Source organism: Triturus cristatus, chromosome 3_2 (genome assembly GCF_964204655.1).
Source record: "Triturus cristatus chromosome 3_2, aTriCri1.1, whole genome shotgun sequence".
NCBI classification, from domain to species: domain Eukaryota; kingdom Metazoa; phylum Chordata; class Amphibia; order Caudata; family Salamandridae; genus Triturus; species Triturus cristatus.
In genome coordinates, this window is record NC_140584.1 from 587,133,746 (window position 1) to 587,189,574 (window position 55,829).

Here is a 55,829-nt window from a genome sequence, read left to right on the forward strand (position 1 = left end):
CCACAAAACATTTGGTCCATTTTCTTCAGGCAGTTGGGCTTGCTTTCTCTTTGAGCAATCTCGGATCGTTCCTTCTTCCTCATCTAAGATGGCCGCCACAAAACATTTGGTCCATTTTCTTCAGGCAGTTGGGCTTGCTTTCTCTTTGAGCAATCTCGGATCGTTTTCCTCACTCAAAATGGCCGCAACCAAACATCCGGTCTATTTTCTTTAGTTAGTCTGGCTTGTTCTTCTCCTTTCACCACACACAAGATGGCCGCCAACCTTTCCCACAGCCTTCAGTCCTTTTTCAATTGCTCACTGACCTTCAGACGTCGTGAAGCATACAGAGACCACTTTGATCCTCAGTACCTGCTCAAACAGCTTTCCACAAGGCTCTTACAACCGCAATTTCCCACTTTTCACTGCTTGAACATGCTTCAAAACGCTGGATCCTCATCCAGCACGTCTCTGTAAGTTATCACCTTTTTTCACTCTGAAATAATCCAAGCTCTTCCTTCTTTGTTGCTGTTGAGGCTGTCCCTTCCTCTGGGTTCTTTTCTCCGCCCAAACGTCGCCAGTGTAATAAAGTAAATCCACACCAGATGAAGATATGTGGTAAGAGGTATTTATTACAGCCTCAACCAACAGCCAGCATATCAACTGTCATCATAGAACCCTCACATGACAGAACCTCAGAACAAGCTGGTTCCATGCCTAGTGTTCTGGCATGGAGCCATGTTACATCATTACACCGAGCTACATACATATAGACATGTTTCCATGAATGATATTGTATCACATATTATAATAAACAAACTATAACAGTGTAACCTGTTGCATTTGGTTTGTCTGTATCTAATAATGGCGTCCCCAGGTAGTATCCATGTTTCAATAGATTTGTTTCACATTATATCTCACGCCACTGGATCAAATGTCTGAATTTCGGTATCTATGGTATCTGCTATCAACGTCTGCTGTTCTAAGGCAAGGCGGTGAGAAGCAGGCCACTGGTGCCATATTTTCATATGCTTCTGTGGGCATGCGCATCCCCTAAAAACTGGTATTTCTAGCCCCATGCAGAAATCCATCCCTTTTTTCCAAGCCCTTACTGCGGGGGAGGGGGGTCCAACTTCCACAGCCTAGTTGTGTCTCGTTTAGCGAGGATTAGGCTCAACCATAGGAGATGATGTTTATACCTATTGCCACCAATCTCGTCGGCTATATGAAGTAGTGTTAATCTAGGGGATTTAGGGAGCTCCCAAACCAGGATGTCTGCAAAGCACACGATTACCTCCAACTGGAATCCATCTTGGCCCGTGCATGTCCATACTGTATGTATGAAGGTGCCTTCATTTTCCGACACCGTAAACAAATAGGCGATCCTATCATTCCAGCTCGCCACAGTCTATGGTGTGTGTAACAGGCCCTATGCAAATATTTGAATTGAATTAATCATAAGTGTGATGAAATGGCTGCCCCTCGGTGGGATTGCAGAGCTTCAGTCCAATCATCAGTATGTAGGGGGCCTATGTCTGCCAGCCATGAAGTCCTCAATGTCTCGAGTGTGGTGCTGCTGTGTGTGATAAAAAATTGATTAATTATTGAAATCTTGTGATCACCTAGGTCTCCCATCAAACGTTTGCCCCCCAATGGATTAAAGTCTGGAAGTGACTCAATTGTAGTTATGTGATGGCGTGGCAAAATTGTAAATATCTATAGGACTGGGAGTGGGCAATTGAATATTCGGTTCTTCGATCTTGAAATGACTTGAGTGTGAGGCCATGCATTAAATCCCCAATAGTGGAGATCCCTATCTGGTCCCACCCGCGGAAGCTCTGGAGGACCACTAAGTGGGGCAGCAGCTTATTCCGCCATAGCGGGGTTTCATGTGTAATGCGTTCCCACGAGCCCAACAGTCAAAGAGATTGTCGCCAGGTGAGTATCACCACCCTGATGGCGGGCAGTAGGGCCTGGACGTCTGACCTACTGTATACGTTTGAGGTGAGTGTGGGGACATCCAGCAGCCATTGTTCTACAGCATAGGCCGGATCTTCACTGGATCCATACCACCAGTCGTTCAGCACCTGTAGATGTGATGCCACGTGGTAGGCTTGGACATCTGCGGCCGCGATCCCACTGCAGTATGTGGATTGGAAGCAAGTGTGAAACGCCACACAAGATGTCCCCCCACAGACACTGTCCTAATATGGTGTTAATATGACGGAACCAGGATACCAGAACCGGATAAAGGTGATTCAGCCAATTGTAGAGCAGTCATGGGAGGAAGATCATTTTAAATATGGCAGATTTCCCATACAGGGATAGTAGCAATCTCGTCCGTAATTTTCAGTTGAGATGCCTATGTTCCGGTCCCACGATATCCTCTGGTCATCTGACAGGAAGACCCCTAAATATTGTAGCCCCTGTGTGTCCTGCGTCAGATTCGCTGCCCATTTACTGTTCCTAAGTGTTCCCCGCAATGACCAGATGGTCGATTTGTGGGTGTTCATATGAAGGCCGGACGTTTCTCTGAATACTCGCATAATCTGTAGAATTCTGGGTCCTGATTTGTATGGATCTGTAAGAAAGAATAGATCATTCGCATATAATGCTATGCGATCTGAGATGTCGGCCGGCGATTCAAAGCCTCTAACTAGAGCATCTTACGGACCCAGATGGCCAAGGGTTCGACTGCTAGCGGAAATAACAGGGGAGACAGAGGGCACTCCTGTCTAGTACCGTGCTTAGCTGGAAAGGGGGCTGAGAAACTGCCAGCTACGAGTACGGATGCGTTCGGTCCGCTTATAATAGCCAAATATATAATATAAAGCACTGGCTCAAGTTTTGTCAGTTTAGTAGTACAAAGAGATATGTCCAGCTGTATCGAAGGTCTTATCCATGTCCGCTAATAACAGGGCAGCTGGCCCGGCCAATCGGTCCACTGCAGCTATCGCATTATGTGTCCTTCTGAGGTTGTGGAGGGTGGAACGATATGGAATTAGTCTGTTTGCAAGAATTTTGGCCAGTAATTTCGCTTCTGTATTCAAGAGGGATGTTCGGGGGGGTCTGCTAGTTTAGGGAAGACCACTATCTCCGCATGTCACCAATCTGAAGGTAAGCGGGCTACTTTGACCGCTTCTTGGATGACATTTGGGAGGTGGGGTCCCAACTGGGCCACATAGGCCTTGTAGAATTCATTGAGGTATCCGTTGGGGCCAGGGTCTCTGACAGTTCACAATTCTGATACTGCAGTAACTAGTTCTTCGAAAGTAATGGGTGGGTCTAGGGCTTGTTGTGTATCATCTGAGATGACCCTTGGTGGTATATCGTCAAGAAAGCTCTCAATTAACAAGGAGCTAATGATTTATTTGGGCGTGTATATAGCCTCATAGAATTCTGCAAAGCTTTGTGCAATCTCGACCGGGTCTGTAAGTATTTCTCCCTGCGTTATCACATACTGCAGGGAGATAAATTGGTGTTGTAGCCTGTCTGCACAGATGATATAGTAGTTTTCCCGACTTGTCCCCCATTGATAGATCCTGCTCTGAGATGCTAACCATGCGCATTGTGCCTCTTCCATTAATTCACCTTCATACTTTTGTAAGACATAGTTGTCTACGCATTGTGTGTGCTCCCTCATCCTGTCTCTGTCTTGCTAGCATTATGATATGGGCTCCTAATTGTAATAGGCTATATTTATGGCGTTTGCGTTCTGCTGCACAATAGTCAATGACTACCCCGCGAATAGTGGGTTTTATGGCTTCCCATAATATTCCTGGTGAGGAGGCTGTCTCCTTATTAAGGGTTAGATAGTCTGTCAGTGCATTATGGACGTGGATTCTGTAATCTTGGTTTTGTAGGTGCCATAGAGAGAGCCTCCACAGAAATAGGCTCCGTCTCGAGCCTCTCAGGAGCTGTGTCATGATAGGGCGTGATCCGACAATCCCCTGGGCATAATTGTGGCTTCTGATATTCTCTGAAGATTGCTGTCCGGGATAATGATATGGCCTATCCTAGAGAAGGACTTGTGAACTGAGGAATAATATGTATTTCCTGTATCATGTGGGTGGTGAGCCCTCCAGGTATCAGCCCAGCCTACCAGGTCAATAAAGGATTTTAGTCATGATCCCCTTGGGTTCTCTATAGACCCAGAGGTTCGCCATCGATCTTTTGTACATTTTCATTACATCGTTCCAGTAACCCCCATAACCGCAAGTCCCTCTGGTAGCAGCCCACAAACACCTACTAGGTGATCAATAAAGCTTTGATTACGCTGAAGAGGGGCGTTGAAGCTACCAACCACTATGTGTTCTGATATAATCCCGTGAATCAGAATGTACCTTCCCTGTGGATCTATCTACGAGTGAGTGAGTGTAAATGGTACCCTATGGTGTACTAGAAGTGCTACTCCCCTACAATCCCTCACGAAGCCTGCATGAAATACATGTACATAGGTAAAGGGTGTTTTGGTGCCCATGAGATGTGTCTCTTGTAGCAGCAGTATGTCTGCTTTTATCCGCTTTGCCTGGCGAAGTGTCGCGCCTCGCTTAAGCTTGTCTAGCACGCCCCTAACATTTCAACTTACAATTTGTATTTGACCCGGTGGGGGCCTTATCAGTCTGTGGCTACATCAACATGTAATGATCGATAACAGTGCGGCAGTGAAACAGGAGAACATTCTCCTGGGATATTGAAATTTGCACATCAGATTAAGTCAACAAACTTAATCTCTATTGAACTTCTCTCCCCCTCCCCACCTCTGACCTCAATACCTCATAATCACTGAAGCATCTTTCGCAGATGGTGAGTAGTGTCGACCCCAACGGGGGATTAGCACCGAGTCCATCCAATTGATCCCCAACCACCCCCGCTTTGCAGTGCCAATATAAAGAAAACACTTAGTTTACCAGCCCATTATGTTGCACCAAGATGCTGCTATTTTAGTATAGTGATAAAGTCCCCAGACAAGCATGGTTAGTCATTTGTGAGGATTGGAAACTTCAGCCACGGGAGCTTTCTTTTGTTCCTTGTCACGGACTTTGAAGTGCCAGGTCAATCTGGACTGAAGTCTCTGTCATTCTATTGTTTTTGCATTCGGCAGGGCTCCCTGGATGAGGAGTCCAAGTCATGACGCAGTGGAGTGTGAGGTTTAAGATGTCTTATTTCATCTGTCCAACTAAAGACTTCTTCTAGCGTGTCGAAGAACGTGGTGCAGGAGTTATATACCACTCACATTTGAGCCGGGAATCGGAGCATGGAGGCGTGCCTTGGCTGCCTGGAGGGGTTGCTGCTGCAGGACCAGTCAGGTATAATCAGGGAATCCCATAATTCGATGAGATTCATATTCTCCTTTCGTCCTGGCCTGCTTGAGGATGAGGTCGCGATCATGATAGTTTAGGATTCGCGCAATAATGGCCCGCGGGCTAGCCCCAGTGGGTGGTCACGGCAGGAGGGCTCTGTGTGTGCATTTTATTATGAAGAGTGGGGAGAGTGTGCCCGCAGGGATCCACAAAGTGAGCCACCCCGCTATGAACTTCACCATGTCGCTACCTTTGCAGTTCTCAAGAAATCCCACAAAACGGAGATTATTTATGCTGACCTGTCCCTCTGCATCCTCTACCCATGTTGTCAGACCTTTAGTTAGCTTTTCCAGGGATGATACTTTAGCCTGCAGCATATAGACTGCATCTTCTTCCCCCGAGACCCTGGATTCTACCTCAGTTAGTCGCTCGATCGCTCCCCGAAGGTCTTGGTGCAACAATGTCACCTCCGAGCCGACTCTGCCAATTTGAGCCTCCAGCACCACCCTCGACTGAGTTATTGCAGCCAGCAGAGCTGCATTATCTAGTGTGGTATCGGGGCTTCTCTCTGTGTCCACACCCCTAGCTCCAGTACCTGTGTAGCTGACTTCTGCAGTCAAATGCTTAAGATCCTAGAGTCACATTTTGGCTGTGACCATTTCACTGTTTTGGGGGATGTAAACTTCCATTTGGAGAAGGTGGACTCGTCTGAAACCCAATCTCTTTTGGACACCTTCTCTGGGTGTGGGCTGATACAGTTAGTCAGCGGACCCACCCACATGGCGGGCCATACGCTCGATGGGGTATTCTCCAACGACACTCGGTTGGTCGTTGAATCGCCTTTTCCCCTCTCATGGTCCGACCATTATGCGATTCCCCTGGTCTTAACAACCCCCTTGCCAAGCAATAGGGGTAACAAGCCTAGTAAATTTGAACGGAGACGTAATTTAAAGAATCTTACTAATAACCTACTCGCTCCTAAACTTACAGGGCTATTGATTATCCCTGGGGAGGACGTAACTTCGGCAGTGGAGAGGATGGAGAATGGTGTTATAACAGCCTTGGATGAACTTGCACCGGCTACCCTTTGTTATTCCGCCAGAAGAACTCCCTCGGCCCCCTGGTTCTCTGAATCACTTAGACTGCTTAGGCAGGGATTACGGAGACAGGAACGTCGTTGGCGTTCTAGTGGGGCCTTGTGCGAGAGGGACAAACATAAAAGTCTTTTGAAGACTTATAAGAAGGAGGTTATCAAAACCAAACAGGAATATTTCACTTCTCTTACTGCCTCCCTTTCCTCACCCAAAGACCTCTTCAAAATCGTTGACACGCTCATCTCATTAAAGATGCCAGATCCTGTGGTTAGCTCACAACAGCTATGTAATGATATTGCACAATTCTTTAACACCAAGATTGTAGATATTCATTCTGCATTGGAGCTACAAAAGGTGGCTGTATCCACTTCCACAGTTTCTCCTATTACCGTGTTGCCTCTTTCTCAGGAGGTGTCCCATGGAAGTCTGTCCAGTTTTCCTTCCCTTTCCCTACTGGATCTGGAAGCTCTCTTGGCCAAGGTTAGGTCGGGGTCCCCCTTAGACCCCTGCCCTCTTAAACTTCTTAAACAGTGCAAGGACTGTCTTCTTCCACCCTTATTGGGTGTGATGAACGGGGCAATGAAGGAAGGGTCCTTCCCCCCACAGTGGAAGAAAGCGGTGGTCAAACCTCTTTTAAAAAAATCCACACTTGACCCGGGTGTGCTTAAAAACTTTCGCCCCATTTCGTTGCTCCCAGCTCCCGCCAAGATGCTGGAAATTCATCTAAATAAGCATCTTGTCGACTTTCTGGAAACCCATGAAAGGTTAGATCATTCGCAGCACGGATTCAGGAGAGAACACAGCACCGAATCTGCCCTTACCTTCGTGCTTGACACCATTCGCACCAGGGTTGACAAGGGACTGACCACTCTCCTTATCCTTTTGGATCTCTCGGCTGCGTTCGATACCCTGTCTCCCTCAGTTCTACCATCAAGGCTGAGAGAGATAGGGGTGGAAGGAACGGCACTTAGTTTGCTGGCATCCTTCCTGAATCAGAGGGAACAGAGAGTGAAGCTTGGGGAGTTTTTGTCTCCATCCCTTCCTGTGCATTGTGGGGTCCCTCAGGGGTCGGCATTAAGTCCGACCCTCTTTAACATCTATGTCACCCCACTTGCCAGGCTCATTAGATCTTTCGGGATGGAGGTAATCTCTTATGCCGACGACACACAGATTCTGCTGTCTTTTACCCAACCTGCCATCTTGGCCGCCTCTAAATTTAAAAACTGTATGAAGGCAGTCGCTCAATGGATGGTCTGTAATTCATTGAAGCTCAATGGAGAAAAGACAGAGATTCTGGTGTTCGGGGGGAAAGGAGGATTTTTGGTCGGCTGATTGGTGGCCTTCCACTATGGGGGTGTGCCCTTCACCGACTACTCTGGCCAAAAACTTAGGTGTCCTGATCGATCCCCTCTTGAGGATGGATCAACAGGTAAAGAGGACCATCTCCACCTGTTGGGGCCTTATAAACATCTTACGGAGGATCAGGCACTATTTGTCCTTCCAGGCCAGGAAACACATTGTCCTGGCATTGATAGGTTCCAGACTCGATTATTGTAATGCTCTTTATTTAGGCATTAACAAGGGTCTGGTAACCCGTCTCCAAATGGTGCAGAATGCCGCCGCTAGACTGGTTTTGGACCTGCCCAAACGGGCCTCAGCTCATTCGGCAAGAAGGACTCTACACTGGCTTCCAATGGAGGCCAGGATATCCTTCAAGTCCCTGACCCTGATTTATAGAGCCCTGGCCACTAACCGGTCCGGAGGTGTGAGGGATCTGTTGGTCCCCTATTCACCCTCTAGAACTCTCCGGTCATCCAACAAGTTTTTGCTTCTAGTTCCCAGGATACGTAAAGCCAATTGGGGAGGTAGAGCCTTTTCAACTCTTGCTCCTAGGCTCTGGAACACCCTGCCCTTGGAGATAAAATCTCTTCCCTCTGCGCTGGCTTTTAGGAAGGCTCTTAAGACATGGCTTTTCGCCAAGGCTTATGCTTAGACATGATCTGCCTTACTTTTTGAACTGTTTTTTGGTTAGGCGCCTTGATGCCTTCGGGTTAAGTCGCGCGTTTACAAGTTTCCTTTCATTCATATTGCTCTACGGGGAATGGTTGCCTGTTAATTTATCCTTGGTCATAGTGGTATGGTATGGCCCACTGTGTAGTACCCCTGTGTAGGATTTATAGCTATTTGGTCAGCCTATCCATTAGTACTCTTATTTGGGGCAGTCCTGTGGGCCCTATTATCACTCTTGTATAGATCACTGTGAGAGGAGGCCAGGGAGGAACTCCCCCAAGTCACAAGCCGCACCGGGGCCTAGCCCGGCCGCCTCTGCTGTTGGGAGACGGCCATCCCCAACCCCTATGGGCGCCCTCCTTCTCCACTGAAATCGTTGTCCCACACTGCAAACAGTTCTTCAAAGGGCCGGGTCACAGGTTACATCCATAGGGGCACGCCGGGAGAGAGGTCCGCCCTCCACCAAACATACCGGCAGGTGGGCCCCTCAACAAACGTCCTAGAAAAGGCGGGCCCGGCATCGGACACGCCGATAATATGACGGTCCTGCCGGCCCCCGACGACCGGGGAGGCGGGCCTGTCGCGCACAGCAGTGACGCGACAGGCGTGCCTCCATCATTATTGGTCAGTAGTTAGAGGTCATGACACGGAAGTGAAGTGAATCACTTCCGGGTCGCGCTAGTGGCCAGCACCAGGCCGGCTAGAACCGGTCTGGGCTATTGGTGACCATAAAAGGCTGGGGAGCAGAGGAATCTTCCTCTTTGCCTTCTGCGCTCCCCAGCCTGTAGAGCAACCTCGCTAGGAGGCTGCTATTTAATTTTCCCCACCCACCATCCCCTAAAGCAGAGGTTGTGTAGTGTATGATTTCTCTCCGTTTTAGGTAGTGTTATGTTTGGGGCAGTATGATGCCAGGAATTGGTAGGATTATATATCGGGCTGGTGGAGCTGGTACGCCATGTTTTAGTGCTCAGCCACGCCCCCACACACTACTTTTTGAATGAAGAATTGCAACCTATTGCACATTAGGGCTTGTTCCAGGGTCACATAGGCCATACGTTAACCAAAGATCAATGGGCACTGCTGTAGCTCCTGCATTTAGGCTCTTTGATTCCGAAATTAATTTATGTCACACTTGGAACTGCATGTAACAAAATTTACCTTAAGAGAGAAATACAAATTACTTTGAAATAATAACGTAAATAGAGGAAGAATATCTAACAAAAAAAACTTAACAGCACTGTCATGCTCTTGGCCGTGTCAAACATTCCACTTACCAATCCCTATTGCCTACTCCATCGCCACCTCTCTTGTGTATCAGTGCCATCTCCTTCATCTTCATTATTAAAGGGATCCCGAGGAAAGGGGGGGGTCTCTCTATACAGATGGCAGCAAGCTGCATATTGAAAGGAGATGACTGGAGACTCTTCTTGTTCTGATTGTGACATCGTGGAACCAGCGGGACCCCAGTTGTTCTGCATCACTAGACAGCAAGAAGGGGGCAGCAGCTCAATGAAGGGGCACATCGGCTGGCCCAACACCACCAAACAACCTGTGCCCTGCCATTTTCTTGAAGCCATGGAGGTACACAGGAGGTGGACACCATGATGCTGGGGAAAGGCCTGCTGTAACCTCCTCCCAATAGTGTAGGCCACTGTTGAAACAGCTGACATACTTCACCTGAGGATTTACCAACAATCTATATCCATGCCTGGATGCAAGTCAGTACATGATGCTTGGACTTGAGGGGAACCTGCACAGTATCCCAGGATTATTGCTCAGCATGTATGGACTAGTCACCAAGCTCCTGTTTGATCCACGCACGACTGTCATCAAAAAGGGTGCCTGTAAAAGAGACCAGTTGCACACTTCCTTGAGCCCAACAGCCTTAAACCATTCAAACAATTGCAGATATTATACTCAATAATGGCCCACACAAGTCTCCAGATTTAGACCATTCCAAAAATCGCAGAGACTATCCTCATTTATTACCTTTACAAGCCTCCAGATTTGTCAAATCAATTAGCATCTGAGACTCTAAACATTCTCCCACCAAAGAGAGACAGTGAACTCACCTAATCTAGATATGTTGGATTGGTCTCTTTCTTCTTGACCGGCAACTAAGAAAATGCTACTCAACAATGGCTAAAAATGTCACATCTCTTGTCAAGGGATACATTATTACAGATTCTCCTTCTGGTGACCCTGCTCAAACTGAAACAGGACGATCATCTGATTCGGCAGTTCCCACTGATGTAATCCTTCAGGCAATAAAAGATTTCCAGACAGTAGTAAAAATGAAAAGTGGAGAAGCGGGTATTGAGGTGTCCCCCCTTTGCCAAGACATGAAAATCAATGTGGACAGGGTTACAGAAGCAGAAGGTAGAATTTCCTCTTATATCTTCAAGAAAATATAATTCTGTTTCCAATTTAACCCTGCTTCATGAAGTCATATGCCATCCCATGAGAGGCAGTCACTACAGTAATCCATGAGAAGGCAATGGACTGTGAGAAAACTCCTGTCTCGAATGGTGTCCTTGTCAAACTTTTCAAAAACCTAACAAACAAGATATGTTGGAGAATGCAGAGGAAGACCTAATCTTACTCCCACATCTAATTCACTATCAAAGACCTTCGAAAACTAGGTGAGAAGGCGGAGCAATGTGCCTCTTATAGGCCTCTCTTGCTAATTAATGTGGATGCCAAGATCCTTGCTAAAGTCCTGGTCAACCAACTTCTCTTGTCTATCCAATCCCTTGTCCGCACAGACCCAAGAGGATTCATGTCCCGCAGTTTCACACAACACAATATTAAACATTGACACATCAAACTTGTGCTGTCAAGTCACTTGATGGGTCCATTGAGACTTTTATTAGTTGATGTTGAAAGTGAGTAGATTTGTTAAACTGCGACTTCCACTTTGTGGTTCTCACAAAGGTAGAGTTTTGGCCTTGATTCCCCTGTATTTTTGACTTCTTCATATGCACCAATGGAAAAGAGCACCCTGTTCCTCTTCCCCAGAGAGAAGAGCACCAGGTAGGGCTGCCCCTTTCACCTTTGGTATTTGACCTGGCCACTGAGACTCTGGGCAAAGTGATGCGAGAAGATGCATAATCTTTTGGTATCAAGCCCTTGTAGAATAACTTTGAACAGTGCTTAATTTGAGCCGGTGGTTTCCGGTGCTTAGCACCGGCTCTTAATTTAATTGTCAATACTGGGGCTTGTGACAGTCTTCCACAAGGTGGCGCTGTCAGACTAATCTAGAGATGGCCACAACAACAGTTAATTATTGCAATTATTACAGCTTTGCGGCCTGAAGAGTCAGAATCATCACACTTGTAGGAGTGTGACGATTAGTAGTTGTGTTGTTACTGTCACTGGCAGCATAGCAGGGGCAATATGTGGTGCAAGCTGCCGTGGCCTCCTGACTAGAGCCTTGGCACTTATTTGTTTAATTAGGCACTGGCTTTGACAAGCTCTCGGGAATGCAAATTAATTGTTCTATATCAATCCTTTTCCAAGTCTGTGGAATCACGGATGAAGTGCTCTGGGATCCTGAACACATGGTGGAACCTGAGGCTTCACTCACCGAGGCATCTATATAACAAGTTTGCCTTCCAAGTCCCGAGGGGGGCAATACAGCCCCTCTTGTTGATTCTCTTTGAGATATGGATCACCGGACTGCACTCCCACTATAACTGATAGGATGTGTTGCAAAAACAAAATTTGTCTCTGTGCCAAACTATTTTACACTCATTACTGCCATCTCCTACCTTTTTGGCACATTTGGTTCATTGCTCAAAGGATTTTTTATGGTAGGGTAAAACTCACAAGTTTCCATTGCCAAATGCTATAAATCACAATATGACGGGGGAGCTTGGCCTGCCGTACATAGTCTCTGAATCCCATGTGTTGGGCCTTCTAGTAATTAGTAACTGGTTGTTTGACACACTCTCAGACCTGGCCAGTGGCATAACAAACTTGAGGGGGCCCTCCTGCAAAGTGCCAGAGGAGGCCCCCTGGAGCTCGGGCCCCCTGGCACCACAGGGGCTATTGTTACGCCACTGGACCTGGCATACCATACAGAGAGATGTTTCATGGGAAGTATTCATACCTACATTACGTAAATTATGTAAAATACCCAATTCGACCTCACCCTGCCACTAAGTTGGTTTTTGATCAATGGAAAGAAAGCCTACAAGTGATGAGTTGATTTGTAAGTCTGACCGGTAAAACTTCTCTATGACTGGGGACAAGTCTGGCCCAACTGATCTACCTTTAGGGCTTCACAAATTGGGCTTCATAGGTATCTCACAGCTGAAAGACATTTTAGGAAACCCACCTTTTCTGTGTGGTTGCTCTGTATATTTTGCTTTTTACTGGGCCCTATATTTTTGCAGGCTTTAGAACTCTGTGCATTTACCCCTAGTAAGTAGTAGTAAAGTGCCTGTGCTCACCCATTAAACATGATAGAAATACACATAAGACTATAGTATATAGTGCAAAATGTATACTGAGCCTGTAAGTTAAATGTCACTAGTGGACTGCAGCACATATCATGCTATCCACTACAGTGACAGAGTAAAATATGACTTCAGGCCTACATTGTAGCCTAACTGTAGCAGTGTAGGAACTGCAATTTAACCTGTCAAAATAAACCCATTTTACTTATCAAAACATCCCTTTTAAATAATAATAATTCACACCTATGTAGGCTTGTAGCCCACAAGGCAGGGGGCGTGGTGTTTAAAAGCTGAACATGAAGAAATGTAATGTTAACATGTCCTTACAGTGACTTTCACCCAAAAGCCATTTTTTATTGTTGCCTATGTAGAAACCAGAGTAGAGATTAAAATCCTAATACTGTATCTCAGGAAGGGGATTAGCTAGAAAACTAATAAAACAACTATTATTAATAGTCATTAAAAGTCACTGAAGTCAGATTTTTTATAAATATTAAAGAAAGGTAACTTTCAGAGAGTGAGATTTTCCCAGAATTTCCTGGGGGGAAAATTAGAATTTGCTCTCACACTTCTGCCAGCCAGTAATTAGCATTTGAATAGGTGCGAAAAAGTGTGAAATGCCTCCCAGGAACAAACAACAGGCTGACCTGAACGGGCTGAGATTACTCCTCTGAACCTCACACAACATGCAGGGTGGGGTCTATGAGCAACCCTTTTGACATTACGCTGTACAATTATTGTTTGTGTATCTACTGTCTGGTTGCTGAAGGACCTGCTTTGTCCCACCAGACTTCTGCCTCAGAGTTGTAATTAGAAAACTGGGGAAGCACGGGGGCGTGGTTTGGACGCCGGAGAAGATGGCGGCATAACGCGTCGCTCCTCCCGTGGCAGTGAAACACGGAGCGGTTCTGGAGTTATATCCTAACGTGTGAACAACAAGAGCGATGATTTTGGCAATCGGAGACTGAGGTCTACCTCTGGGCCGAATTTGAGCAGCCAAGGAGGTCCTGGAAGCGAGTTATGAGCAAAGAGCCCTGAGACCACGAGCGGGTCGCGCAGCCGTTGGAGCCGGCGGATCCCTGGCGAACGCTGTCGAGGCTGTCACCGCTACAGAGCCGGAAGATTCGGAGACCAGGGGAGACCGCCGCCGTAGCAGAGAGTGAGGGGGCAAGAGTGAGGATCTGGACTGGTCAGTGTGTCTATAAGCTTCTCCCTGCTATGCAGTGAAACGCCGGTGAGTGGAGCATGCAAGATGGCGACTGCGGGAATCCCCGAAAGTTTTTGAGAGTCCCGGCGGGTGTCGGAGAACGGGGACGGTCTTCGATAGAAGGGAAACCAGAAGAATGTCACTGAAGTATGGAGAGTGAGTGTAACGTATCCTATAGCACCCTAATCTATGCTGGACATTACCGGTAATCATCGATGTTGTAAGTGGCAAAATGGCGGCTGTACGAGTCTCCGAGGCTCCGGGGATCCCGCGTATTGAATGGAGCACGAGGTGACCGTAGTAAGAGAGGGTGGAATGCTTCATGACCAAGCGGTATGTTTACATCGGCAATGGATACATAATACTACGAGCAGAGAGTGTGCCGGTCTTAGGATCACTCCTACACTATCTCGCAAAATGGCGGCAGTGACGGCGGCTATGTAGGCTCCTTTCGAGACATTATCTCACTGAAACCGGCAGTCTAGCAGTTGATCCTCACAAAATCAACACGTGGAGTGCGCTTTGAGGGTGCATTATATGCTGAAGAGTGCGATTGAAGGCAAGAGGTAATGCACACTGTATTGATGACAGCGCAGGTGTCGTGGCTTGCTCCAAATTCATATGGGCGGGCTACGTAGCTAGTGTGTGTGGCCAACATACCATTTTAAAATGCGGATCTGAGAGAATAATGACGGCGATCTGAGAAGGGCTGGGAGAGGTAGAAGCACCATTTCCAAGGGGCAGTGCATAGAACTTGAGCAGTACATGAAGCACAAGAGAATTGCGGAGAATAACCGAATGGCTCGGATCTGTTAAGAGAACAGGTCACTCACGAAGAGTAGTGGAGCAAGGTGGTCTGCGCAGGTACACGTTGTGAGATTTATGTCCAATGTCATGCTGGTCACGAGTAAGGCAATGATGTCTATTATGCAATCCTAAATCTCTAACCACGTCGCTGGCAGCGGTAGGAGCACATTTGTGGTGGTAATATCTGGTCCGTGTGCACCTTCTGCATATGGTGGAGGCTCCTGGCCACGAGCTGTTTAAGTCTACTGCAGAGCTATCAGTCCTGGCATTCGAATCAATTGGCTCCTCACAGTGTTGTTTAAGATGGGGGATAAAGACACAAAGAACCTAAAAAGGCTCAAGGCTGAACCTCCTGCTCCAATATCGCCGATCAAAGGTAAAAAGGATGTGACCGATACGATGGACATAATACTAACTAAATTAGAGGAAGTAAAGGAGATCACAAAGTCCACAAAGGAAGAAATTGTAGCTATCCGTAAAGACATCCGTGATACTAATGCCAGGCTTAGGGAGTCAGAGTCAAGAATCAGTCGTCTAGAAGATTCGGAGATCATAACTTGTAGCTCTCTTAAGCGCCTACACATCTCCACAGAACAAATGTCAAGGAAGATGTCGGAATTGGAGGATAGAAATCGAAGGGGGAACCTACGCATCTTTGGTATACCGGAGGGGTCAGAAGAGACATACGAATCCTGTGTCCAATTTCTGGAGGCTTGGTTCTCACAGGCAACCAACCTTAACTTCCATCACCCACTGGAATTTGATAGAGCTCATAGGGTTCTGGGCAGGATCATGCCGGGCCAAAAGGGACCGCGACCTATTGTATGTAAACCACTACGTTACCAGCATGTGGAACAAATACTGTCATTTGTGCGTAAAAATAACCATGTACTCTGGAAATCTAGTAAAGTGTACATATCACAGGACTACAGTAAAGAAACTGTCGACACGAGGAAAGCCTTTCTTGCTTTGCGACCACAGTTTAAGTCGCTGGGCCACCAATTTGGTTTTGTAGGTCCGGCAAGGTTCCGTGTCTTAATCAAAGGTTCTCTGCAGGTCTTCGCAGACCCGCTAATACTCAGGCAATATCTGGAGGGAGGCGATGAGTCACGCATGGATACTTCATCAGCGGCCTCTGCTTCCTCCACTAAACAGGACTCTTTGTTTCCGTAGCAGATTATTATGTCGATGTGTCACTCGTAGTCATACAATGTTGGGTCCTGATGTACTGCTGTATTGTTGCAATGTTGGGCTCTGTTCATGGAGTTCATGGAGTAGAGGGGGACGCAAGTCTTATCTTCTGTGTTCTTGGGTGGTTTGTGTCTTCTTCGAGTGTTGACACTAGTCATGAATCGTCACTAAATATTATGCGTTTATTGGTCTGCATTAGTGGTCCCCAACCAGTCAAAGAAGTAGGGAGGCTTATTTAATGCATACATCTAATGCAAGCATATAAGCCTTTTGCTATAGTAGATTAAGGTTAGTAAAGATGGGTAGCTACTGATGATAATCCCACTGGGAGGTGGCCCAGCGGCAGTTCTGTCCGTATAAGTTAGTTGTTACCTGGACAGGCACTGTTGCCTATCGGGCACACGGGTTTGTGCTGTTTTATGTGTTGGGTTAATTCCCGAATTGCTAACACGGATACGAGTTGAGGCCATGGGAGGGACACTATTTTTTCCGTGTCACCATGCCTACTAGTTTATCTCGGGGTGGAGGGGTGGGAGAGGGTGATTGGGAGGGAGAGGGGGAGGTGGGAGGAAGGGAGAGGGAGAGAGGGTGGGGTACGTGTTTGATCTTTGTGTTAATTTTCCTTTATGTCATTGTTTATGTCATGTTCCAATGCACACCAAGTCCAACATCATTTTACTGCCAATGCCTATGAGGATTGCACTGCCGCGACCCGGCTGGGGTTTATGTCAAGTCCCAATGCACACCAGGCCTAACACCATTCTACTGTAAATGCCTATGCCGATTGTACTTTTACCTTCCGACCAGTGCTGTGAGAGTTGAGGGGTTCTGGGAGAGAATGAAGGAGGTCCGAGTCAATACAGCTAAGTGTAGTTTATTAACAATTCGCCATGTTAGCTGTTGATTTGCTATGTCATTATCCACAATTGACACTCCTTTAGGCGTATCAAGAGTGAATAACTTGAAAATACTCTCTCTTAACGTCAAGGGTCTCAATCAACCAGTTAAGCGTCAGAAGATCCTGGAGTATTTACGTAGGCAGAAGGGTGATATTGTATTGTTACAGGAATCTAAACTTGAGGCCTCACAATTTCATACTCTCAGGAATAAATTCTTTGTTGAGGTAGTAGGATCAGAGGCGATAGGAAAGAAAAATGGGGTCCTGACATTAATTGCAAAAAAATCTAACGTAGAGTTGCTCTCCCACGACTCTGACACCAAAGGGCGGTGGGTTACGACCAAGCTGACTAAAGATGACACTGAATTCTATGTGACGAATGTCTATGCCCCTAATACATGCGACCTAACCTTTTGGTCTGATCTGTCCAAGCAACTAGAGACTATCCCTGATTCAGCCATACACATTCTGGCAGGAGACTTTAATCTACCATTTGATCCAGTATTGGACAGGGATTCCAGATGCTCCTTTCGTAGCAATAGATCTCATAAGGCCTTCACTAATCTATGTACTCGATTCCATTTGGTAGATACATGGAGCTTGCAGAACCCTGATGGGAGGGATTATACCTTTTACTCTCCGCCACATGATTTATTTTCCAGGATTGATTATTTATTTATAACACAGAATGGCATCCCCAGAATAGAAGGAACATCTATAGAACCAAAGGTTTTATCTGATCACTCATGTATTTCCCTATCCATCTCCAACGTCAAATCCTCTACTCAACAATCAATCTGGAGGTTTAATGAGGAGGTCCTCGAAAAAGAACAACATAGGGTAGCGATCGAGACCGCGATTAGAGAGTACTTAGAACATAACGGTAGGGGAGACACCACTGATTTGATTCGTTGGGAGGCGCTAAAAAGTACGATAAGAGGGGTCGTTATTAAAATAAAATCTGCCATTAACAAGAACCACAATAAAGCTCTGGAGACTTTAGAAGGAGAAATTGCCGCGCTAGAGAAGAAACACTTGGCTGATAGGAAGGAAGAAACAATGAATAAATTAGCAAATAAGAAGTATGAATATAACAAAATAGTAAGTGAAAGGGCGGGGATTTGGTTAACTAGGAGGAAACAATTCAAACTCTGTGCATCCAACAAGGCAGGGAAGAGCCTCGCTGCATACCTCAAATTTAAAATACAGAAAAATACGATCAATTCCATCAAAGATCAGGGGGGAACAACACACTCGGACCCGGTCAAGATAGCGGAGGTATTCAAACAATTTTATGAGCAACTTTATGCCAAGAATACAGAGGTAGCCGACTCAAAAATTGAAGGTTATTTGGATAAGTGCAATCTTCCCTCCCTCTCCACTATGGATCATGATGACCTTAACGGTCCTATCACGCTTCAGGAAGTCGAGATGGTCATTAAGTCGTTAAAATGCGGTAAGGCACCCGGACCGGACGGGTTCACTGCTAGATTCTACAAGGGCTTTTCCCCACTGTTAGCGCAACCACTCTTGCACTTATTCCAAGAAATCAGTGCTATAGGGGAGGTGAAAGGTATGTTGTCGGAAGCCATTATTGCGGTGCTGCCAAAAGAGGGGAAAGATCCAGCGCTACCAAAGAATTATAGGCCTATCTCGCTCATTAATCTCGATTGTAAGCTTCTAGCAATGATTCTGGCTAACCGGCTTCAAAAGGTCCTGCCCAAATTGATACATGCTTCACAGGCGGGTTTTTTAAAGAATAGACTGTCTAGTGATAATACCAGAATACTGGCGCATGTACTTGAACGAGCAAAGTTGTTGACTACCCCTACTGTGGCAATCACACTTGACGCCGGAAAGGCTTTCGACAGAGTCGATTGGAACTATTTGAATGCGGTCCTAAATAAGTTCAACCCGGGTCACTTTTTTACAAAGATGGTGATGACTCTATACTCTTGTCCCTCTGCGAGAGTTAGAGCTGGCGGCTCATTTTCCTCAGCGTTCCAATTACATCAAGGCACTAGACAGGGGTGCCCTCTCTCGCCCTCACTGTTTTTGCTGGCCATTGAGCCATTTCTCTATCACTTGAGAACTAACGATGGTATTGCTGGAATCCCATTTGAAGATTGTATAATAAAGTTGACAGCATATGCGGATGATGTCCTAATAGTATCAGAGAGAGCAGAAGAGGCTATACCGGCCCTCATGTCTACCATTGACGATTTCTCCAGGGTGTCGGGATACAAGTTGAATAAAGATAAAACAGAGGTTAAACTGTTGAATAACTTAGGTAATAGAGAGATTATGGGGGACTCTGGCTTGACGTGGCAGCCAGGCTGCTTTAAGTATTTGGGGCTGGAATTTGATAAAGATCTAATTACAACTTTGGGGGTCAATGAAAGCTTGATTCTGAAGAAAATATCTAAATTACTAGAGGGATGGTCCCCGAAATTTCTTTCATGGTGGGGAAGGGCGGAAACCTTAAAGATGATGGTGACCCCATTAGTAAATTATCTGGCGAGTATGTTGCCAATGACATTTTCAGAGGCCTTCTTGACAAAGGTGGACGGGCTGTTTGGTGGGTTCTTGTGGCAGGGGAAGAAACCCAGGATATCTATGAAGAAGCTACAGCTATCAAAAGGAAAAGGCGGCTTGGGTCTCCCTAGCTTCAGGAACTATCAGACGTCCTTTCTATGTAAACAAGGGGCACAGTGGTTGAATGAGGACGCGGATTATTCTCCGCTGTGGATTGCGATTGAGAAATCTTTGATTGGTAATGCACCTCTAACAGCATTACTCTCAATGGATCTATCCCATCTCCCCCACTCCAAATACATCCTCCTAAACACTAGAAGAGAACTTCTGAGATTAGATCAAGCTCAGAAAGTTGGGCTGCTGTGGAGGAAGTCTACTATGGTATCTTTATGGTATAATCCATCGTTTAAGCTGGAAGGGAAACCTCTGCAGTGGAGGGTTTGGTCTGAGAAAGGCATTAATCTGGTGAAAGACTTATTTGAGGGAGGGCATCCATTGCCATTCTCCTCGCTTCAAACCAACCACAATCTGTCACCAATGGATTTTTATGACTTTTTGAAACTCAAGGTCATTCTGTCTACTCGCTCCCTCAACTCGAGCGCCCCTTGGCTTAAGACCCATGTTCCACGACTTATGAAGTCGGGTCACTTTGTCTCTAAAATTTATAAGTTGCTTCTCCCTGCCCCAAGGAAGGCGTACAAGAAAAATGAATCCAAGTGGGAATCTGAGCCTAACTCTACCGGTTTAGTATTTGACTGGGATTTGATACATGCTGCCGCCCTAACGAATAAGATCTCCCCGATTCTAGCCCAAACCAAATATATGCTCATTAATAGGACATACTGGACGCCAGAAAAACTCCATAGACTCCATCTGAGGGATAGCCCCTTATGTTGGAACTGTGACTCAGCGGTGGGAGACTTAGCTCATATGCTCTTTGGGTGCTCTGCGCTGGGATTGTTCTGGGGGAAAGTGTTTGATTGCATAGATCATATTTTCAAGGTCAATTCTAAACGAGAATTTGTCAATGTTCTATTGGGAGTGCTGGACCAGGAGCTTCATAATGACAATGATAGTCAATTGCTGGACATTTTGCTTACTCTAGCCTGCAAGGTGGTACTATGTAAATGGAAAAGCGCCTCTGAGGTCTCATTCAGGGTTTGGCAGGAATGGCTCTCGTTTCTAAGAGGAGCTGACAATCCAGCTCTACACTCATCCCCGTGGCGCGCTTCCCATAAGCGGCTCTGGAAATCCCTGGACAGGTCTTCGTTCTCATTTGACCCGCCCTGAACGGAAGTGGCGGAGTTATGGCGGAGTTAGGGCTGATAGGCTATAGAGTAAGGGGAGAGGCGGAATCGGATAGGCAACACACATGAAATAAGGCATTGGCAGTCGTAGCGCTCACTCACCGTAGCGTAATCGGAGTTTGGGGGCTGAACTTGGTTTCATGACATATCTTAGTTTAATTTAATTTAATTTCATTTAATTTCACTTCATTTGCTTCAAATTCGTCCATGTTATTCGGATGTGAGGATCAGATTTATAGTCCTGACTTACGGATCTTATTACTATGTGTTTGAGGAATATGACTTCATATATGTCTGGGTTGGGGGCGACTCCCCTATAGATTTGCCAGTTCTCAGGTCCTATGGGTCTGTTGGTTGGGGATTGCACATGTCATTTATTGTATGTCTTTGACATTTTTCTATTTTTTATCAATAAAAAAGATTTGAAATAAAAAAAAAGAAAACTGGGGAAGCACTTGAAATGAAGGGAAACAGGATGAAAAAGCAATTCTTGTGTATCCACTGTCTGGTTGCTGGAAAACTTTACTTTTGTTCTGCAGATGTCTGTCTCTGGCTTATTTGTGGGCACTGTGCTGTCACAAATGGGAGAATAGTGTTAGATATGTGAGGACACTAGAATTACCATAATACACTATTGTGTTCCAAGCTGTCTTTACAGTGAAGGTGACGCGTGTGCGTCACATGATACAGTGGCTTTCTATTTAAATCACAGAGTTGAGCCCGTCGAGTACCTTCGGTTCCAGGGGTCTCGACGGGAGAGGTAAGGGGCCGCATTCTGCAAGCATGCCATGTAAAACTTTGTTATTAGTTTACCAACATGCGCGCCGAGCAACAGGCTCTGTAACCAGCAGCCACGCTGAAGATTAGCTGCTCGGCATTGTTAACCCTGTCAGTAGAATGTTCTTACAATATAAATACATTTCCAACCACATCACTTTAGCTAAGGCGAATAGCGCTATACCATCATTATTGCCATCATTTAAACAGGCTTAGCACTACACACGTCACGTGCGTTTAAATGCCCAGATATCAGTGCGCTTACTAAGGGTGGCATGATCAGTTCGAGCTACAGACATCGCACAGCTTGTGATGTACTTTTAAGGATACCGTTTCAGAGTGCCTTTGATTTTCCGTCACGAACACACACAATCTTGATTCCAGCGTGTGATTCATAACAATACGCTCTGTGAGATGCTTGGACTAGACGTTCTTTACATTTTCGTTTGTGGGTAATAGCGGATAAATGTTGCTTCCTGTTTTAACCAGCTAGTAATAACACTCATAAATGTGTTGATGGTGCAGTGCACTTATTAACAACAGGCTCATTAGGCGGAGTATATTGCTTGGCATGACTTATCTGAACCCGTTTTGTTGTGTTCTGGCAAATATAACTGTCGGAAATAACCAGCAGCCTTTTAAAGCCTGAAACAAGGTCGTTTTGTTCCAAGGGCGCATTCTATTGTCGCATGCCTATATTATTCACGCGACTTGCCTGAACATATAGATGACTAAGTCTATGACACGTGTTTACATGCTTACATAGATGTTGTATTGAGCATACCAGATAGTGCAATACCTCACTACACAAAGTGATGGAGAGTCTATAGTGCATCAGGGCAATGTTTCTACAAAGTATGATATTCATTAATTTTACTGATATTCTTTAAATGGCGGTGTCCCTGGCCCTATTCAGAGACACTAGCCATCTTACCTCTTTAACTTGTGCTTTTGCTTGATCTGTGAAAAGTTTGTAACTTATGCTATAGGAATCTGTGTCTAAAATTGTTTCATTATTTATTACCTATGGCTTTGACACAGTGCTCAATCCCCCTATTTACAGAGCATTGCCCCTCCCCTAAGCTGTCGACAGGCGGAGGTGAGGCGACCTCTCAGTACACGACGGGTAAGCTACCACTTTATTGTGTTGTTGTCTTTCCAATGTGCTCTGACCAAGGATGAGAATGATGTCCCACCTGGTTACTGTAATAATCGGTTTATTTTGAATTAAGAGACGTTTGCATTGTTTGATCTCTTCTGTTGTTTTATGTTATTTTACAGGTACGACCAGTAAATCGAACACACCAAACGTGGGATTACTGGTTTTGTATAGAAATAACATTGTTGCTTTATAATAATCTTTGTCACACTGTTGTCAAACACTTTTCAATCGCAGAAGAACATAATATCTTTTGTTCCTGACGAAAGCCGCGGCACCTTATAGGTTCCTTGAGGTTCAAACATGTAGACCCGTTGACGTTCACCATACGCAGTTATTATTTTAAACTGCAGGTGCTCTGTTTTTAATCCTGACACCAAGAACAAACCAATAAAGTCCATAAAGCTCATGGTAGTTAGTTTTAATATCACTTAGTCACATTTTTTCTGTCTTTAAGTTCCGCACTGCGCCTGTCACCCAACCCATTCAGTTGTCTTCTCGTCTGAAGGATTTATTATATCCTAAATAGTGTAGGAATATAAAACATCCCTGAGCTCCTCCCTCACAGTGAGGGGGTAGTAGCCCTTGGTGGGGCTAGGGTTCCCCGTCTAGAGGAAAATCCTAGATGATGAAGCATGCCACCTCGGTGGGTGATGGGATTACGTCCTAATTAAGGGATCTCCTTATTAGCACGTTGATATCATCTTTGCTGTCTCTTCTTCAGTCATGTATGTGTGTTCTCAGACCAGAAGATTTCTTGTGTTGAAGCCGGGTCTATTAGCCACATCCTCTTTGCATGTCCTACGTACCACCATTTGAGATCAAGTTGGATAGCTCCTGTTTGTAGACAGTTTGGTGCTCGTAGTCAATGATGAGCAACGTATTTTAAAATCTAACTCTAGCATGTTAATTGTCTGTGCTGTTGCTAAATTTCTGGGTAAAATGTTGATCAGCAGGAGATACGCACTGACCATGTAACAGATGTAACTTTTCTTATCTCAATTCTTCCAAATGTTTTAAGTATGTATTTATTTTTTAGTCTGGATCTGAGCTCATATTAGAACTGTGTCTGCATGACGGTTCATGACGTTTAGACGTTATGGTATAGACTTTTGCTGTCATAGTTCTTAGTTATTACTCTAGCTGCTTTTAATACTCTTTTAATCTTGCTCACTTATTTGCACAAGACGGTCAGAGTTGATCTGGTCTTTCGGTAATTTGCTAGCTATCTTCCGTCTCTTTGCACTTTAGGCATTGGCACTTTTCGAGGTCCTAACTAGACAGTTAGGGATTACTGTCTAAATTGAATCTCATTAATTCCAGCCATCAGTCTTGTACGATGGTTATTAATCTTCCATACTGTATGCACTTGCACTTTTGTGGATTTCTCTCATGCCTCTGTGTTATATGAAGATTGTACTTTTTAAAATATGTGGTCAAAGATTGACATTTTAACCTGAATGTTTTATCATGTTTCTAATGTATGGTATGCATATGGCACTTTTATGGTCATAATGGCTGAAATAAAGCTATTGACTGACTAAAATGCATGCACATGTTCATAAACAAATACATTTCTTAAAAAGTTGTTAATACACGAACAGTACTTTTTTTTTGTTGCACGATCCAATGGTATTGGAGTGCTTGCTCCGTCCTCTTGTCTTGCCATTGCGCGAACATGAGCCAATGGTATTGGAGTGCTTTAAGTGCTCACTGGTTACATTCCATGACAAAACATTCATTTTTCTCGCTGATCCTGCTTCAATGAAGGTATTTTTGTATTCCTTTATTGTTGCTTCCTCCCACCCTCTCCCGTCATTGGTTGCCCATCTCCCCACCCCCTACGGCTTCCCTGCTAAACCCATCCCTTACTACCTCCCTCATCGCTGCTTTTTTTTTTTGTACGAACCAATGGTATTGGAGCGCTTGTTCTGTCCTCTTGTGCCATAGTCAACCTTGTACACATATACACATACAACTAAAATGTATGCGCAAGTACATGAACAAATGAATTTCTTAAAAAGTCATTGAAACATTAACAGCACTTGTTTTTGCACAATCCGATCGTATTGGAGCGCTTGCTCCGTCCTCTGTCTTGTCATAGAGCGAACATGAGCCAATGGTACTGGAGCGCTTTAAGTGCTCACCAGTTACATGCCATGGTGATACATTCATTTTTGTCGCTGATCCTGTTTCAATGAAGGTATTTTTTCCCACTTCATTGCTGCTTCCTCCTGCCCTCTCCGGATGTTGCATGCCCATCTCCCCATCCCCTTCTTCTTCTTCCCTAATTAACGTCGCTGCTGCTTTTATTTTTTTTTGCACAATCAAATGGTATTGGAGCGCTTGTTCTATCCTCCATCTTGCCATAATGCTAACACCAGCCGAAGATATTGGAGCACTTTGAGTGCTCACCAGTTACATTACACAATGACACATTCATTGTCGTGCGCAGGGTGAGGTGTAAGTGATTTAGCAGAGTCCTCCCCCAAAAGGGGCCTCAAAGGCCAGCGCCATAATGCAGCATTGGACCCGAAAATACTGGTTTGCGCCGCTGTGGGGCTCCCAACAACAAAGGCGAGTGGCTCTCGCTCCCCACCAGCCCAAGAATGAGCCCCAAAGTTGGAGCAAAAGAACTGGGCCAATGTGGATCCAGGTCATTGTTTGAACCTCCCTATGGGGAGACACCACGGCCAGGCAGTGGGGAACAGGGTGAGGTTATATACACTGCACTGCCCCTGCAGAGGCTACTTTCTGGAAGCAGGGGCAGTGCGCAACTTAACGTTCAAGATGGAAGTACTCTTTGCGGGCCAAACGTCATGATCCATGGGATACTGCAAAGCTTCCCTGCAAAGACTCTGGCTGTCTCTGGGGTGATTTCCCCTGTTTTCGATCAAGTCACTGCCATGGACGGTTGGCAGAAGAGTCCCGAAGGGAGCAGCAACTCCAGCAGAGGCCCGCTGCATTTGACAGCAACGCAACTCTGTTTGGGGATCAAGACCGCCAAAAAAAGCTTTCAAATGGCAAGCGCACTCCGCCCGCACCGCGCCCACAAGATGACCCAGAAGTATGTGCCCGCGAGAAGAGCAGCGTTTGTTTTATAGGTAGAAGCTTGATTTGGCAGCATGGCTGACTGGCTAAACATGTGGGGCATCGCGAAAGCACCATGCAGTCTCGTATCAACGCAGTGGCTAGCTGATACCCCTTCTGTCATTTACTGCATTGCCGCCTGAGGCAAGAGTGTCTCGGCCCTGTCAATCCAGCAAGGAGCATGAGCAGGAGTTCTTAAGTGACAGGTCACGGCAGGCTCTTAAAGGGGCAGGGCTCGGCAGGCTCTTAAAGGGGCAGGTCACGGCAGGCTCTTAAAGGGGCAGGGCTCGGCAGGCTCTTAAAGGGGCAGGGCTCGGCAGGCTCTTAAAGGGGCAGGGCTCGGCAGGGAACAAGAAACATGAAGCAAAACGACATCCGAGCCTCACAGCACAAGTGAAACTTTTAATTGCTGGGACCAGCAGAGGACAGTGGCTTATCACAGCGATGTGACTGCAGAGGGTACCCCCATTAACATCTGGTCCATAAGATATTACTGTTACTAGGAGGTTTGAAGCAAATACATTGGTGATGCTGATACACCATTTAAGCACTAAACATACTAAAGTATGAGAGGGCTGGGGATAGCTCACTACGAGCGACCAGACCCAGGACCTGGCCAACATAAGATTCCATTTCCTTCGCCAGCACAAAGGCATCAGGCGAAGTGATCAGCCTAACAGCAGAAAGTACAGGCACGGAGAATGAAGGGGCAAGAGGACAGCCAGGTGAAGTGGAGGAGCTACTGAGTCCGAAACGTACAGTGTCAGAGAAGCATGGCAAAGTTTGGCTGCACCGCCATCTGGGCGAAGACCTGGGTGAAGGTTCAAGCAGTCAGCAGGACCGCAGATAATCTAGCACCCTGGGAGACAGCGAAGATGCAAGCATTGAGCCAGAAATAGTGCAAAGAGGCAGGAAGCACCAGAGAACCGCAACCAAGGCACCAAAGAGAGCTGAAGTGAGGAGAGGTCTTGGGCAGACAGACCCATCTCCTGCAGCCATCCTAGCGACAGCAGGATTCATCAGAAAGGCCAACAGCAAAGCGGCACATGGAGGGTATATCAGTGCAATTGTGCATAAGTGTTTGAAGTCATTTGCACCTTTGTTGTTTAATGGCAAAGGCGCGGCGCAGGGGCAGGGCATAACAGGCGTACTGGCAGAGGAGGGAGAGGTGTCTGGGCTCCCATGGCAACTGATTGACCCAGGACGCACAGTCTTTGGCCGTATACAGAGGCAGCACGGTCTCCTAGCGGGGGAAGACATCAAGACAGGGCCCTCAAATGGTCAAATCCCAGCGCATGGTAACAGCGGGTAGATTAGTTTTCCCCATGGAAGCATGGGGCAGCTCAGCAGGTGGCAGCACAGAAAGAACCTCTGCTTCGGCTCGGATCGCGACCCGTATTGCCAAGGGAGTGGCAGTACAGGGGCCGGAATGCGGAGCTGCACTTTTTGATTACATCGTACCCGAGTTGAGGGCAACTGTTGAGAGGGTGACTGCAAGTCAGAAGGAGAGGCGGTGAGACCGCCTAAGGCACAGTGATCGGTGCCTGAGTGTATTACGCATTATTCAATTTCTGCATAACGGAGTACCTGACTGTCGTATTACACATTGCGTCATTTCTGCATAACGGAGTACCTGATTTGAGTATTAAACATTTCATTATTCCTGCATAACGAACTACCTGATTAGTGTATGACGCATGGCATTTTATCTGCATAACGAACTACCTGATTGTCGTATGACGCATTGCATTGTTTCTGCTTAACGAACTACCTGATTAGCGTATTGCATTATTCCTGAATAATGCAATATGCCGCTCGTAGGCTTCAATACTGTGAATTCTCCATTGGGATCGCATCGGTGGCAAAGCAACAAGCTGCAGGAGGACACGAACATTTTAACTTCATTTTAACCTCCACTTGAGCTCCGGGACTGCGAGGACCAGGGCGCCGTGCGAAGAGCTTACCGGACGCACCTGGGCCCTCTTCCTGACTCCTCCCCTGCCAGTACTTAGTGCCTCGCGGCCCCCGCTTCGCGGGAGTCGCTTGTAGGCTTCAATACTGTGAATTCTCCATTGGGGTCGCATCGGTGGCAAAGCAACAAGCTGCAGGAGGACACGAACATTTTAACTTCATTTTAACCTCCATTTGAGCTCCGGGACTGCGAGGACCAGGGCGCCGTGCGAAGAGCTTACCGGACGCACCTGGGCCCTCTTCCTGACTCCTCCCCTGCCAGTACTTAGTGCCTCGCGGCCCCCGCTTCGCGGGTGCTGCTCGTAGGCTTCAATACTGTGAATTCTCCATTGGGGTCGCATCGGTGGCAAAGCAACAAGCTGCAGGAGGACACGAACATTTTAACTTCATTTTAACCTCCAATTGAGCTCCGGGACTGCGAGGACCAGGGCGCCGTGCGAAGAGCTTACCAGACGCACCTGGGCCCTCTTCCTGACTCCTCCCCTGCCAGTACTTAGTGCCTCGCGGCCCCCGCTTCGCGGGTGCCGCTCGTAGGCTTCAATACTGTGAATTCTCCATTGGGGTCGCATCGGTGGCAAAGCAACAAGCTGCAGGAGGACACGAACATTTTAACTTCATTTTAACCTCCACTTGAGCTCCGGGACTGCGAGGACCAGGGCGCCGTGCGAAGAGCTTACCGGACGCACCTGGGCCCTCTTCCTGACTCCTCCCCTGCCAGTACTTAGTGCCTCGCGGCCCCCGCTTCGCGGGTGCTGCTCGTAGGCTTCAATACTGTGAATTCTCCATTGGGGTCGCATCGGTGGCAAAGCAACAAGCTGCAGGAGGACACGAACATTTTAACTTCATTTTAACCTCCAATTGAGCTCCGGGACTGCGAGGACCAGGGCGCCGTGCGAAGAGCTTACCAGACGCACCTGGGCCCTCTTCCTGACTCCTCCCCTGCCAGTACTTAGTGCCTCGCGGCCCCCGCTTCGCGGGTGCCGCTCGTAGGCTTCAATACTGTGAATTCTCCATTGGGGTCGCATCGGTGGCAAAGCAACAAGCTGCAGGAGGACACGAACATTTTAACTTCATTTTAACCTCCACTTGAGCTGCGGGACTGCGAGGACCAGGGCGCCGTGCGAAGAGCTTACCGGACGCACCTGGGCCCTCTTCCTGACTCCTCCCCTGCCAGTACTTAGTGCCTCGCGGCCCCCGCTTCGCGGGGGCCGCTCGTAGGCTTCAATACTGTGAATTCTCCATTGGGGTCACATCGGTGGCAAAGCAACAAGCTGCAGGAGGACACAAACATTTTAACTTCATTTTAACCTCCACTTGAGCTCCGGGACTGCGAGGACCAGGGCGCCGTGCGAAGAGCTTACCGGACGCACCTGGGCTCTCTTCCTGACTCCTCCTCTTTTTCACTACTTAAGCTATACCCACTCTCGCGTTAGCGGGACGCGTGCAGGGCTAAGTCCGGGGCGAAGCCCGGGCCAAGGGCGGGCCCGTTGTAGCCCGTTTGAGACCGCGAGAGACCGGACCGGGCCTCCCCTTTTCAAACTGTGGACTAAACCGTACGTCTATTTTTAAAGTATTTTATCCTACTGGTTATTGACTGTTGTTACTAACTATCCACAGGCTTACTGTAGTATACACAGACGCATAACTACTACGATCCAATTATTGTGTTCCACTTAACTTGAGAAATGGCATTCAAAGCGGGTAGGAATGTTGTGTCAAATGGTAATCTTACAGGCACCTTAGACCATTTTATAGTAAGAGCTAATTCTGTGATTGATCAGGGCATTGAACTCATGGAGCGCAGAGTTTCGCAGGACCTTGCTGTAGCTAGGAGATCCTCACTGGGCCTTCTTGCGTCTGCGCGCACTCCTAATGGCATTGGTCCTAAAACTACCATCTTACCCCTCACCCAATTTGTGGATGATACTTCTTACAGTGATCCCTCGAGTTGTAATGATCCCGTGACCAACTCGAGAGATTTATCCCCCCCAGTGACTAGACATGGACCGATTTTGCGGAAAAAAAAGGGCAATAGTAAAGGGCAGATTTCGAAAACCAAGCCCAAAGCCTCTAGGGAAGCTAGTACTAAACCAGGGGGAGCTAAATTAGCAAAACGACGAAACATTGCAGTCCCAGAGGTAGACTTAGTGGCCAATGAAGGTCAGGGTAGTTGTACCCCACTTCTAGATGACACCCATCCAAAGTCCGCCGGGGATCATTCTGACCATACACAGGTTCCTCTTACTTTCCTGCCATATGCAGCTGGGGAGGCAACACCACCACAGCAAATAGATTCATTGCTGCGCACTCTTCTAGGACCACTGGAAAAAAGGCTGGATGGCATGGTGTTCCTCCTCACAAAGCTTGAACAACAAATAAGGGGAATTTCAGATGGTGTCAATAATAAAGCACGCCCTCCATGCTCCTGCAATTGTGCTTTTATTGCCAGGACAGGAGGGGTAGTGACAGACGCTTCTGTTGTATGTTCAGACAATCGGTCACCTACCATCCCACATGTTGTATCACAGGCAGCCCCAGCTATTACACACAATTCCCTACAAGCACAACAGGAAGTTAGGCCCTCCGTCAACCACCATATAGACACCCATACTACAGGAAAGGCCCCTCAGGTTAATGACAGTGCCAACGGGAGGATGGAGTGGAAGCGAAATCAGGGAGAGGCTCCGAGGCCTGTCCCGAGATTTGATCTGCCCCCGGAAGCTAGTCCCTACCTTGCAGTCCTTACAGGGGTCCCAGAAATCAGTGACCCCAGTATCGAAGATTTCTCCAACCTGAAAAATAAGACTTTACACTGGCTTAGCATGCATAGGCCTTTGCCTCCGTATGCCAGAAGTGAGATCATCATGGTTAGAAGGGTGGGTTGGGTGGGGTGCACCCCCAAAAATATAACTGGCGACTGCGTCATAGTCAACTTTCGGGATGCTAGGACAGCAGATTATATCTGCAACTGGGATACTTCCCGTTCAGATACAAAAATAGGGTGCGTCCCCTCTCCTTCTTTTACCCCAAGGGACGACTGAGGCCAGAAAAAAATGGCTGGACCTATATCCCGCATTCGCGCAGGGGAGGTGGCGGGAAAGCAAGGCAAGATCCCTATGACCCTAAATGGCCCTTTACCCCCTGCTCAAATAGATTTAGTTATCTTGACCAGGTTGACTGACTGGCTAGGCATAACAAAGCACCACAAGGTACATCGGGGGGCAACATCATGGGTTCTGAGCCAAGTGAGGCAATAAGGGAAAGCATCTTGTCATCTTGCACCCCGGGGACTCCCTCCAATACTGTGAAGATTAATATTAGTCCCCCCTAGAGATTTCTATACTAACCCCCGCTGCCCAGCAACCGTTAGACATCCTAGAAAGTACTAGAGATGCCCTACCTCGTCCAACTGAAACTCATCAGGAGGGGTGTTCACCTTTTCAAACGGATCCCTCACCAATCCCCTTGTGTCACCCACAGCTCATGAACTTAATATCATGGAATGTGGCGGGCCTGAAAAATAAGCTAGCCTGCCCAGCATGGGGTTCTTTTGTCGATACCTCTGATGTGATCCTTTTCCAGGAGACCTGGGCTAGGGAGGAGGTTCATAGATTGGGGTTTGTGGCTTTTAACATCTCTGCCCGATGGGGAGGTAAAGGCCGCCCCTCTGGTGGTCTGACAACGTGGGTCGGTGTACATCTGGGTTGTAGGGTGGAATCGATCCAGACAAACTCAGACGACATTCTATGCGTCCTATTGACATGGCCCACTTTTTATAAACTGCCACTAGTGAATGTATATTCCCGACCAACTGTTCTGGCAAAGGAATCTAACACCATTGGGGAATTATCAGCTTTTCTTGAATCCCTAAATCGAGACATTCACTATGTGATTGCAGGAGATTTCAATTGCCACTACGAGCCTCTGCAAGGGCTGAATGAGGGGGCATTGTTAGATGAAGATGAGTTCTGGGGAATCCCTCCATGTAGGTCCTCCTACGCAAAGGCATGGACCCCATTGGCCATGCAGATCATGACCCTAACGCTCCATAATTCAGTCAGGGCGGTTAATGGTCGGATGCCCTCTGATATTCCCTCCAAGTGCACGTATAACAAAAAAGACCAGGAATCCCATCTAGACTACGTCATGGTTCAGACCAGGCTGTGGTCAAGGATTGTGGATCTGGAGGTATTGATTAGAACGGACAGCGATCATAACGCACTGTTGCTGAAAATGGAACTCCCTAAACTCTCGAAAACCCATACGGAATCAACCGCTGACCCAGGCCTGGTTACTACCAACAACAGGAGATGGGTAAAGTGGGCGACTCTGCGTGAGAGGAGGGATGCACTCTCAGGTCTATATACACTCATCCTTCCCCTCCTTAAAATGGCAAGCGACACCTGGGCCATGGGGATGTCCCTGGGTACTTCTGTGAACCTGCTTACTGTCCATCAGGACTTGGTTGACACCCTAGCAGGCATTTTTAATCCTATTATCTCATCCACTAAGCCCAGGATCACCCCTGGTATAATGCTACTTGTAGGAGATCCAAATCCGATCTGATTAATGCTATTAAAGCTGGCAGTGATAGGCTAACTATCCGTGCCCTTAGGCTCTCCTACAAAGAAGTACTGAAACAGGCAAAAAAAGATTGGGACTGGGTGAGATGGGAGAATCTAGCCTCTGCACTTGCCAACAAGGAAGCGCGTAGATTTTGGTCTATTGTGAATACAGGGTGTGGGGAACCCCGCAACGCAATCGAAGTTAATCTAGATGCGGGGGTGTGGGAATCTCACTTCAAATCCCTATACGCAGCAACTTCCGACTTAGATCTTCTGCCCTTTTATGCACCCCCTTCTGGGGATGCTGAGGCCCTGGAATTCTCCCTAGAGGAGGTTTCCAATGCCCTTGGTAAACTGGCGACGGGCAAAGCACCAGGCATTGACAAATTACCTGGGGACATGTTCAAAGAACAGCCAAAGATATGGGCGCCGTACTTATGTGCACTTTATAACTCCATCCTGTACGGTGCAGAGGTTCCGGGCTCGTGGTTGGGAGCAGAAATTATACCAATATTTAAAAAGGGCTCTCCCCTGCTCCCCGTCAATTATAGGCCCATCAGCCTCATTGATGTCCCCCAAAAAATATTTGCACGACTCATTTTAGATCGTTTGCAGGAGTGGACCAATGAGAATGAAATTCTTTCACCATATCAGGCCGGCTTTAGAAGTAAAACATCCACCATGGACCAGATTTTCCGCCTAATAATGCTGTACTGGAAGACTGTGGTAATAGAGGGTGGCAGCCTCTATATGGTGTTTGTAGATTTACGTTCAGCGTTTGACACTGTCCCTAGGGGTAAACTCTGGGCTGTCCTACGAGATCTGGGAGTTCCCAATTCATTACTGGGGATACTGGTGAGGCTGCATACCCAGAATTTCGCACAGGTCAGGTGCGCGAGAGGAGGTGCACTGTCCGCTAGGTTCACGGTGAACAAGGGAGTCAGGCAAGGGTGCGTCCTGGCTCCGACCTTGTTTTGTCTATATGTAAATGGGTTGATATCGCACCTGGATGCAGTGCCAAACAACGATGCCCCCAGGTTGGCAGGCAAGAAAGTCGCGGCTATAATGTTTGCTGACGACACCTTGCTACTATCTAAGTCACCTATGGGGATACAACGTATATTGTATGGTTTTAATAACTTTTGCTGTGACCATGGCCTACAGATAAATGTAGACAAGACCAAGTATATGATTTTTAACCCCTCTTCACACACTAGACCTCCACCCACTCTGGACTCGGTTGTATTGGAGAGAGTTCATACATTCCGCTACCTAGGTGTCACACTAAGTGAAAATCTCTCCTGGGGTCCCCATCTTGCCAAATCACAACTTAAATTGACCCAAATAGCTGGGGGAATACTAAAAATGTCAAATGCCTCCACATACATATAAGCCCTGGGCTTGAAATGTATAAATCAAGGGCTAGAGCGGCAGCATTGTACGGGGGGGAATTATGGGGGCACGCCGCCAGACCTGGCATGACCAAAGTAGAGAATAATTTCCTGCGGCAGTTGCTCTCGCTTCCTCAAAGTACACCTCTTTTACCGCTAAGGCTTGATTTGGGTATATTTCCTATCCAGGAGGAACTAGCCATTAAACCTCTTAGGTTCTGGAGGAGGCTATGGCTGACCCCCGAACTCCTGCAGTACAGAATTGAATTACAAGAAATATTGAGTCTAAGTAAGGTAGTGGATATTCCCTGGCTCTCTTATATTAAAGATGAACTTTTGGAAATGGGCCTTGTGGATATGTGGCTTAATCCGGTTACAGCCTGCAGTGAGATCTCAGGGAATCGATTCACGGAGTTCTATAGATCACGCTGCTCAAGTGTATGGCTGCATGATTCGCAGAATGGGTCCATGACAAAATCATTCTTAGAGATAAAATCTGTCTACTCTTTTGAAGATTATCTGGATGTAATATTTCCTGTTATGGCCAGGAAGCTCTACATACAGTGGAGGTTTGGTTCCCTTCCTTTAGCGTGCCTTACCAGCAAATGGTCTCCGTCCAGGGCCTCCAAACGTCCAGGCTGTGGTATGAATAATGAGGATGAATGCCACATTTTGTTTTTCTGCCCTCTCTATAGTAGAGCAAGGAAGAATTGGATTGTACCAATCTGCAGAAATTTAGGATTCAGGAAATGCTCAGATGCTTTAAGGATTCTTAAAACCGACACTGCAGGTCATATTGTGTTTGCACTATCGAAGTATCTGCATGCTATTTGGATCAAAAGGAGTTTCATAATTTCAAACAGTGGCTAGTAGCTCTGGTTTACATTAGATCATGAAATTGTAGCTATTGCTTCATTACTGTTCTTATATTGTACAAACTATTTTATGTGTTCTTTTATGGCTGAAATATTGCCGAAATAAAGATTCATGAATGAATGAATTATTCCTGAATAACGAATTACCTGATTAGTGTATTACGCATTGCCTTATTTCTGCATAACGACTTACCTGGTGGTTGTATTACGCATTGCATTACTTTACCTTGCAAAGTGCCGGATTGTTGCGTTACGCATTGCATTCTTTTTACATTGCAGAGTGTCTGATTGCTGCTTTACGCCTTACAGTATTTTTACATTGCAAAAGTGCCTGATTGGGGTCCCAGTGATTCTACGTTCTCTAGGCACTGTGTCTAGTCAAGTCGTGGTTCTTATACCACTTTCTTAATATATGGTTTGGCCTGCCCCTGTGGCCCATTGTATATTGTGCTATTTACTGTCATTTTAGAACTGTATTATTGTGTATCTTGGACTCTAATCTCATAAAGAGTTTAGTAGTGAGTGTTTAGAAATAAATACATATATTTTATATATACCTGGTGTGGTTCTCCTTTCATTTAGTAATTCAAGAGGTTATAATCTGGTAAACCAAGCTGCTTTACACTACTTCAAGACTTAGCCTGAAGGCTGCTCTCCATAGCTACCATTAGGATAGCTTTCAATAAAGGTTGTCTTTAAACTCATCATCAATAAGGGTTGTTTGGACTGGTACAAGGTGCACACTATAACTGGTGGACAGCATATACCAGGCCAACGTCTCACAGTAAAGTCCCTAGTAAAGTGCACTATGTGTGCCAGGGCTGGTAATGCAAATGCTACTAGTGGGCCTGCAGCACTATTTGTGCCACCCACACAATTAGCCTTAAAAAGGGAACTCAGGCCTGCCATTGCAGGACCTGCGCACAGTTTGTTAAACTGCCATGTTGGTCTGACAAGTGCACTCACTTGCCAGACTTTACCCTTCCCTTTCTATGCACATCAGACACGGCTATGGTAGGTCAAGGGTACCCCCTGGGCAGGTGCAGTGCATGTTAAAGGTAGGACATGTACTAAGGTGTGTGCCATGTCCTAACAGTGAAATAATCTCCATTTCGTTTTTCACTGTTGAAAGGCCATCTTGCCCATAGAACAGAACGGGAAGGCTGTGTAATATGTTTTCCAGCCTATCATCCCAAAGGCTTAAGATGAAAGGTGAAGTTTAGTTTGCCTTAACTCACAATGTAATAACACATCTTTTTATGAAGGTGATGTGGTTTTTGCATTGTGTGTTTAGAAGCCACTCTTTTAGAAGTGGCTGAGTGTTTGTCAACATTTCTGTGCGTCTTTGCCTGGCTGTGGATTGACTCTCTGGATTTGAAAGGATAGGCTCTGGGGAATGTCTTAACCCAGGGGAGGAGGTGAGACAGCAACAGGCTGACCTGCATCTGGAGTGTAGGGGGAGGAGAAGCCCCTAGAGGTGAAGAGGCCTGGGTTGCTGCTATAAAACAATTGTCCCATCTCTTTCTGAGTGATTGAGAATTCAGACCCCCACTAATCAAAGGAAGAAAGATGTCACTGGCAGGGAGGCACCCAGAACTGGTTTGAACAGGGGTCAGTGTCCCCTGAAGCACAAAGACTTCAATGCCATTGAGGGGTATAACTATGAGAGCTGAAGCCCCTGAACTTTGGAGAATGGCTTGATCAAGTGTGAACAAGACTGGAGTTACTTCGTGGTCAAGAGGACCTTTGCCAAGAAAGAAACAAGTGAAGAGACTGAAGGATAGGACTGACCTTTGCTGTGTGTTCTGGGGCTGACCTGCAGTTTGCTGTTTTAACCAAAGAAATTATTGTACAAACCCAAAGCACACAAAAGCTGGAAAACATCTGCACACAGAGGGTCAGCAGCAATCTGCTGAAAATACAACGACACATGCACATGCAGTGCTTCATGCAAATTTGGGTACGCTTCTACAGTTTAAAAGGGTGGATACCCAGCCTCAGGGTATCCACTGACTTATCAGGTAGTTGTCTGGCTTGGCAAAGTAGGAAACGCTTGTAGTCAGGGTTTGCAAGTTGTTCGAAATGGGCCTTTAGTGCATGTTTAAGTGAGCAATATGTAAATGGAAGTCCGGCATCTGCGACAGATTTTCCCAGCTTGTGATTGGCTGCAACTCTCAGGTGCAGAAGCATGGGGCGTCCGCGGTTTCTTCTAATGCCACAGCTGCAAAGTAGGTTACAAGGCACTCTACCCATTCTTTCCAACTCGCAGCTTGAGCGGATGGGGGACCATCGACTAGGAATGGCTGAAGTGGTGGAATGGCTGACATGGCACTTTCTGTAAATCACTAGAGTGGTTCAATCACTGAGCCACAGCATGTGCTCTCCTTCCCCACTATCAATCATCAGGGTAGAGCTCAAACCACCAAGCTAAAAAAACAGTTTTACCATGCAGCAGACAATGTCCATGCCACATGGGCCTCCAATGCGCCCTCAAAACCCCAATGTACTCTTCTCCGGAGCAGATGTGGACGGCTCAAACTGGGGTGGGGAGAGGGGTGTGAGGGGCATCACACTGAGCAAAATTCCAGACTAGCTAACCACTGATGATGGACACAGCACACTGGTAGGAGTGTCATCATAGCTTACCACCTCAAAACTGTAGAATCTGGCTCATGCTGCACGATGCCCTCTTTACCAGGTCCAGCGGGAGGCCAGCAGCAGGTGGGCTGGCACTGTGTGAACCGCCATATGGCCTGCCCACAACAACAGAGTCCAATTCATGTCCAAACACATGCACCAGCAGGTGGCAGCAGAGTACACCACTCGCATAGACCGTGCGAACGGTGAGCCCCAGGGAGCCAGAAGCCGGACCAGCAGGCCGCGTCGCGCGGGACAGGCCGGTGAGCCGCCCACTCATGAGGCACAGAGACAGGGAGCCGCACGGCCAGCACACCGGGTCACGGGAAGCAGGAGACACCACCGGCGCATGGCGGAGCAGCGGGTGAGTCCACTCCGTCGCCAGTTGTTGCGTGGTGTGCGTGTGTCAGTGGGGCCGGCAGTTATGAGGAATGAAGCCGGGGGTAATAAGACACAGACACACCGGTGGATGGTTTGTATGACCACAAGGTGTCTGCCTCAGACCCCAGTATTGACTCTTTTCCCCATGTTATGACCTGGACCATGGGGAAGGTGGTTGGAGTTGGAGGGTTGATCGTGGGATCCCCCCTCCCATCTGTCACATAGTGGGCTTTCTCAAAAAACGAAACATAACAATTTGTTTGTTGTACTGCTGCATAAGCTATACTTTTTCATATATTCATTTAAGATTGTTATTAGTCTCATATGTTTACACTTAACTTCACTCTTAAAGGAAATTAAAAGGGAATTTATTGAGCGCACTCATACTCAAAGGCGTTGTGGCTCAAAGTCATGTTTGAAACAGTCAACTAGTTTTCGTTTTTCGCTATTACCCAATAACATATTGCCTTTTGGGACGTGCAATTTCACTTTTAAATATACCAGTTTGAGTCCTGAAATCCCAGCATGCAAAGTGGTGCTGACCAAGCACCCTGGGGAGGCAGGTTACACACGCACATTGGCCTGCATGGCAGCTATGTGTTGTCACTGCTCTTGAAAACATCACCTTTACAGCAATTTTGGCAGTAGAACTTGCTCTGTGACGACTATCACTGTGCTGCTTATGCATACTCACTTACTCTAGTAAGTACCTAACTCAGTGGTACTAATTTTATCATATTCAGCGCCAAGATAGCCTTCGTGAAAAACATGCACTTTACAAATACACTTTATTTTATGTTATTGTTTTCCTATTCTGCTTGAATTTGTTTCCTAGTCTCAGGGTCAGGGGACGCAGCTGTTTTATTGTGATCTGGTGGACTGCAAAATAAGTCCCTATGGCGAGGATCACTGAGCCGCACGCACATTGTGTGCCTGAAGTAGCTGCTCTGGTGCTTGCCCAGTTCTCATCTGCAGACCTCCTGACTGGCCATGAGTGCCACGACTGGAAAGTCTGGAGCAGTCTTAGCTCGCTCTTCACCCATGAGCCTGGGAAGGTGCCATGTTGGCTGGACTGCAGTGATCATTTTGAATGTACACGCTCTACTCACCCAGATCATGTACAGCAGGTTAGAAAGACAGCTTCACAAGAACAAGCAATACTACCAAGAGGCCATCACATTTGTGACGTTTTCAACCAGGCGAGGCATTTTAGCCGCCAGTACTCTGCACTCTGGGTTATATTTATTATTAACATTGTGTGGGATTAACTGTAGTATGAAAAGTTCTGCTAACAATAAAGGCTGGACTGGCTGAAGTTATCCCACATGACAGGGGACCACTAAAGAGCGATCAACAGGCTTATCTGGGAGATCAGTTTTATCTGATTACCTGAATCAGAGAAAAAGCTCTCAACAGCCTGACAGGTAACAGGATGTAGGAGCGATGTTGGCACTTTCCGGTGCCTATAGATTGGTGTGACCTAGGGCTATTGAAATCTTGTGAAGGGTTAGGGACTGGGGAACCGTGTTCTCTGCTGTTGATAAATTCCAGGACGCAGAGTGCTGCTCTGTAATTACTGCTGCATGTGGGGGCTTGGGAGCAGGGTCATATGTACTTGTTCCACATTCCAGGAGCAGTTGGTGCAGAGTTAAGGACCAGGAACAGGTGCAATATCTTAAGTGTTCATGTAAAAGCCCACGTTCAAAGATCCACAGTGAGGCTAGGCAGCAGAATCAGTCAGTATATTGGAGTAGATTGTTCTGGTTGTTTGTGTGAGGTTACCGAACCATAGTGCAGTAAGAGGTGGTGAGGATGTTTGCTGGTGCCAATACTGGGGAGAAGATGCACGGTTCTCCTATTGTCATTGTTGTATTAGATGCTCACAGTCCTGATGGGATATCTTGGATACAGTGCAGTAGGGTACCAGTGACATCCTCTTTGAACAGGGTTGCAGATAGAGGACGTTACTATGTGGGTTTATGGGTGGGTAGGAACATGGAACTCCTTCCAGCTGTCGCCATGTACTTGTGGCGCTGTGTCCTGATAATGTTTCCGTGAGCCAGGTCGGGTCCTCCAATCCTGGGTTTCTGAGCATGCATTTTCCACAAGTCCATTGAAGCTCTCCTATTATGGTTGGGGCACCAACATCAAAAGTGATCCCTGTCCAATGATCTTCGAGCAAAGGGACATTTACTGTGATAGTCACATGTTGCAGTTCTCTTACATTACTACTCATGAGTTACGGGGGCCTGACTGATCTCCGTTACATCACTGTTTATCTTACTACACATCTGAGAAGATAGGCTAGCTTTACATGTTTCACATGTTATACAAGTTACTACATTTAAAAGGCAACAAATAAGCACTAATGAGAATTCCAATGATATTTTGTATGTTGTGCTCTATCACATACAAAGTTTAAGTTTTTACCTCTGGAGGAGCAGTTCTTCCTCCTATCACCATGCCCATTGGCTACCTTAGGGGCGGAGGGGAAGACAGGGTTTGGTGTTTCTCATTTGTACTGTACTGTTTTTTCGCTCACTAGTTCTTTGAGTTGTGCACTTTATGTATTATTTTTCAGTAATCCAGTCAGAGGAAAGAGACAGAGTAAAGCATCTAACACAGATGTATTTTTCACTGAACACCGTTAGCTTTAGACCGATGATACGCTCCATACTTGTGAAGCCAGGAATAAAACAATGTCTTAACTATAATGATGGCTGGCATAACCCAAACCATTAACATAGTCTTCCTAAATGTGGAAGGGGTCGATCACCCCATCAAGAAAAGTTAAATCTTTGTCTACAAAAAGGGGATGTAATTATTCTACAAGAGACCACACTTGACGCTAAACAAGCCTTAAACATTTGGAACTCTCAGTTCTAGGATTTGGCATGCTCAGCAACTATGGGTAAGAAAAACAGAGTTCTTACCTTATTCACCCAAAAATCCGCTTTATTTTCAAGTCTCTCTGATACACAAGGGAGGTGGATTATCGCAATATTGTCGAAAGACAACAATGAATTATTTGTGGTTAACATATATGCACCCACTAAACATGACCCACTATTTTGGGAGGATCGTTATACACAACTTGAAAAATTACCAGTCTCAGCCACGATCATGCTAGCCGGTGACTTCAACCGACCTCTAGACCCCCAATTAGACAAGAACTTTCATTTTTCATTTCACCTAAATAAATCCCACAAGGCGCTCAAAAAAATGTGCACAAAATTTAATCTGGTTGTTGCTTGGAGAATCCAGAACTCTACGGAAAGGGACTACACATTCTACTCTTCCCCCCATAACTCATACTCACACATAGACAACATTGTGAAATCGGGTAACGCCTTGTGCAAAATCGATCAAACCACAATAAAGTCAAGAGTAATATCGGACCATTCCTGCATCACCCCCCAACACCTAACAAAAACCAACCCCTCTGGTGGTTCAACTATGAGATTCTATCCTTCCAAAGCAATACACAGATTATTGAAGAGTCAATCGAAAACTTCCTAGCTGAAAATAAAGAAAATGAATCATCTGACCTTATACAGTGGGAAGCCCTATAGGCATCGATAAGGGGGGGGGGGGGGGAGGGGGGGTCATTCATAAAATAAGAGCCAAAATAAACAAAGAAGCCAACTCAAAACTCACAAATTTAGAAAAAATAATTTTTGAATTGGAAAGACTACATACCACTAATAAAGATAACAATATACTCATCAAAATTTTTAATAAAAAATACTAGTATAAGAAAATTCTTTGGAATCGTGCGGGCATCTGGGTTAACAAACAGAAGAGCATTAAACTATGCGAGTCAGACAAAGCTGATAAAACCCTAGCCTCATACCTAAAATTCAAACTTCAAAAGCATGCCATTAATGCAATGAAAGACAAGACAAGATTACCACCAACCCTGACAAAATAGGTGACATTTTTAAAGACTTTCACCAGAAAATATACGAAGAGAATAGTAAGGTTAACCACTCAAACTGCAAAAAGTATATGGATAGTGCCAAGCTTTCCCTCATTGACAGAGGAAGAAAAGCTTTCCATCAATGGTCCGATTACCAAAAATGAGGTCAAAAACCTTAAAATTGGTAAAGCGCCAGGCCCCGACAGTTTCAATGCCAAGTTCTTCAAGACGTTCTCCACTTCCCTAACAGCTCCACTCTTGAGACTATACACACACGTTACATAAACCGGCCAGATTACAGGTACTCCAGCTGAAGTCATTATAATGGTGTTACCTAAAGAAGGAAAAGACCCTCTTCTACTGTACAATTACAGACCAATCTCACTGATAAGCCTTGACTGTAAGATCTATGCATCAATCCTCTCTGGATCAATAAAACAACATATCTCTAAACTCATTTATCCCTCACAGGGAGGCTTTTTAAAACACAGATTATCTAGTGATAATACGAGACTACTGAGTCATGCTATAGAGAAAGCTAAAATAGAAAAAATCTCCCACAGTAGCTATCACAATAGACGCAGAAAAAGCATTTGATAAAGTCGACTAGAGACTTGCGCGCGGTCCTTGAGGGATTCACCTTAGGCTACAACCTTATTCGGATGATTATGGCCCTATACCAAAAACCCTGCGCTAGGGTCAGAGCTGAAGGTATTATTTCTGCTTCATACAATCTTAAACAAGGCACCAGGCAAGGCTGCCCCCTTTTACCACCTCTTTTCCTCCTGGCGCTAGAACCCTTCCTCCAACATCTAAGAAGGAACCAGGACATCACAGGTATCACATTTGGCGGCATCACAATCAAACTAGCCGCATACACTCATGTAATTCTGATCATTACCAAAAATGACCTCTCCCCAATACTGGCTCTAATGTCATCAATACAGCATTTCTCCGAGGTCTCTGGGTATTTCCTAATTAAAGATAAATTGGAAGTTAAACTTCTTAATCAACAAGGTAACAAAGACATACTAGGGACGTCCGGATTGGCTTGGCAACAGGGATGCATTAGTACCTAGGGCTAGAGCTCACCAACAAACTAATCACCACCCTATATACCAATGAAAAAACACTACTTAATAAAATCAATTCACTACTTGTTGGTCCCCCAATTTTCTATCCTGGTGGGGCAAAGCTAAAACCTTAAAAATGATGATCACACCGTTAGTTAACTATCTTATTAGTATGTTTCCCATGACACTTTCTGAAGACTTCTTAAATAAAATAGATAGGTCTTTCAATCATTTCCTATGGCAAGGGAAGCAACCTAGAATCTTACTGAGAAAACTCACAATAGCCAAAGACAAAGGAGGCCTTGGCCTACCTATCTTCTGGAATTATCAAACAGCCTACCTCTGTAAGCAAGGGGCTAACTGGTTTATCAATAATCCAGCGTATGAACCTCCATGGGTGGCAGTGGAAAAGTCTCTCATTAAAAGATATACCTAGGGGGGCGTGGCCAAGCAGTCCAACATGGCAGACGCGCTTTAGACGAGCTCCAGAGGCATGCTCTAAAATCCTTCTCTTATCCTCTGCCATCAGACCATATTTTCCCCTAGGCTCCCCTGTACCGTGCCTCTTTGCACCTGCCGCCTGGTGGATGTGCTTAACGGTGGACTCGCAGCCGGAGCGGCAGCCTAGTGATGCCATGGGCCGGCCCGGGGCTTGAGGTTCGGGCCCTGGCTGCGTCACATCCCGGCTCCTCTGACGCGCTGCGGCCGGACTGCCCCTGGGACCCGCCGACGGGCGCGCGCAGAATTCTTGGGAGAGACCAGAGCGGAGACTGTCCTGCATCCGCCCTGGGGACCATGGGGTGAGGACACCGGACCTATGCGCGCTGTGTTGCGGGGTCCGGATAGCGTGGAGATCAATTCCGGAAGCCCGTGTTCGGTGGTTCCCCGCTGCCGGTTCTACACGTCGCCTGCCTGTTTGGTGGTTTCGGTGATGGCGGAGGCCACTACCTACCTCTCCTCTGACTGTTGGCGGCCCATGAGGCGGAGCCGAAGAATACCACGTTGGGCCGTGGCCGCGCCCAGCCGTAACTGGATAACATTGCGGCCGGTGGGATTGGTAACCGATGGAGCTGGGCCCGGCTGCTTGGACGTGAGGGGCCTTCACCGTGTCACATGGCTTCTCGTGGCTGCTGAGGATCCCTACTGAGGTCAGTGTGTGCCCCCACCCTGCTGCACCTACGCCCTGAGGGTCCCTGGATGCTTTCCTGGTGTGCCGCGCCCTGCCTGGACTTTCTGACTTCACCTGCTGCAGGGCCCCCTTGGGTCCTTTGTGAGCCTACCTTTGTGCCCCTTGCTGCTGGCGGGGCGTGATGTGATGCAGCGGTGAAGACGGCGGGTTGGCGCAGGGCTGCTCACATGGCCCGATCCTTATGTGGGGTCCCCCCGTGTTCACGACAAACTGAGGCCGCGAGGGCTCTATAGGGCCTAGACTCCCCCAATTACCCCGTGTAGCGGAGGACGTCAAGGAGCAGACATACTAACCCCTGCGCTCAGCGCGCACCTGGTCTCCTTTCAGCAACAACCCTGCAAGGGAACCGCCCCACCATACATCGAATCGGGCTTGGAAGAGAGTAGTTGCCAGAGTGAACCAGGGATCACTACCTCTTTGTCACACTCCAGGTGAAACACTCTCACATATGGAACACGCAGCGCGGCAGAGGTACACCTAGGCGGAGGCGCCCATTAGGGGGGTGAAGAGGCGCCTGCGCACAGAAGCGGCCGGGCTAGGTCCTGGTGCGGTTTGTGTGTAGGTGGTCTCCGCGACACCCTTCCTGCCTGCCCTTTAGGTGAATGCCATCTGGATTGACTGCTCACTGCAGGGCGTCCTCCCCTCCTCTCGCCCTTCAGGTGCTGCTGCCGCCACAACCGTCACCTTGGGAGTGACCGCACTGCCTACTGCCTTTTACAGAACTTCGCTGGCGCTGTGAGGGCCTACCTGCTGTCACTAACCATGACTCGAGACAAATTGCAGAACACTAAATAAAGCACACTAGACCGCTATGCCGCCTCAGGGGCACAAATGGCGGATTTAGCGAGTCAGAATTCTACTGGTCCGGATAACGCTGCACTGATGGTGGTAATAAGGCAATCACGAGACGCGCTGGAGGCCAAGATCGGGGCAGTCGGGTTGGATGTGATGCTGATCCGCCAGGATCTCCGCAAGGCGGTGGACAGGATAACGGAAGCCGAAACCCGGATATCAACCACAGAAGACACAGTTGCATCCCTCCACAAGAAGGTATCCTCTCTAGAATCCATTACCAAAGGCCTCGAGATCAGGGCGGAGGACGCCTATGGCAGGGCCCGGAGGAACAATCTTCGCTTTGTGGGCTTTCCGGAGGGCTGCGAAGATAACAATGTGGAACAATTCCTCACCGAGTAGATGGTAAGTTGAATCCCTCAGTCGTCTCTATGTGTTTCATCGTTGAACGCGCAGACCGCGCATTGATGCAAAAACTTCCACCAGGGGCCAGGCCTTGGCCTATCATAGCTAGTTTCTTAAATTTTCACGACCGCAAAGCGATCCTCACACAGGTCAGATTGGCGGGCTAGCTTCAATATGACTCCCACCGTATTCTAATCTTTCCAGACTGTACAAGACTGGTGCAGTAACATCAGCAATCGTTCACGGCTGCTAAAGCCCGACTGAGAGATCTCAAACTCCAATATGCATTACTCTTCCTGGCCCGGCTGAGAGTCATCTTTGAATCACGTATGCTCTTCTTTGATACCCCTGAGGAGGTGTTTGCCTGGATGGATGAAAGACGGAGACTCAAGCCGCACACCCCACCACGCTTTGCCTCGGAGTCGTCCTCTGTGGAGGCCGCGCAGCAGCTCCCCAAAGGGAAACTAAATCGTAGATCACGCTCGAGGCGCCACTCCAAATCTCAAGGTGCTTCCAGCTTCCAGGTGGATGGAGGTCCACAAGACTCGTCGCCGTCGCATTGTGGAGACTGTGTGGACCAGACTGGCTGGTAAACCCCAGCTCACTTCCCTTATTTTATGTACTTCCTCAGATTGTCCAAAACTGGTGCTGGGGCCTGGGAACTGAGACTTGAATGTTCATAATGCTGATGTCACAACGCATGGGCCTACGTGAGGCCTTCCCCGATCACTCTTTTCTCAGTATTTGAGAACGTTGTACTTGTTTGGGGACTATTCTATGGGCAACCTTTGGTGTGGGGCTGTGCCCTGCCCCCGTTGGGGCAGTGGTATGACTCCCACCGCGACAGATGCTTCTACTGTTTGGAGGTATTGGGTGGGGGAGGGGTTAGGGTTTTTGAATTGTTTGATGCTATGTTTTACTGCCACTAGCTCACCCGTCATATGTGCTCATGGGATTGCCACTGTCACTCACGTTGCTGCTTTCCTATATAGATGTCACCACCATCTATGCCACAAGACTTAGCGGGGGTTGAGAGTAGAGTACTTAGTTGGAATGTAAACGGCTTACTCGATAAGATTAAACGGGGGGCTGTGCTGTGCCAGGCGAAGCGCCTCAGTGCAGGTGTCCTCTTCCTGCAAGAGACCCAGTTAGCGGGCACCAAGACACCTTATTTGGGAAGGTTTGGTTCGCACACACCTACCATGCTGGTTTTACTAGAGGTTCCAGAGGGGTTGCAATCCTCATACACCGCAGAGTCCCTTTCGTTCATAGCCGAACATGGTCAGACCCACAGGGTAGATATATTGTGCTATATGGGACACTGTATGGGGAACCCATTGTTCTAGGCAGTGTCTACGCTCCCCCTCTCATGATCCCTAGTCGAGAAACTGAAAATGCTCTGGACTGACCTCCCATCGGGATTGACTTTAGTTGGAGGGATTGGAACGATGTTATGTCCCCATCGGAGGATAGGTGGCGCGCTACAGCTCGAGTTGCAGAGACCCGAACTCTAAATTATCTCCCCTGGTTCAGGGCCTGGGGTGGGTTGACTCGTGCAGGCCCATACATTCCAACGCGCGTGCGTACACCTATTTCTCTGGAGCCCACGAATCCTTCTCTCGTCTAGATTACGTGTTCCTCTTGGAGGCACACACTCATAGGTTGACCGCGGCTAAAATTCTTCCCCGGGGTCTGTCTGACCATTCACAGGTGACTATTCTCTTGTCTCTAGATCCCAGGCGCTCCCCATTTCGGAGGCGCTTGTTGTCGTGGCTGCTGCAGGACGATAATTATAAGAACCATATCCACAAATCTTTATCGGATTATTTCTCGCTCAACACAGGCACGGTAGAATCTCCAATCATCCAGTGGGAAGCAATGAAGCCCACTCTCAGGGGAGCAGATATTGCCTTTTGTACCACGCAACACCGACAGCGACGCAAAGTTATTACAAATTGAGGCCCAGTTACTTGATCGGGAGCGCGCGAGTAGAGACACAGTGGGACAGGTAGAGCATAGGTAGTTACTAAAAGTCCAACAAACGTACGCCAGAGAACTCCTCAATGAAGCCCGGCTCTATTGGCTCGCCACCCATAGTCGGATATACCAATGGGGGAATATCTCTAGTGCCCTGCTGCATTGCCTGTGTCAGCAGACACTGCGCCCCCAGACGCTCCCGAGTTTACAAGGCCCGATGGGATTGCTCCTATGGACCCGTCTGCCATTGCGGACTGCTTTGCCTCGTATTTTGCAGATCTATATGCTCCCCATGAAGTACTACCCGCTGCCCTTGTACAGAAATTTATCGCTGATTTTCCTTTCCGGGCACTGTCGGATACAACACTAGATACACTGGACGCTCCCCTGTTGGGGAACGAACTGCTGACCGCGCTGCTTGACATGCGGGCGGGAAAGGCACCAGGTCCGAATGGTTACCCCTGTGAGTTTTTGCAAAACTATCACCCGTAATTACTAAAACCCTACATTGTGGCACTGGAGGCGTCATTGGAGAGTGGCAATCTCCCCCCGGATTGGCGGCATGCAGAGATTGTTGTATTTTTGAAGCCGGGTCGTCCGCCAGAACAATACTCGTCATATCGCCCGATTTCACTACTCAATGTGGAAGCCAAGCTTCTAGCCAAGGTGATTGCAAACCGTCTAGTCCCGTATATTAAGGAGCTGGTCCACCCAATCAGGCCAGTTTTATGCCGAACCGTGCTACGCGGAACAATATCAGACGTGCTCATAATGCTATCGCCGCAGTTGACAAGCTTGGCACCCCTGCCACACTTTTTCTGGCGGACATGAACAAGGCATTTGATTCCCTCAGCTAGACGTATCTCTTTGTCTTGCCTGAACACCTAAATATCGGCCCCGCTTACTAAGCCTTATTCGCCTGTTGTACACGAACATAACCACCTCAGTCCGAGGGGCCGACTTGGTTTCCAGAAGCTTCCTTATCGGGTGAGGACGCGCCAGGGCTGCCCGCTCTCCCCTTACCTTTTCGCCCTTGCTAGGGAGCCGCTAGCGGCTTGGGTTCGTATAGACACGCAGATTTGAATGGACACCGATCATCTCCGACGGCATAGCGCTCTATACGGGTGATGTTTTATTCTTCCTCACAGACCTCGACCGGACTGGGCCGCACCTTCTTTGCATTATGCAGATCTTTGGCATAACTCCCGGCCTCTATATGAATCAGGGTAAATCATTTATGTGGCCGCTGCGGTGCGGAGATCGGCTAGGCGACTGGACGCGTGAGGTAGTGGTGGTCCCAGACGGCTTCAAGTATCTGGGAGTATATCTCTCAACATCTCAGGCGTTGGCGTGGACCAAGAACCTTGTCCCCTTATAGACGCAGATGAGCGACCAGACGCGAGTGTGGTGCCACCTGCCCCTCTCTCTCTTTGGTAGGTCCACTATCTTTAAAATGATTTCCCTACCTCGTCTCCTTTTTCAATTACAAAACCATCCCTATCCAATAAAACCAACATGGTTTCGCCAATTCAATGCTATTCTAGCCTGCTTTCTTTGGGGGGATGGCACGTCACGAGTAACCCTGAGGACCTGCTTCCAGTCTACTTACTCCAGTGGGGTGGCCACTCCAGACGTTCAGGCGTATTACATGGCCTCACAACTGCTCATCCTCAACGACTAGTGGTATGGTGATCGTGGGGACCCGGCATATGCTGAGGAACGCTGGCTGCTAGGAGACACCACCCTCCACATGGCTCTCTATTCGGTGGCACTGCTTCGTGAGCTACCACCCGCTACAGTCATAATCTTCAAGATTTGGAAGTCGGCGCTCCGCTTGATGGGTTGGTGGGGGAGACAAACTAGGGAAACTCCATTGTGGAACAACGGACAATTACCACAGCTAGCGCAACTGTCCGGCTTTCGGGCTGGGAGGCCATGTGGATTGACACAGTGGGGGCAGTTGTACACGGATGCACTCTCAAGTCTTTTCTGGATATACAAACGGAATATGATATGCCACGCAAGCAGTTCTACCGCTATCTCTAGTTCCGACACGCCTTTACCCCATACATATCTCACCTAACAGAGATCCCTGAATTTAACCCCATCGAGGCCAAAGTTTTTATGGGCAACTTGGGGCACCACAAGTTAAATAAAATATATCGTACACTTATCAACAATACCCCTACCACACTGCATAAAACTAGAGAGGCATGGCAGCAGGACTTAGGCCCCTTAAAGGAAGACGACTGGGTTGAGGCTCTGGAATCTCCACGCAGTGCAGCGATCACGGCCTGTCTGCGTCTTATCCAGTTTAAATACCTACACAGAGCCTACTATACCAGGCATAGACTGTGGCATGCTGGGCTCATCGCGTCCCCACATTTCCTGCGTTGTGGATCTATGGAGGGTACTTTCCTACACACTGTGTGGTGCTGCCCGACACTGTCAAGGTTCTGGAAGGGAGTGTTTACATGCCTGTCCGAGGTTCTGGGGTGGGACATTGCATCCTCACAGAGGTGGACCATGCTGCATGTTACGGAAGATATAGGAGGCAATAGGTATAAGCGTCACCTCCTATTTCTTGGTCTCACGCTGGTAAAGAGAGATATAGCCCGGGTCTGGAAAAATGTATCCCCACCGTCGCTTGGGTCATGGAAGAGGGGTCTAGACTTTTGTATGGGCCTGTAACTCCCGGTCTTTAAGGCGAGGGGATGCCCTCGTAAACACTACAAAATGTGGAAACGATGGGCCGATTACAGGGGACTATATCTGGAGCCTCCTCCCCCGTCAGACGCTTAAGAACTGTTGCTATGACACTAGTAGACTGGCATTTCTTTAGTGCTTTTATTCGCTGCAACTATGGGTTGCAAAAACTTTCCCCATACTCAAGACTGTTTTACTTGTTGAACGGAGGCAAAGTGGCACAGTTGTTTCTTCTTTCTTCTATTTTGTTCTTACCTTCCTTCAGAATATATTTTACCTGCAATCAATCCTCTAATGTTGCTGAAAATTTTGACTCTCGTATATGTCATCCTGATTTTGTACCTTGGGTGCCCTGCAAGGCCCGCGTACTGTATTGGTTGTCAACATTAAAATTATGTTATGATAAAGGATATACCTCTTGCAGCTCTCTCAACTTTGCATTCATCCCACCTCCCGCACTCTAGGCATATCATACAAAATACAAAGAATGCTCTCCTTCGCCTAGACACTCAACCTAGCTTTCATATGGAATAATCCTAAACTCAAAATTGATGGTCATCCAATCTTTTGGCTGGAGTGGGCGGATAAGGGTATCAAGCTAATCATGGACATTTATGAAGGGACCTCCGCCCGCTACCGTTCTCGGCACTGCAAACTTGATTCAATTTAAACAATCTAGACTTCTACAATTTCCTAAAACTGAAAGTACAGATTACGGAAAAATCCATCCCTTCCTCCATTATTGGGTTGTCTAGCCAAAGCTGGCCATATGGTCTCTGGAATATACAAGCTCCTTCTACTAGTCAAGACAAGAATCTTTCCCAAAACCAAATAAAAGGGAATCGGCACTAAACACAAGTAACATTGATACAGACTGGGAAAACATAAATAAAATCCCTTTGTCAAATAAAATCTCACCAGTCCTCTCTTGGACAGATGATATGATTATCAATAGAGCATATTGGACACCTTCTATGCTCTTCAAGGTCGGTCTTTCCCAAAATCCCAACTGCTGGAATTGTAAACGACACGAAGGCAATCTATCTCACATGCTATTCTATTGTCCTATTCTCCAAATCTACTGGAACAAATTTTCGACTGTATTAAATGCACTTTCAACATTGTCCCCACCAAAGAATTCTCATACATAATTCTAGGCCCCCTAGATCCTCAGCTAAAGAATGATAATGATTGTCAACTACTAGACCTAATGCTTACCCTGCCTGCAAGCTGATATTAAACAACTGGAAAAACTTCAATAAAATATAATTCTGAATATGGCAAGAATAGATCACTTTCCTGAGAGGAGCTAACAATGTCGCATTACAGCTCTACCCATCTCTTCCCCCTCATAGACAGATATGGGCCTCACTGGATGCCACCTCCTTCATATACAAACCCCCTTGAACACAGTAGACGGGGATCGTCGCCCAGATCCTCCCCAAGTTTCCCTCTCGCATTAGGGAACTTAGTCAATGAGTCAAATCTGACATACACACCTGCACTTCACCTAGTCCTCCTTTCTCACTGATTGTTAAACGTTTTATTGACTCCTGTACAAGGTAAACAGATGTCTCTAGATCCCGATCCCCTCCAAGCTGATACCACGGGATATATGTATGTTCTCTGGTGTAATCAACATCTTTATATTATTAACAACACATTTTCAGATGACCCATCTCTATATTCACACTGTATTGAATCAGATGTATATGTATACTGAGGTCTCAACAACTTACAGCCTGCACAATGCTATATATGCATGTGAACAATAGGGGAACACAATGGGATACTTGAGCCATTGATGTAAGATATGCACAGTATTTCCCGTCCCCTCTTCACTGTATTCCCCACCTCCCGGTACATTGTATTGCACCATCTGTATATTTATTTCTTTTACCGCTGTACAATTATTTGTGTATGCTTATGTTTTCAGAAAATTCTATAAAAATACTTGAAATCAAAAATGCACCATTTTGTGTACTTTATTTAAAAGCTTTTTGTGGGAGGTCTCCCAAACCTCTCCTTGTGTGTCTTTGAAGCGTATGCACTTTGGAACAGTGTTGTTGGTGATATCTACTTACAAAATAATACATCAAGTGCTTCTGAATCCTAAAAATATTCTTAAAGGAAGACCCCTTTGATCCTCTTTAAAGTTGCATTCAAAGCCTATTCACCTTGGAACAATGAATAGGTCTACTGGTGCTTAAAGAACGCATCATATCAGTCACACCTTAAATATTACTTGGGAGAAATCTTTCATTCAAATGTATGTTTTGCTGTAAGTTTTCGATGAGTGCCTAGATTTGTTACGTTTTTAATGTTACTTTACTTCAATGTATATGTATCCTAGGTACATTTTCCAAGAGCAATGCTATTCTCAGTCAAATGCTAGTAGTGATTTATAATGTAGGGACAAGCATTACCTTTTTACTTATTTAGAGGCTACATAAAAAGAAGTTTTATAAATAAAGTTTTGGTCAGCAGAGACTTGGACCTGTAAGTTCAGCTGCATGGTGGAAGGTAAAAAAAACAAAATAAGGTTTAATACATAAAAGGAATGGTGTAGATAGTTGTTTATTCAGCACACCAAGCATCATTTGTTCAGCAATGTTGTCACATCCCATTTTGCACAATACACATAGTCGAACATAAATAGTTGAAACTAAGCAAAGTGGAGGCACATTAATCATTTGTTTTGTTTGTTGCAGGGAGAGACCATGTGGATGGAAAGTGGCAGATAGCCGCTATCTGCAGGAGGGACACCTCAAACTATTTTCAAGATTAATACAACTTGCCCTGATGTGCTCACTGGAGACTAGTAGACAGAACTGACAGTCAAAATATACATGTTTCCCTGTCCACATTTTCACTTCTCTTACTCTATGTGGATGAAAATTCTGAAACCATGTAGTTGGCAACTGCACAATTTATGCTAGACTGTTCTTGCCACTTACCCAGATTGTCGCAATGCGTGCTCCACGAGGAAGGCTCTTGCTGGCAACGTATGGACATTGCAAGGTTGTTGTATCCCGAGGCGTAGGGTTAGGAGCAGGAGCCAAGGCTAATAAGCACCAGAGCACCAAACAAGAGGAACAACCCGTTGTCTACAGTTCTCTGCCCTGCGCAAGTCTAATGTCACGGTGGAGTAACGCTCCATGGGGGATAGGAGCTTAGCTAGCGGGAGAGGCCGAAAAGCTAATCACTCTGCTGAGTGCGGCCCGGATACAGACAGTGAAGTGTCTTCACTACTGGGGGATCCAGAGCTTAGCGTTTCATAAGCGGCTGATAGTGGCAGCAGCAGCACTGGTGGGAGGCGCAGAAAGTCTGCTTATGGACCTCTGGACGGATGCTCACCAGAGGAGGAGGAGGAGGAGGAGGAGGAGGAGGATCGCACAGTAAATCCAAACAAAGTAACTGCTGTGGAGTGCAGCAATCTGCAACAAAGTAGTGAAGCTGCTACTACATCTATTTCTGGTCTTGGATATGTAAGGAGGGAAGATGAGGTCATGGCGTGCATCACAATGGTTCAGACCATAGCGAAGGGGGCAGAAGTAAGTCACTGCAACAACTACCCGAGCACAGACACTGTGAGCGATTCGGTGGGTGATACCAACCTTAAGCAGAAGGAACCTCTTTTGGTTATAAATGACAATACCTCTATCATTGACTTAGTAGATAAGGACGGCTCCATGCTCGTGGTCTCTGATGTCGATGTAATTAGCCAAACTGGTGAGCAAGGTAGTGTGGTTGAGACCTGTGCTTCTAATATGCACACAAATGAACTGACAAATATGATAAATCCTCATTCTAGCCGAGTTCACACCCAAGCTTCAACCTCTTTTAAGCAACATAGGATGGGTAAACCTGGAAAAGCAGAGTATAAGAAGAAGAGAGGGTTAGAATCTTGGTGTTTGAAGCCATCAGCACCTGGCGGATCATCTGACATACAGCCACCTAACGGGCAGGGCGAGTCCACGGCAGGGACCATTATTATCAATAAAATGGTATGAATGGCACCAATAGTGATGTTAAAGGAAAAGCTCAGGTAAAAAACAACTCCCCCTCGTGTCTCACGCCAATATCTCATCTCAGTATGGGCATGCCCACCAATTCATCTCATGTTCCTTCTGCTCTTAAAGGAAAGAGCAATCAGCAGCAGAAAGACGTTGCAAAGGGAGAAAAGTTGAAAGTGACTGCGTGATTGAGAAAACTCATGAACCCTCCCAGTCCAAAATACACCAGCTTATGCAGAAGCACAGGGTGGAAACGCAAACACGTTATGTAGAGGCAGAAATAGATCATGCCAAGACGAATAAAGCTATTCAGCCAATCGCACAAGATGTTGGAATATTTTCAGAACGCATTAAGGAGCTTGAATAGAGAAACACAGAGAATGAGGAGGCAGTTTTTCAGATACAAAAGAACTTCGATAGACACACAAAGAATGTAAATGAAAAAAACAGAAAAGGTTGTAGATTTAGAAAATCAACAGCAAAGGCTTAAAAAATGTGTTACTTACCTGTAACTCTTGTTCTCCAGTATTGATATCTTTCATAGATTCACATGCTTGAATTATCCCTGTCGTCGAGGTGGGTATCCTACGGTATATTCTAAAGCAGTGTAAGCATGTCCACATAATTTATAAAGAACCAAACTGCAGCCAATAAGGCGATAGCACCCTGTGGTACACTCCAAGCAGTAACATCTTTTCCTCGGATTTTCAAGCACTAATGGGAATAGTCACCACTTGCCAAGAAGAAGAGCCTCCAAGGGGAGGACGGTGGGTCACATGTGAATCTATGAAAGATACCAATACTGTAGAACGAGAGTTACAGGTAAGTAACAATTTGTTTACTCCAGTATTGAAACATCTTTCATTGATTCACATGCTTAAATCAGACTAGCTAGCAGTTACATACATGTTTAACCAAATTATGGTATGTAACAAATAGCGGATGGTGGGTACAAACGTACACATTTTATGATACCAGGCTCAGTGGAGAAGATGCCAAAGTACCAATTGCCCCATCACTGTATCACTGCGCTGCACCAAATCCAGGCTAGGTGAAAGTATGCCTGTTCTTCCAAGTTGCAGCATGGCATATCCTTTCGATAGGCACTCCAACAAACAGGGCTGCTGTTGTATAAACTACCCTTGTAGAGTGTGCCTTAGTGCTTTGTCTCAAAGGCCTACCAGCATCAGAATGGCAGAATTGAATAGCTGTTGAGATCCATCTTGCTATGCTTTGGAAACCATATTTCCCTTTTATGATTTCCATATGCCATGAATATCTGGTCTGTAGTTCGTAGATGCTTTGTATGATGTAAGTAGAAATTCAAGCATCTTTTTACATCTAAGGTACGCAAAGTTCCTCTACAGGTGTCAGTGGATTCAGGAAAAAAGTCTTAAGCACAGCAGGTTCGTTGGGATGGAAATCTGTTGGAAATTTAGGTATAAACTTGGGATTCGTTTGGAGAAACACAGTAGAATTTTTAAATTGTAAGAAAGGCTCCTTTATTGTGAATACCTGGAGCTCACTTACTCTTCTTGCGGAAGTGAGAACTAAAAGCAAAGCCACCTTCCATGTCAGGAACTTGAGTTCTTCCCTGTGAATAGGTACGAAAGGGCTCTTCATTGGTTGTGACAGTACTGTGTTAAGTTGCCATGTTGGTGGAGGTGACTTTATTAGAGGAAATACTTTGAATAAACCTTTAAAAAATGGTGTGATTAGTCTGTTAGACCACAGAGAAGGAGATCCCTTTAATGCACTTTAATTGATGAATGCACGAGGCCTGATCTGACCAGAGAGAGAAGATGTAGCAAAACCTGCTCTGGAGGCGATGAGAGAGTGAACGTAAGTAGAATTTCAAGCATCTTTTTACATCTAAGGAATGCAAAGTTCTCTCTGCATGCGTCAGTGGATTCGGGAAAAAATTCTTAAGTACAACTGGTTAGTTGAGATGGAAATTTGGGATTAGTTTGGAGAATCACAGTATAATTTCTGAATTGTAAGAAAGACTCCTTTATTGTGAATACCTGGAGTGCATTTATTCTTCTTGCGTAAGTGAGAACTAAAAGCAAAGCCACCTTCCATGTAAGGAACTTGGTTGTTGAGAAAATGCATACT

The 55,829-nt window shown here is 46.6% G+C and overlaps 1 long non-coding RNA gene across 1 annotated transcript; it reads left to right on the forward strand.

Annotated features, from left to right (window-relative positions):
- The first annotated feature begins 265 nt into the window (after positions 1–265).
- On the forward strand, positions 266–55,424 carry LOC146857773 (uncharacterized). The gene is made up of 3 exons (XR_014979950.1): positions 266–452; positions 22,632–22,694; positions 52,410–55,424. It is a non-coding gene; the product is annotated as an uncharacterized LOC146857773 (long non-coding RNA).
- The last annotated feature ends 405 nt before the right edge of the window (positions 55,425–55,829 follow it).